This window comes from Hippopotamus amphibius, chromosome 6, assembly GCF_030028045.1.
Source record: "Hippopotamus amphibius kiboko isolate mHipAmp2 chromosome 6, mHipAmp2.hap2, whole genome shotgun sequence".
In the NCBI taxonomy this organism is placed as follows: Eukaryota; Metazoa; Chordata; class Mammalia; order Artiodactyla; family Hippopotamidae; genus Hippopotamus; species Hippopotamus amphibius.
The window spans coordinates 168,702,528-168,774,616 of record NC_080191.1 but is presented as its reverse complement, the minus strand read 5'-3'; the positions used below and the strand labels follow the sequence as shown (position 1 = coordinate 168,774,616).

Sequence of the window (72,089 nt, the reverse complement as noted above, 5' to 3'; positions counted from 1 at the left end):
GAGGTCAGGAGCCATTATCTTGAAGACTCTGGCAAGGTGCAGGGCACGTTTGTCAGGTAATTTGGAACAAATGGTACCAGAAACATTGGCTGGTGCTGACAGAATGGTTTGCAGCTGCCTCCAGCACTGGGCTCTCTTCTCAGCACCCACGCTCACACCTCCGGACATGAAGCATCTCAGAGGACGTATTCCCTGTGCTCAGCTGATGGCAGACCTGCCTGCAATCGGAAGCCCAGGGGCAGGCCCCCCAGAGAGGAACAGGCTGAGTGCATATTTTAGAACTCCTCGTGCTGTGTGCTTTTCCCCAGCTCTCCCCTCTCCTAGATGACTGGGATGGAGATTGATATTCTTTTTCCCAGAATATCACTTAAAATGGCAGGGACTGTTTCAAAAGAGCAGATCTGGGACTACTTTGAACTGCCTGTGCCCAGCACCTGCGCAGCTGTTCCTAAGGCTCTTAAATTATTCACAGGGAACATGATGTGAATTGCTGTGGGGCTTGGGGAGTGGAACACTGTGTACAGCTGCTCAGGTTGTGCACTGCCCAACTCCAGGGTAGAGGGGAGGGTGCCTTTCACACAGACTCCAATGCGTACCAACTGCATGACTGTAGGTGGGTGGCCCTGCTACAGAATCCTGGACAAAATGGGGGAGGCAGCTAGGAAAACCCCCGGCTGGTGCTGCCAGGCTTTCTCTACTTGGGTGAATCAAATGTGCTCCAGACTTCTTGTCAGTTGCCAACATAAAGGCAATGGCATTTGGGTGGCAGGACCTGGGAGCCATTGACTGGGCTTTGTCGCCTGGGCAAAGCCATGCCATGCACTGCTCTCCAGTCAAAAATCACTCCTGTCCTAAATCAAAAGAGGTGAGTGGATGGTACAGTCTCCTCCTCTGGGAAGTGAGGACCCCTGGAGACTAGAGGAACACCCTCCTGAGAAATACAAATCTGAGGCTCACAGGGAAAGGAGAGTGAGGGGCCCAGAGGGGCAGTGGGAGGGGAAACGGTAGCCTGTGATGCAAGAGCCCAGGTTTGAGCCTGCAGACTGAATTTGGTCCAAACGCTCAGGCTGGACAAGCAAGCTGGTGCCGAGAGTTTATTCTTTTCCTCACAATCATCTCACATCCATTGAGCCCTTTCCTCATGCCAGGCACTGTGCCAATGCATGGGATCATCTCATTCAATCTTCATGGGGACACTTTGAGGCAGGTACTTCTGTGATCCCCATTGTATTCTATTTTTAAAAAATTTTTGGAACTTCTGTTTTTTTAATTGAATGTGATCCCTACTTGAGCGATGAGGAAACTGATGCCTAGAGAGGTTCAGTGAGTTGCCCAAGATCACACAGCGTTTTGTTGCTGCTGTTTCTTTTTGCAATGGATCTGGGATTTGAACCCAGTCTCCCTGACCCACAGCCTCATTTCCAACCATCATGCTCATCTGTGTTCAAAGTTACCTAAACAATAGGAAGTGAGACTGGAGGAGGTGGACGTGAGATGGTAGATGGAACTGTCCCAAACATCCTGAGCTAGCCGTCTGTCTTCCAACTCCTCGATATCCTTCCCCTCTTCCCTTTCCACCTCCTCTCATGCTTTTTCGTGGGATACCCTCCCTTCCAACCAGGATAATCCTTAAACCCGTGTCTCTGGGCAGGGGGGCTATTTCCCAGATCCCCACTTTTTTCTGTCCATCCATGCCAGGTCTTCCCTTTTAGATTTGGTGCCAAGTTCACTGCCTTCAAAAAGCCTGCACAGGCTCACTTCATTTATTTCTTCAATACTGTTAAACACCTATTTTGCATCAGGGACAGTTCTCAGCCCCAGGACGCAAAAACGAAGCAGTCATGGGCCCTACCCTAAAATGGCTCACTGCCTAGCTGGGGAGACAGACCAGTGAATAGAGTAGACACAGAACAGATTAGGCATCCCTAGGAGAGCAGCTCTCAAGCTTACTGTGCCAGCGCATCACCTGGGGATCTGGTTAAGAGGTCCACGTGGGGCCCGATGGCCTTCCTTTCCATCAAGCTCTCAGGTGATCCTGCTGCTGCTGAGGCCCACGCTTGGTGTAACAAGACCCCCCGCGGATTTCAGATGCTATGATAAGAATGTATGCCTGGTGCTGGGGGGAGGGAAATCGAAGAGGGAATGGGAGTCTGGGAAGGGGCTGAGGCCTTAGCCAAGTCCTGACCAATGCTGAGGGGATGTGAGCTGTCACCCCTTGGAAATGAAATGCATTCAAGACAGCACCAAGGGGCCAGGATGGTTCTAATCTATCCCCAAATAGGTATTGTGACTTGCTCTAAATAGTTGCTGACTTCCAGGAATTGTGGGATTGGGCTAAGGTCCCTTCCAGCTCTAACAGTTTTTAAGAGTTTGTGATCCCCACCAAAAACAGCAGACTAGTTCCATTTTGTGGACCAGCCCTAGAGCTTTGGTACACAGAAGGGACCTTAGAAAGGACATAATTTAACCCCTTCATTTTGCAAATGAGAAACAGGCCCCAGCACAGGGAGGGGGGAGTGGGAGTGCGAGGAGTGAGAGTAGGGGTGATTTTTCAAGATCACATGGTGGGACTTCCCTGGTGGCGCAGTGGTTAAGAATCCGCCTGCCAACGCAGGGGACACGGGTTCGATCCCTGGTCCGGGAAGATCCCACATGCCGCGGAGCAACGAAGCCCGTGCGCCACAACCACTGAGCCTGCACTCTAGAGCCTGCAAGCCACAATTACTGAAGCCTTTGGGCCTAGAGCCTGTGCTCCACAACAAGAGAAGCCACCACAGAGAGAAGCCCGTGCACCACAAGAAGATCAGCCCCTACTCGCTGCAGCTAGAGAAAGCCTGCGCAGCAATGAAGACCCAACGCAGCCAAAAATAAAAATTAATTAAAAAAAAATCACATGGTGGGTCAGGGCCCAGATCCTGGACCCCAGAGTTCACAGTGACGAAGCCTGGGCTCCTTCTTTTAGGGCCCCCATGTCCTTGTGCAGTTCTGGGGTGGCGGCGGCTCCATTTCGTCACATTTCATGTAAAATCCTCCTCCAGGCAGCATCCCCTCCCTCCATGATCCTGACTGGCATTCAGAATGAGACAAATAAGGAAATAACTCACCTGGGAGCAGTGACCTGAGGCCTTCTGGGAGGAGCTGGGGACAATGACCATGAAGGTCTCCCAGCCTGCAGAGCCGGGTTCTCACGAGGGAAATCACGGAGTCCTGGTACCAATCACAGGGACAGCAGTGCAAGCACCAGGTCTTTCTCTCTCGCGACCTCAAGGGATCCACTGAGCGGTACAGCTTCCCTGGGGCTTTAAGTGCAACAGAGCAGCTGAAACCTGTTTGGCCGGCAAGTGCATTGGCTGAGGGCACGCCTGCCTTTGGGGCTGGAACCTGACGCAGACGTGCACGTGCACGGCACACACGCGCACACGCGCACACGCAGGTCCCATGGAACGACTGCACATACCTGCACACACCTCGGTGTTCAGGAACGGTCAGGAACCCCGCAGAAGGCGCTGGGCACAGTGATGCACCACAAATGCCTGTTTGGAACTCTGAAAAGCAAACTAGCGCAACCTGCAAGCTGAAACCCTATCCCCTTGAAAAATAAGCCCCAGCCCTCCCCCAGAGGATGAACCAGTCTCTCCTCACCCACTGTTTTAATTAATAGGCAGCACAGCTGGTGAATGGAAGGCAGAAGCCTGAGTTGCATGAATGCAGAATTCCAATACGTCACCAAGCTTGGACGGCCACTGTGATCAGGATGTTTTGGTTAAATGAACAGATGCAGCAAAAAATGCCAATGAGCACAAAGCCGGTCAGGTGCTCATCTACAGGGAGCCGTTGGCTCCTGTCCAGGCCAGCCCTGCTGCGACAGAGATTAGAAGGCCTAACCCCTTCCCAGCTCTTCCAGCCAGTAGACCCACCACCCGCTGACTCCCTCCCCACCCATTCAGCAAGGTCCCCCACCCCCCTGGCATCCCTTCCAGCCATCTTGCTGCTCTGGCTTCCCCCTAGGGATTCTCTTGGCATCACCAGTCAGGTTAACGTGCCCCCAAACTCTATCCAAAGCCAAAGGAAGGTGTGATCTTCTGCAACACAGGGGGCAGAATGTGGGCATTTAAAAAATAAGTTGCTTTAAATAAGATCATTCTGAAGTGAACTCTAGACCCTGAAGTGAGCTGGCTGTGCTGGTTAGGAATCAAAGCAGTAGATGCTCCATTTCACTATTTCATGGGGGGAGGGGGAAGAAGAGATGTTATATAACAATCCTTGAGCAACTGAGAGAGGGACTGGGACGACAGCTTCTCTCCTCTGCTGCCCCCCAGGCAGCAGTGAATCAGTCCATCCGCATCACTTGTAAACTGTGAAGAGCGGCATCACCATACATTCATGGGCGAGGAGATCTCTAGCCTGAGAAGTGGGAGGGTCAGTGTTAGTGGAAAAAAATTCCTCCCTCCTTTCCTCACAGCACAAGTTAGACCGTGTCTGCCTAAAAACCCAGCTGACAGCCAATCTTCCACGCAGGTTCTCCGGGGCTCTGAGGTCTCCAGTCTCTGGGGAGTAGAATCTTTCTGGGCTGCACTGACTTTTGATGGCGGCTGATGAAATGCCATCTTTGTCCCTTTGCTGAGGCAGACACAAGACCCCAAGGGTCTTTTGGGCTAGAAGGCCGGGGTGTGGGTGTCCAGCCAAGATACTTGAGTGGGTCTGGGCTCACATCTGGGGGCCCAGCTCCAGGCAGCCCCATTCTCTCAGCTTTCCCTGGGTGATCAGAGTTGTGCATGAAAGGCTGGGGTGGGCTTTGAGGATCTGGGAATTCTGGGTGGTGCTAGAAAGCATTCCTCTAATTCTTCCAGTTCTCAGCTGAGTCACTGCATCCTTGGGAAGCCTTCTCTGACCTCCTGACCAATTCTCATCATACTGTTGTAGGAAGGGAGACCCCTTCCAGGCCCCAAGGGGGGGCTCTTGTCTAACACTGGGAAATGAATTGTCCGAGGAGACACATGTGCTGACAAAGCAAGAGACTTTATTGGGAAAAGGCGCTGGGGTGGAGAGCAGGAGGGTGAGGGGACCCAGGAGGACTGCTCTGCCACGGGGCTCACAGTCTCAGGCTTTATGGTGATGGGACCAGTTTCTGGGTTGTCTCTGGCCAATCACTCTGACTTAGGGTACTTTCCGGTGGTGTGCGCATCTCTCAGCCAAGATGGGCTCCGGCGAGGATTCTGGGAGGTGGGTAGGACACGTGGATGGACATCCTTTGACCTTTCCGTGTTCCTCCAGTTGGTGGTGGCTTGTTAGTTCCCTGTTGTAAAATAACTCATGCAAATTGTCATTGTCTGCCTGGTCAGGGGGATGGGGTACAGTTCCAATCTGTGTTTCCCCTAACAATACCATCAACCTCTCCTTCTTGGCACTTGTGATAGTTTCAGTTTTCATTAATTTGTGCAATTGTTCATTTAATGTCTCTCTTCCAAGGAACCGTGTACTCCCTGAGGGCAGGTCAAGTGACGCTCCTCACTCACCACTGTGCCAAGCCCAGTGTCTGGCACATGGCTGAAGCGATACATATCTTTTGGTTGATGGAAGAATGATTGAATGAGTGAAGCTTTGGATTTGTTAAGTGCCCTTTGTCCCTGATCTCTTGAATTAGGCCTGCTGCCCCATAGGAGTGGGCTGGGCTGGCGAGAGTGGCCTTCCCTGTCACTAACACTTGGGCAAGGACTGTTCCTGGGCAGACGGGCTTAGGATGTGATGGCTGTGGTTAGAGAAGAGCCTGAGCCTCAACCCAGAAGGTGGTCCTGGGAGAGGCCTGCGGGCTGAGATTTAGGCCAAGGATGCAGGGCACTGACCAGGGAGGTGTCTGAACACCAGACACACTGACACTCTGGTCTAGGTTTCCATTTCATAAACATGATGGAGAAGCAAGTGGGTTCAGCTTGAATTTTATATGTGTTTTTCAATCTGTGGTTTTCGTATTATAAAATTAATAAAAGAAGAGATCTGAGCAGACAATAAGTATATGAAAACCTCTTTAATAATCATGAAAATGCAAATTTAGATGAAAATGAGACACCATTTCCATTCATCAGCTTGGCAAAAAGGAAATGGTCTGAGAGTGCCAGTGCCAGTACTGGTGAAGAGGTGGGGAGGCCTTCACAGGCCACTGGGGGGAGATAAATTGGTGAAGTGCTTTGAGAGCTATTTGGGGTTGTAAGGTAGACCCTAAAATGCGCAGACCCAGGCACCAGTGATCCATTTCTAGACACGTGCTCTAGTCTAGAGCAGTGATTCTCAAACTGTAGCGTGCATTGAACCACCTGGAAGATTTGCTGAAACAGATCACCCAGTCCCAGTGCCAGGGCTTCTGGCTCAGTCTGGGGTGGTACCTGAGAATTCGCACTTCTACTAAGTTCTCGGGCGATGCTGATGCTGCCGGTCCTGGGACCACACTTTGAGAGTCACTGTTCTAATTAAGTTCTTGCTTACATGCACAAGAAAGTACGCCCAGGGATGTTTGTTGTATCATTTCTTACAGTAAAAATTAGAAAAAACCCTGAAGTCCGTCAGTGAAGGACTGGAGAAAGGTATTGTGACATATCACACAATGGATTCTCTATACAGCAGTTAAGTGAATGAAACAAATACATTTATTTCAACACAGATAGTTCTAAAAGGATATAAGTTGCAGGGTATTTTTTTAAGCTCCTGATTGGAATATAATTGCTTTACACTCTTGTACCAGCTTATGAGGTACACCAAAGTGAATCAGCTGTATTTATACATATATCCCCATATCCCCTTCCTCCCGCAACTCCCTCCCACACTCCCAGTCCCAGCCCTCTAAGGAATCACCCATTATCGAGTTGATCTCCCTTTGTTATACAGCAACTTCCCACTAGCTGTCTATTTTACAGTTGGTAGTGTATATATGTCTATGCTACTCTCTCACTTCATCCCAGCTTCCCCTTCGCCCCCTGCCCCCCCAACCCCGTGTCCTCAAGTCCACTCTCTGCATCTGCATCCTTATTCTTGTCCTGTCACTGGGTTCATCAGTACTTTTTTTTTTTTTTTTATAGATTGCGTATATATGAGTTAGCATACAATATTTGTTTTTCTCTTTCTGGCTTACTTCACTCTGTATGACAGACTCTAGGTCTATCCACCTCATTACATATAGCTCCATCCTCATTCTTTTTTATAGTTGAGTAATATTCCATTGTATATATGTGCCACATCTTCTTTATCCATTCATTTGTTGATGGGCATTTAGGTTGCTTCCATGTCCTGGCTATTGTAAGTAGTGCTGCAAAGAACATTATGGTACATGTTTCTTTTTGGATTATGGTTTTCTCTGGGTATATGCCCAGTAGTGGGATTACTGGATCATATGGTAGTTCTATTTGTAGTTTTTTAAGGAACCTCCAAACTGTTTTCCACAGTGGCTGTACCAACTTACATTCCCAACAGTGCAGGAGAGTTCCCTTTTCCCCACTCCCTCTCCAACATTTGTTGTTTCTAGATTTTTTGATGATGGCCATTCTGATCGGTGTGAGGTGATACCTCGTTGTGGCTTTGACTTGCATTTCTCTATTAGTGATGTTGAGCATCTTTTCATGTGTTTGTTGGCTATCTGTAGGTCTTCTTTGGAGAAATGTCTGTTTAGGTCTTCTGCCCATTTGTGGATTGGGTTATTTGCTTTTTTGGTATTAAGCTGCATGAGCTGCTTGTATATTTTGGAGATTAATCCTTTGTCCGTTGCTTCGTTGGCAATTATTTTCTCCCATTCTGAGGGTTGCCTTCTTGTCTTGTTTATGGTTTCTTTCACTGTGCAAAAGCTTTTAAGTTTCATTAGGTCCCATTTGTTTACTCTTGATTTTACTTCCATTATTCTAGGAGGTGGGTCAAAAAGGATCTTGCTTTGATGTATGTCACAGAGTGTTCTGCCTATGTTTTCCTCTAGGAGTTTTATAGTGTCTGGCCTTACATGTAGGTCTTTAATCCATGCTGTTTATTTTTGTGTATGGTGTTAGGAAGTGTTCTAATTTCCTTCTTTTGCATGTAGCTGTCCAATTTTCCCAGCACCATTTATTGAAGAGGCTGTCTTTTTTCCATTGTATATTCTTGCCTCCTTTGTCAAAGATAAGGTGCCCATATGTGCTTGGGGTTGCCTCTGGGTTCTCTATTTTGTTCCATTGATCTTCCTTTCTATTTTTGTGCCAGTACCATACTGTCTTGATCACTGTGGCCTTGTAGTATAGTTTGAAGTCAGGAAGCCTAATTCCACCAACTCCACCTTTCCTTCTCAAGATTGCTTTGGCTATTCAGAGACTTTTGCATTTCCATAAAATCATAAGATTTCTTGTTCTAGTTCTGTGAAAAATGCCATTGGTAATTTGATAGGGTTTGCGTTGAATCTGTAAATTGCTTTGGGTAGTACAGTCATTTTCACAATGTTGATTCTTCCAATCCAAGAACATGGTATGTCCCTCCATCTGTTTGTGTCATCTTTGATTTCTTTCATCAGTGTCTTATAGTTTTCTGCATACAGGTCTTTTGCCTCCTTAGATAGGTTTATTCCTAGGTATTTTATTCTTTTTGTTGCAATGGTAAATGGCAGAGTTTCCTTAATTTCTCTTTCTACTCTTTTGTTGTTAGTGTATAGGAATGCAAGAGGTTTCTGTGCATTAATTTTGTGTCCTGCTACTCTACTAAATTCATCGATTAGTGCTAGCAGTTTTCTGGTAGAGTCTTTAGGGTTTCCTATGTATATCACATCATCAGTTGCAGGGTATTACATATGGTATAATATCATTTTATTAGTAGTTTAAAAACAATGTAAAAAATCCAATTCTACTTCATCAGTATGATATAGGTACTAAAATGTGGGCTGAATACACATCTAATCTATAAAATCTGTGGTCTCTGGAGAAGGAGAGAGAGGACTAAGGCTGGGGAAAGAGGACACAGGGGCTTCTATCTAGTCTGTTCTTCCATTCTCTAAAAAAATAAGATCCAAATAAAATATGGTTTTTATTTAATGGGGCAGATACATGGTTTTTCAAAAATATTTTTTGTGCTTTTCTATATTCTTTAAGTGAATTTTAAAACAAAGTAATACAGGCTCATTGTAGAAAATTAGAAAACATAGAAGAGTATGAAGACAGAAATTAAAATTATCCACAAATCCATTGTAAATTTTTTGAACATTTTTCCAATTTGATTTACTTACAAAAAAGAAAACAGGGGCCATGTACACTAAATTACATTTGCATCCTACTTTTCTGGCTTAATATGATATTGTAAATAGTTTCCCACTCATTAGATTGTTTTGAGTAATGTCCTTGTATTTAGCTACATAATAATAGCTATGGTGGTATTTTATTTAAGCAACCCCCTACTGGTCATTCAGGTTTCTAGGGTTTTCATTGTTACAAATAAGAAGGTGATGAATATCTTAATACATCCAGCTTTGCCCAGGTTACTTCATTCTCTGCCTGAGGGCAGCAGTGTCCCTGAATTTTGGGGTCACAAGGCAGGTGACCCTGTCTTCCCACAGGGCCTGGGATGGGGTGGCTTGGGATATGAGGACACAGGTCTGTGTGGGAATGACTCGGGCACCAGTTCAGTTCCCAGAGCCCTGGAAGTACTGAGCCTGCTGGTCCCCTCTCCTTATCCATTCATTCACTGCAGGCAGGTTTACTGTGTCTCCGACGTGCAGGACCTGTGTGGCCTTGGGGCGGGGATGTGAGGTAGTTAGAGATGACGAAGCCTGGTCTAGATGGGAGACATGGGCACAGCCACAAATATCACAGTTTAAGGTACAACATGGGAGTGAACCCAAGGAGGGGCTGCAGGAGTCCTGAGCAGGGCATGCTTGGTTCTGTGCAGTGAAGGCAGCTGGGGAGTTTTCAGGAAGCAGGTTATATTAACACTACTAGGTGTTTAGTTTTAAAAAAACATTTTCTTTTAACCAGCTTTGTTGAGGTGTACTTTACATATAAAATTGAGCCATTTCAGGTGCAGAATTCAATGATTTTCAGTAGCTTCACCAAGTGGCACAACCATCACCATATACCAGTTTTAAAAGTTTCAGAAAGATTCCTCGCATCATTAACAGCTCATCCCCGCCCCCACCCCATCCCTACGTAGCCATGGAGCCACTTTTTCACTCTGAGTTTACAGGATTACATTTTAAAGGATGGAAACTGCATCTTATGTTAAGGTAACTGCAAGGAAAGAGCAAAACCTGGGGACACAGGTGGTTTAGCTCTTTGTAGCAGAAAAGCAGTTCCCTGGTCTCTAACTTTGCCATCTGGGGTGAAATTCTGAACTTGGAAGTTTCAAACAGTCAAGAGCTCTTCATGCCCTAGAAGCCGTTTTTTACCTTTGTGCAGTAAAGGCTTCCTTTCCTTGGTCCCTGGCTTTGAAAATGCATCTGGCTGTGGATGGCCTGGTGGTCATAGACAAGCTGGCCGGCAAGTCCCTGGAGGACACCAGGGAGCTCCATACGACGTGGTAGAGTGATCTCTACTCTTGCAATGAAGGTCTCTACTCTTCTGATGTTGTCTGCCCTGGTCCTGCCATGATAGAGGTCCCCATGATCTCTGCCCACCTTAGGCCTAAACATTTTTCATTGTGAGGAGAAAGGTGTGAGCAGATCACCTGTGTCCAGTCTGTCTGCTTTTTTATAATCAGGTGTGCTTTGAGATGCTCTGTGCAAGATTCTTTGAAATAACTTTCCCCCTAATTTCAAAACTAATGCAGTCTCAATGCAGAAAAGTAGCACAGTAAAACAGAAATCAGGCCCTGTTTATGATCTCTCACCTGCTGCATTTGACCGTGTATACTTCCTGTCTTTTCCCACTACTTGTCTGGCATTTTGTTGGCTTCCATTAAATCCCCATGGCGGGTGGTGGTGGGGGAGGTGTTGTGGATGATCGGACACCAGCCTGGACCTTACTGGTCAGGAAGCTCTGGGCTCCCATCCTGGCTTACTCACGGGCTGCCTCTGCCACTTTGAACTAGTTGTTTAACCTTGATCTTAGTTTTTCCCTCTGACAATAAGCCAAATGCTTGACTCTGGGGAGAGAGTCCCTCTGCCTGGGCCATTATCTGCTGTGTAAAAGAAGACAGTCAACTTGAAGCTATTAATAGTTCTAAATTATCTAATGAGTATCTGGGCAGCAGGTTGCAACACATCTGAGATAATTCAATTTTTAAAGAAGCTATTTCCATTAATCATTTATTAATGGCTCTCCCAACTGAGGCAATTAAGTAGACCTAGGATTAAAAAGAGACCATACTCATTTCACATGTGTCTAATTACCCTTAAGTTCATGGATTCTGGAAGAATGTGAAAGGGGGACTCCAGTCTTTTCCTTTGTATTCTCCATTTCTCTCTGGGTTTGGCTTCAGCCCCAAAAGGAGGCAGCCTCTGGGGTGTGTATGTGCGCATGCGTGCATATGTGTGTGCGTGACACCCCGTGGTCCAGCCTCAGAGGAGAAGGGCACTGACTGTGAAATCTGAGGAAGTCTTTTGGGGTGCAGGCAGGCGCTGGGGCAGGGCTGCTTGAGGAACGGGAAACCCAGAGATCCGAGCCTGTCTTCTGGGATTTGAGGGTTAGAGGTAGGGAAACAGAGTAGCAGCCTCCTGAACTTGTCCCAGAAAAGGCAGCAGGGAGCATGCTGACCCTGAGCTGAAGAGCAGGGGACAGCAGGATGGACTGGATGTCACACGGCACCTCCTGTCTGCGGGAAGCGTTAGATACGTTAGCTGTGTACTCCCATTCATCCTCCCCAAACTCTGTGGGTTAGATATCAACAACTACATTTTGGACAAAAGGAAATTAGGGCCCAGAGAGGCTACGTGACTTGTTACAAGTCACACAACTGATGAGTGGCAGGGCCAAGGTTGGAGTCCAGCTGTGCTGACCTCAGTGTCTTGGCACTTCCCCTGAGCCACACAGCTGTTGCCACGCAGCCTAGCCTGGCATACTCCAAGATTCTGTCACAGAAGCAGAAAAGCCAAACAATGTGGGTTTTCCACTGCCATGGGAATAAGGCACTCCTTTTTTTTTTTCTTCAAGGAATAAAGAATTCCCGGGGAATCCAGTGGAGCTGAGAAAGGGAATTCTTACCCAATGTCCTTTCCTAGGGCAGGTCCTAAAGATGGGAACTGATTGCTGTTTTCCAGCAGCCCTTCCCACCAAAACACTTGGGTCCAGAGAGGTTATTTCCAGCCTGTGGGACCTTGGACACCTGTCAGCTTCCCCCAGCCTGGAGCAAAGGGTGGAGGCAGAAAGGTGGAAACCAGGGTGTGAGTAAGTGAGGGTTAGCAAGAACAGCAGGTAGGGCTGCTCCATGGGAACCTTAGATGGTTTCTTGGATGGCCATGCCCTAGGGCAGTGGTGTTCAAAGTGAGGGATGCCAACCCCCACAGGTAGGAGACACAGCCACGGAGTCCAGAGCACTGCAGGTTTGAAAGGACTGGATGACCAGACGCTCAGCTTCCCGTGGTACTCTTTCTTGAAGCTGATCTCCCTGGGAGGCACCTGGCTGCATGCTAACCCTTCCCCTACCATAAGAAAGCCCGATATGCCCTCATCCTCTGAGGGATGTGAAACCTCCCGGGCTATAAACAAAATGGAAGCCTCTTTTAAGGATTAATCAAGCCACCCCAAACCCTCAAAGGGGTACAAAGTCTTTCTAGGTCCTACACACATTTCCGTTAAAGGGTAAAGCCCGGCATTAAAAATGGGAATTGGGGCTCAGGGTGGGCTATTCTGAATCCAGACGCATAGATGAGTGTGGTGGTGGAAGCAAAAATTTTGGTTTAAGAACTTTAACTCTTCTATCCTCCAAATGTAAGTCTAATGTTTCTAGGACTGTCACATTTTTCAAGATACACTGAAAAAAGCAGATAAAACTTTTATGTGATGTCTTTCATGTTTGTGTACATTATTCAGTAAAGTAGTTTAAAGTTATTTTTATATCACAATTATTTATTCCAGGTGCAATCTTCATCTTATACCATCTTGTAAATTACTCTTATTTTCTACCTCTCATTTAAAGTATGCTGGCTGTGGGCCAATTATTTTTTAGCAGAGTTCACCTTTTCTCTTTCATTAAATACAGAGAAAAATTGGACCATAATGTCCAATGAAATGAACGGAATTATTTCTTTAACTTATTCCCAAAACCAACACCAGAGTTCAAAGAAAAAGGATGCTTTTTAATCAAACTCCAAACTTACTAAAAAACTTAAAATTTTGTTTCACATTATTTAGAAACCTTACAAATTAAGTAATCATTAACTATACATTAAGCTATGATTTTGTTTTTATAATGTATAAAATAGATTAAATAATTATATTGGATCAAAATCACGTAATTCTTGACCTATTTTTAGAACACTATCTTATGAGATTTATTCCAAAATTTATTTTCCAGTAGATTGTATGGTATTCCTTGAAATGCCCATTATTTTTCTGATAGAAAGTAAGTCTGATTGGATTGGTGGATTTAACAGTAATGACTGGTATGACAAGTAGTGTTAGAAATATTTTTCATAGGTTGATGAACTAAATTCACAGTTTCTAGGTACATATTGCAAAAAGCCCCCGCCTACCTCTGGCTTCCTGATCCTTACCTATGAGATGAATTGGGAGTGAGGAGGCAAAAGTCCGTGGGCTCTCCTCGCTCCGACTTGCTGGGTTTCGGTGATTCTCAGGCTTGAAACTGAGACGTAGGTAAAGGGGACTCAAGCCGTGAAGGGAGCTCACAGCACAGCAGGAGTGAAAGTCTCTGCTTCTCAAGTCCCTGGAGATCCACCAGGTCTCCTGCCTCTTACACACAGCCAGCAGGGTGACTGCAGATGCTGGGCTGACTGGACAAACCCAAGAGCTGCCGTTTCTGTGATCAGGAGACAGGAGTGAAGGTGTGTGATCGCTGCCACAGGTCTCTCAAGCGAATCCCAGGCCCAGCAAGCCCCTCCTCAGCACTCCTGGGAACTCTGTACCCTGCGATGGGCACTGTTCCACCGATGCCCGGCAGAAGTGGGCACTGACTGAGGGGTTGGCAGGGTCAGGGCAGGGCCTGAGGATGAGGGAGCTGGAGACAGTGGCCCAAGGAAGCAGAACGGGCAGGAGGTATGCCGTCTCCCTCCATGAGTCAAATGGGGAGCAAAAGCCCAGAGGATCTAAGCGACTCACCCCAAATTGTCTACCTAGAGCCCCAGCTCTGGCTGCTGGCCCAGGGCTCTTCTCCATCGTCACACTGCCTGCCGGGTATGGGCTGGGCTTTGCAAATTGGTGCCATTTAACTGTGTTTTTGTTTGAGTTTCTAGTGCAGAGAAGAAATTTGCAAATGTAGCTGGAAGTTCTTAATCTTGGGAAATCCCATACAAATGACCACAGCTGGTCCTGCAGGCCTACTGACTCCAGGGCCCTCAGCTGCTTTGTCCCTCCTTTGTAAAGGCCTTGCAGGAAACCCTGTCAGAGGGTGGCTTCAAGGCTTCTGAGTTCTGTGAGGTTTCTGTTCAGTCAGACCCCTGACATTCAGAAAGGAGACCTGGGCTCAGTTCCTGACCTAGAGGGTCACCAGCTACGTGATTCAGCCAGGAGCCTCCGTTTCTTTATCTGGGGGTAGGAGTGAGGGGCTGGGGGGGACTACATGGTCTCTAAGGTCCCTGTGACCCTGGTCCTGCAGGAAGGGGAAAAGTATTCCGGATTAGAACTGTTTCTATCTCAGCAAGCTTTGAAGATCAACATGTCCAAAAGGAGCCTGACCAGAGAAAAAAGGAATGCTAATGATTGTATAATTACATCACGCATATCGTCTGCATACTTCTCCACACAAACGGGACGGAGAAAAACTGTATAGGGCAGAATCACGCTCAGGACCCTGGGATGGAAGTTGGGCTATACTCTGGACTCTTCTGTTACTTGGTTTCCTCTTAGATTTTGCTTCTTCAACTCGATCCTGGCTCAGCCATGGCCGACTGAACATCTAGGCGCTTTCACAAACAGGATCTCCGCTTAGCTCCTTGGTGTCCGGTGAGTCCTCTTCTCCAGCGCGTCTCTGCTTCTGTCCAGAGGGACGTGCAGGCTGTCTTCCGGCGTCTCCAGGGCTGCTGTGTGGCGGAGACACTGCACAGGAGTCGCCGTACCTGGTGAGGAATTTGCCTAGACGAGGTCCTGGCTCACCTTGGGTCTGGACGACTCAGTTCTGGGGCGCTCTGCCTCAGCCGTGTCAGCCGGGGCTCCTTCGGGTGAGCGTGACAGAAACCCAGCTCACGCTTGCTCAGACACAGAGGGGACCTCCGGGCCCGGGAAGCTGGGGAGAGACGGGGCTGAGGGCTCGGCGATGCCGGCTCTCTTTCAGCAACGCGCAGTCGCTCTTCTCCGTGAGCGGTCTTCATTTTTCCCTCCTTCAAGCAGACATCTTTGGCACGGGCGCGGGGCAGGAGGAGCGGCATGGCTGCAGACGGCCCGGCTGAGCCCGCCCCAGCGCGTGTGCCTAGAAGGGCCCTCGGCGCAGACAGGCCCCAGGGGAGGCGGTGCTCGGCGGGCTGCGGCCACACGCCCGCCTCGGGACCCACACCGCGCGCAGGCCAGCTCGGGGCGGCAGTCGCGGCGCAGGCCCCGTGCGCGGGGCTTTGTGGACCAGGCGGCACTGCCCTCCGAGCGAGCGCGGCCAGAGGGCTGCTGAGGGGGCCCACGCAGCAGGAGCCCACGAGAGATGTTGCGGGACGCGGCGGCCGGTCAGGAGAAGGGCGAGGACCCAACACAAAGCACCCCCGCGTCTAATGTCCTTCCCTAGACACCTGCCGGGGCAGAGCAGGCCCCCAGGGAGGGCGGAGCCGGCAGCTTCGGGAAGCACCGCCGTGCCCCCGGCTGAGGCAGCGAGCGGAGCTTGCAGGAGCACGGCGTGGGGGCGGGGGGGCCCGCAGAGCGGGAACGCGCACTCGGGAGGCGACGGGGACGCCCGCCGGCTGCTGCCGGCGCCCCCTGGGGGCGGGGTGGGACGAGCTGGGTCCCGCCGGAGGGTAAGAGCCGCACGCGGGAGCCAGCTCCAGCTCGGCCTCGCCGGGGGCCAGCGCTCCCGGAAACAGGAAGCGCGCAGGAAGCGGACGGGGCGCAAACAGGCCAGAGCCAGCGGCTCTCCCGCCTCCCGCCCTTCGGCGCCCTCGCGCGCCCCCTATCGGCGGAGCGAACGCGGCGCCCGCGGGCAACGCCCAGCGCGTGTGCGGAAGCCGCGCCCGGGTGCCGCGCCCGGGTCCCGCGCCCTCACAGCGGCTTGGGGATCGACCCCAGAGTCTCGCTGCGGGCGTTCCGGGTGGAGTGACTGCCAGAGCCGCAGCCCGTCTCCCTCGGGAGGCTGGGACCTCGTAGAGGCCAGGGGCACGCCCTCCCTGTCTGTCCTTCCCCGGTCCGGTACCCGGCCTGGGCAGAGCCCCTCGGGAGTGTGTGCCATGCTGAAATGGACGCAGGAGGCCCCGAGGGCAAGTGGGTCCGGGGGCGACTCTGCAGCCCTCCCTGCCCAGCCTCTAGCGCTCCTGCCTGACTCCCCTGGCAGTGTGATTCTAGGCTCTCCCTGGAGTCCTGCGTGGGGCAGGGAGGAGGTGTGGAACAGCGACTGTGCACAGCCTGGGGCAGGCTCTGCCCAGCCTGGTGGATGTGCCCACAGCCCCCTTGTCATCCTCACCCACCTTCTGACAGGGTCGACAGTAGGGTCCCAGCTCCACCGCTAATGAGGTATGTGGCATTGGGCAGGTTATCGGATCGTTCTGAGCTCCAGTTTCCCCAGAAAGCCCCCTTCAGTCGCTTAATCTCTGCAGCAAGAGACAAGAAGAGACTCTGGGTCCTCTCCATCCCGCGTCCATGCCCCTTCCTCCAATTCCCCTCCCCCCATCCTGCTTCTTAGAAGCAGTGATAATTTAGCATCATAATTAGGCTTTGAAAGGTAAACCGTATTAGCAAGACAGATTTGTTTAGCTCAGAGGAAAGTAAAGATTCAGGACAACTGGGACTTGCTGGGCAGGGTAGCTGCAGGATGAAGCAGGTCCCCATGGTGTGGAGAGGAGGGAAGGCAGAGAGGAAGAGGGGCTCTGCGTCAGCCCTAAGGAAGCAGAACAGGTGGGCACCATCCTCTGGCTCCCAGAGAACTCCAGATCTGCTGAGCATTTGAGCCGGACTTCTCAGGTGCAGGCCTGAGCCCCTCAGCCTCCAGCTGCTTCTGGGCAGGACATCAGGGGGACAGGCCCTGTGAAGGTAAAGGACCTACAAAGACTTGATGTGACCATATAGGAAATGGGATCAGGCCAGTGCCCAATACAGAGAAAATACTCCAATGATAGATGGTAGCTGTCGATCCATTATAGCCCTTACCACGTTCTGGCCTCTATCAAAAGTGTCTATGTGCAGCTTTATCTCCCTCACTGATCTCGAGTGCTTTCAAGTTACAGGCTGTGTCTGATTTTTCTCTGGTTGTGTTGTGCCCAGAGAGTATGCAGGGTTTATCTAGAGACCACAGTCAAGGTTAAGTGAGTGTTAGAAGAGCCTGTCGTGGCAGTGTGCCCTAGGTCACGGCTGAGCAGTGGGCCTGTGAACTGAGGCAGGGGCTTAAGTGGTGGCACATGTGACATTTCTGGCAGGCAGGCAGAGGGGATCAAACCACAGGGTCCTCTTTTCCAGCCAGAGGAGAGATCACCAATGATCCAGGTGCCACAAAGGGAGACTAATTGGATCCTGCGGACTGATGGGGGTTCCAGGACCCACTTGGCATCCTCCCAGCCAAAGAGCACCTGCTTCCTTAAGACTTTACTTTTCCTTTGTTGAATGCAACCCTCAGATGAAGAATGGTTTGAGCTCTTTCTTTTCTTTCTTTCTTTTCTTTTTTGAAATGAGCACTCTTGCAAGAAGATTCCAATGCCTGGCAACTTTGAAATGCCAGGGCTGGGATGGGGACTGACATTTTCAGAGCAGCCCCTCAGTGCAGTCAGCACCTGTCTCCCTCATCTGCTTGACTGCCCCTCTGTCTGTCCTGCTCAGTGCTGGTGGAAAGGTTCACCTACTGGCCACTCCCGGAGTGCTCTTTCCTTGGAATTGGGGAGTGGGGCTGGTGGGTGGAAAGATGTCTGAATCCAGGCTGCTGACACTTTTTCCTGTAGCCCAGACTCACAGCAGGGGGTGGACATGCTTCCTTTTCCTTCCCTGGTTAATAACCATCCGTGCTGGGCCACCTCAACTTGAAAGATGGGACACAGTACCTGTAGTGAATGGTGGTGACTCAGGAGTCGGCCTGTTTGTGTCTGAATCCTGACTCTGTGTCACCCTGGGCAAGTCAGTTCACCTCTTCAAGTCTCGGTTTTCTCATCTGTAAATTAACTATCCCAGAGAGCTATGTGAGGCTTAAATTAGATCATTAGGGTGAGACGTTTAGCCCAGGGCCTGGCACATGGTAAGCATGATGGAAGTATAGTTTCTGTTAGTAGGAGGGTGTGTTCATTTCCTGTGGCAGCTGTGACAAGTTACCATAAACTGCGTGGCTTGAGACAGCCAGTTGCAGTTCTAGAGTACAATGCCAGCATCAAGGGGTCAACAGGGTCACACTCCCTCCTGGGGGCTCTAGGGGAGAAACTGTTCCTTGCCTCTTCCTTGGCTGCCAGCATTCCTTGGTTTGTGGCTCCATCACTGCAGTCTTCAAGGCTGGCATCTTCAAATCTCTCTCCCTGATCTGTCTTTACCTGGCCCTCTCCCCCGTATGTGTGTGCTCAAGACTCCCTCTGCCTCCCTCTTATAAGGAGAGATGTGATGCATTAGGGCCCATCCAGATAATGCAGGATAGTTTCCCCTTCTCATGACTCTTAATTTAGTCACAATTGCAAAGAATTTTTTTTTTTTTTTTTTTTTGCCACATAAGGTAACATTCATAGCTGCCAAGGGTTAGGATCTTTGGGGCGCCATTTTTCAGTTTAAGCAAAGGACAGGCTGAAGGGTGGGGAGGGACCTGATGCCAATTGTCACTGTCCTAGAAGCAGATCCCAGATGAGGATTCGTGTGCATGAGGCTTATTAAACTGGGAAGAGAGGGAGAAGCAGGTCAGAGGAGCAAACGCAGCCAAGCAGTGTCAGGTGTGAAGCCCCAGCCTCAGGCTACTCCCACAGGGAGCTTTAAAGAGAAAAATCCCTGATGAGATGGACTCCCACTTTTATCATTATCCAATCCTATTTCCTTCCTTACCCTTCCCAAGGAAATTATTGTCCTAAATTTGATATGTTCCTTTTTGTCCACCTCAGAAATGTTTATAACATACGTATATGCCCATAAGCGATGTAAAATATTGTCTTCTGTATTTTAAAAATATTATATAATAATATAAAGAAATTATATCAGCTATATACATCTTTCTGCCCCTTTGTCTTTTTTCACACAGTGTAGGGTTTTGGGGATCTGTTCATGTTGAAACTTACAGATTTAGTTCATTTTAACTGCTGCTAATTCACATATACTACTTTTAAATTATTCATTATTTTCTTGGTGGAAATTTAGGGTGTTTACTTTTTTTTTCATTATTACAACAGCACTAAGCTGTCACTGCTCACATGGAAGATTTTTTCTAGGGTTTAACTTGGGAATTTGCTAGATCATGTAATATGTGTATTTTCCAATTTAAATTAAAACTGCAAAGCTGTCCTCCAAATGGCCATGCTAGTTTATCCCTTGACATGCAGCGTATATGTTCCTATTCCCTGGCATCCTCAAAAAGATTAGTATTAGACGTTTGAATTTTTTCCAAAGCATGGGGAGTGAAATGGTATCATAATGTTTTAATTTGTTTTCCATAAGTGCTTGGGAAGTTGAGCATCTTTTCAGATGTTCATTGGCCCTCTGAGTTTCCTGTTCTGTGATTTCCCCTTCATTCTCTTACCCTGCTTTCTATTGAGCTGAATATCTTTTTCTCGTTGAGTTGTAGAAGGTCTTTATGTACTCTGGAAACTACTTTTGGCTGTTATATATTTCAAATAATTTCTGATCTGTCACTTGTTATGATATTTTAAATATTTAGATCTTAATTTATCTGAAATTTATTTTGGTACACATTATGAGATAGAAACCTAATTTTATTCTTTTACACGGAAAGTCATTGTCCCAACACCATATAGATGTAGTTTCTACGCTCTCCCGGCAGTTAATTTGATCTATGTTTCATTGCTGTACAAATACTATCCTATTTTCATTATTAAAGCTTTATAATAAGTCTTTATAGCCTGTTGGCTAAGTCATGTCCCTTACCCTCTTGTTGTTCTTTATAATTGCATTGGCTTTTCTTAGTGGGAAATGTGAGATGAAAGCTAGAAATCTTGCAGCCATTTTGCTCCCAGAGGGAAGCCAGCCTTAGAATGAAGGCGATACTGTGAAAGAGAGAAGAGATGGGAAGCCATCAGATTCTTGATGACATTGTTGCTGAATCACCTACTCTGATCCTGCCTCTGGAGGTTCTGTTTATCCGAGTTAGTAATCTACTTTATTGTTAACTGTTTAAGTTAATTTTTCCAATAAATTGTAACCAAGGTTTTGTTTCACCTGGTATATCTTTTTCTAATTATTTTCCAGCTGTGTCATTATGTTTGGTGCACTTTTTATAAGCTGTGTTTATTTGGATATTTAAAGTGTAGTCTGAGTGTCTGTCTTTTAATAGGCAAGATTAACTCTTTTCTAATTTGTGTGATTACTGTGATTATTTGGAGAGAGCGATATATATATAATGTTGTTTTGCATTTTCCATATATCATGTCGTTGCCTTAACTTTTTCCTGCTTTCTGTGAAATTGATTGGTTTTTCATCACTCATTTTCCCTCTAATGATTTGGTAGTTATGCATTCTATTTCTGGTCTTTTAGTGTTTTCCTAGTTTTTAGTAGACATACTTCACTCTATATTTTTCTAACAAAGCCTGAGGTTAATATCTTTGTCCTCCTCCTGAATAAAATTAGGGATTTTATTAGCTATAATTCTGTCTTCCCCCATTTATCTTCCTATCACTATTTCCTGTTATCCGCCTGTTACTTTGTTACTATTTCCTGTTACTCCCATGTTATTAAACCTCCTCAAAATGATGATGATGATTCAGTACTTATTTAGATCTTTATGATTTCTTTGCTTATCCTTACCTTTTAAATTAAAATTTTTTGCTGTTCTTTTTTCTGGGCTCATTTTCTTTTTTCTTTTTTTTTCTGAATTAAATTGTTTACTAGTTCTGGTTCTTTCAGGGAGGAATATCTGGGTTTAAACTGTTTCAGTAAATCTTTTTAAAAGTATTTATTTTGCCTCATTCTTAAATGACTGTTTAATTGGGTATAGAATTCTAGGAGTGATTCACTGCCCCAAGGTATTTGGATTTAGTAAGCCCCATTTTACCAAATTCTACACCTCACAGGAGTGATTCTCTTTGGTCATTTCCTCAAAAGGACATGTTAAAATAAATGAGAATTTGTTTGCACTGTAAACTGATACCCTTAAGTGCATTGATACCCTTAAATCTAAACATATTGAGAGAGGAAAGGGGAATTTTGCACACTGGAATCCCCTTGGGAGATATTTTTTCTCAGTACTTTGAAGATATGATTCCATTGTCCTATGATGTCTATGATGATGGAAACTCTGTTACTTATCTAATAGCCATTCTTTTGCAGGTATCTATAATTTTGCTAAACTAGCTTTTATGATTTTTTTCTTAGTAGATGTGCATTTATGTTTATTTATCCTGCTTGGGGTTTAATGTGCTTATTCAATGTAAGGCCACATATCTCTCCTAAATTCTGGAGAAATCTCGGCTATTATTTTTTAAAATATCATCTCTTTTCCAGTCTGTGTATTCTTTTCTTTTGGAATTCCTATTAGATATATATTGTGGCTTCTCAATGTCTGTAACTCTTAATTCTTCTCTCATATTTTATAGCTCTGTGATTTCCTTAGATTTGTTGTCCTATTCACTAATTCCTCCTTCAGTTGTATCTTGTAATTGTTTAACCTGATCATTGATTTTTATTTTTATTTTATTTTTTATTTTTTTATGTATTTATTTTATTTTTTATTTATTGGCTGTGTTGGGTCTTCATTGCTGCATGTGGGTTTTCAGTAGTTGCGGAGAGCAGGGGCTACTCTTTGTTGCAGTGCGCAGGCTTCTCAGTGCAGTGGCTTCTCTTGTTGTGCAGCACGGGCTCTAGGTGTGTGGGCTTCAGTAGTTGCAGCATGCGGGCTCAGTAGTTGTGGTGCATGGGCTTAGTTGCTTTGTGGCATGTGGGATCTTCCTGGCCCAGGGATCGAACATGTGTCCCCTGCATTGTCAGGCAGATTCTTAACCACTGTGCCATGGGGGAAGCCCTGATCATTGATATTTAAAAATCATTTGTTATATTGTTCAATTCTGCAATTTTCTATTTGGTACTTTCCCAATCCTTCTATTTATATTTTATAATAATCTGGTTTTTGCCTTATAAATCTAATCATTTTGAATTTCTTTGCATTCTGCAGGCACACCTATTTTGAAGACCCTTTCAAATTTCTGTATAATTTTTAGCTTTTTACTTGTGTTTGTTTAATGTACTTGCTGATTATTACTCATAGACTTTCTTGCACACTTTGTAATTTTGTGGGTGAGGAATTGTTTTCTGTGGGGGTCCTATGCATGTGTCAATTGTGAAAATGCTCCTGTGGTGTGGTATTGAGATTACCTCTGCTGTGTGTGAAGGATAAACAATTTTTGGACCAGCTTTTATATGAGTTTCTAGGCTCAGGACATTCGCTTCATGTTGATTGTATGAAAATAGCTGTCCATATCTCCATACCACACAGTCTAGAGGTTTAGACTATTGGGTGGTCTATTGGGTGACCACTTTCATCACAGGGCAAGTTAAGTGGCCCACTTTTGTGCCTGATGTTTGGGTCAGCAAGCAGAGTTTTTTAAATCCCATTTCCCAAATAGAGAAGCCCTTTCTTGACTCCTGGCTTCATTTAAGGAGCTTAGTTCCAATATCTCTGCTATTTGTAAGACTGCAGCTTTTAAATCCCTCCATAGGTGACAATTAAAACTGCAGCCTCTCGAAAGACTGTTTGATTCCATTTATATGGAATTCTGGAAAAGGCAAAACTATTGGGACAGAGATAGATCAGTGGTTTCCAGGGACAGGAGGTGGTGGAAGAGGTTGACTATAAAGGGCTGAGGGGATTTTAGGGGGTGATGAAACTGTCTTATGCCTTGATTGGCATAGTGGTTACGTGACTGCATTTGTCAAAACTCATAGTATTTAAAAGAATGAATTTTACTATATGTAAATTACTTCTTAAATTTCTTAAAATTCCTTAAAACTTCTTAAAATTCCTTAAACATTTAATTTTTAAAAGGACACAAGACTGCATATTCAGTTCAACATAATTTTTGATAAGTCACACACTCACAGACACACACACAGACACATGCAAACAACAACTCAGCCTCTAAGGCATAGGCGGGATAGGTTCAGCCCCTGGTCGTTACTGAATCTCCTCTTCATTCAGGCATCTACAGATTTATTTGGCTTCTGATCTTGGTTTCATGTTCAGAAATTTAATTTTCAGGGTTTTCCCTAGCATTTATATGTGTTTGGTGCAGGAAGGGGACTTGCCGTATCAGCTCAGATCACTACTTTGACTGGATGTGAGGTGCCTGTCATGCCCGCTTCAGGCCATTGCACTGCTGGACATAAAGTCCCCTGCTGGGCTTTAGTACCTGGAAAATAATGCATTTTCCAAATAAGCAGCATGGACCCTTCTGGGTGGCCGGGACTGCTCTGCTGTTAGTCTAGGCGCTGGGTCCTTATCTTCCCCCTTCTTTCCCCAGGGTTCTGCCTCTGCTTTCCTTGAAGTGCCCTCTGCTCCGCCCTGGGTGGGGTCCTTCTGGCAGCTGGTGAGGACTGGATCGCCCTGGAGTGTTGCTGCTGTAGTTGGTGCAGCGTCCATCTATGCTCAGCCCTAGGGCTTGACTCAGCGTCCACGGGGCATCAGCAGTGGCATCTGCTTCAAGCGCATGCTAGGTGTCCAACAGTTTGGGCAAGTAATGGCATTTCATTTGGCAAAATAAGAAGCCGTGTCACTGAAAATAACTCCAGGAGGTAGCACGACTTCTGCCTTAATTATCCACGTTGGCTCATGAAATGAGCTAAAGCTACTGAGATCCAAAATGGATTAAATTAAGAGCGAAGTAGTTAGGAAGTTACAAATCCTTCTCTGTGCCACTGAAGATGCGCTTTCCAAGCCTGATGTAAAGAGAAAGGGAATCATTTTTAAAAATCAATGGAAGGTATGTAACTAATATATTATTTCTTCAAAATTTTAAAGCGTGTTTAAAAATTTAGAGCAACACGATGTTATGGTTTTTGTAAAACACACACAGACAGATATATGAGAGAGAAGGAAAGAGTGGGGAGGGACGGGGGGAGAATGTCAGAGTGAGAAAAACCTAGAGATGATCCAGTACGGCCCTCTGGTTTTAGTGTCAGGGAAATGAGGCTCAGAAAGGTAGAGTGACTTAACCAAGGTCACACAGCTGACCAGTAGACCAGTACAGTAGGTCAGTAGAGCCCAGGTCTCCTGAATCCTAGTTTGGGACTTGTCCACTGGGCCTCCCTGCCTGAAGGTGTCTGATCAGCTGTGCACATGAGGGTTGCTGAGGGAGCCAGGGGACAGTGGTCCTGGAAGCTTTCCTGGTCCTGAGCCTGGGAGAAGGGAGAGCATCTGGGTCAGAGGTGAGGCTGAAGGCATGGCAGACAGCAGCAAGCATCTGACCGGAAGCAGAGCCTCCTTCTCTTAGCTGCTGCTTTAGCACAGCCACGAGAAGGGAACATGTTCCCCTGGGCCCTGAATGTCTAAACACTGATGCTTTCAGGAAATGACAGCAGGACCCAGGTCACTGCACTCACTAATGAGGCTCTTTAGTAAAGACGCGGGGCTTACTGGAGGGGAAATCAGCACTCTCCCTGAGCATGATTGGCACAGCCTGACGTGTTCTTCCATCTTAGCATCTCGAACAGACTCTGCCCTTAACGTGTGTGTGGATTCATCTCTACTAGTTCAGGAGCCCTTCCAGGTTGGAGGGGGATGTGCGGGTAACAGGGGGAGCGATGTGCCCCAGCTGTGAGAGTAATCGTGTCATTGACTTTGTTCCGTCTCACCAATGCCTGGTGAGAGGAAAAGGCACAATGACTTTTAGTCAGTTCCATCGGCGTTTGAGGTTCTCTGCAGACAGTGCACCCCGCCTCTTCCCGTGTCCGGGGGGACCGCTCTCAGTGCCGCCGTCCCGGTCATACTGCTGTTCAGATCGCACTTGACAGCGCTCTGTGTAGTCATCTACTGACAGCAGGGCTGCTTGCACGGCCACCCCAGGACGAAAGGGCAGCAGGGAGAGCAAGTACTTACCAGCTAGCCTCTCTAGTGGAAGGTGGCAAGGGAGGGCGCTTGTAGGCTGCCATGCCCTTCGGCGCCTGTGCCCTGAAAGGGTGAGGCATTAGCCCTGGCAGCTGGCAGACAGGGTCCAGCTATGGCCCAGCATCTTGGGAGTTCTCTCACCTGTCAGTGGAGACCACCGCGCCCCACCCTCCCAGAGCCGGCTGTGTTGGACCGCTATGGCCAAGACCCCCCATAACGGAGCACAGGTGCTGGAGAGGCCGATCCCACAGAGATGAGGTGTGAGGACGTGTGTTCTGGGTGCCTCGAGTCTAAACAGTTCTGGGGATGAATCCACCCAACGAATGATAATTCAGATTCAAAATTCGAGAGTGAAAGAACTTGACATGAACCTAAACAGTCTTACCCAGCGTATCAGTAACAGCTACAGATTTTCAGTGGAAAAGCTCATGTTTGGCTGTTGCCATTGGAATATACGTTTCTATGTCTTCGTCATCAGGTACCAAGATCTAACATTCCCATGAGTGATGCTGAACATTCCTGTTGAACATTCCATAAGTAAATTAGATAAATTTGGTGAAAGGTTTGCTTGGCAAGTTGAGTTCTGCTAACTGGCTCCCGGTGAATTGGTTTCTCAGCCTTCTGTGAACTGGCATCTGCTGGGTTGACCTAGACTCACCTTCTGGATGGAGATGAGAGGGCTGGAGTGACCTGGTCAGCGTCCTAGGGGTGAGAGCAGACACTGTATTTAGGGAGTGGAGCTGTGACCCAGGTCCTGAATGGTCCTCATGTTATTGCAGCTGCCGGGGTGAACATGCATAGAGTTGACTTGGCTGACGTGAACTTGTTGTTTAACTTCCAAAGGATCTCATTGGACAGATTCACCACAGAAGGCATTTCGGGGATGCTTGCTGAAGGCTTAGCAGCTTTGGAGAGTTCAGAAGCCTTTTCCTTCTCAGGAAGAAAGGGGCTGATGCCTAAGACCCCTGGCTGATGCTTGGAAGATTATTGAGGTGTCGAGGACCTGAGTCTGAGCAAGATGACCAGATGTCAGAAAGGGCCAGAGTGAGAAGGAGGTAAGTGAGACAGCCACACCCGTTTGTAGCGGCCGGTCTTGGAAGGAAAGGTTGGAGCCGTGCCACCTGCTGGCCTGCTAAGAGGGACCCTGAGAGCAGCACCTGTGAGTACGGTGGGACAGGCAAGGGTCCTGGAGCAGGCAAAATCCAACTTTATGGTGCATATCCAAAGGATACCATCACACCCAGTCCTTGTTAGAATCTCAACACTGGATGCAAAAAATTGTGTCCTGTTTATTTTGCAAACAATCACAAAGCGTTAGGTGTGTGTATGGGGTGGCTGGGGTGCGGTTGTTGGGCAAAAGAGGATGCTTTGCTAGTTCTAGAGCATTGCTAAACTGGTCCATTTCTAAAAACAAAATACATATTTGTTGACTGATTTGATTGTTAATTACAGTTTGCCTGCCAATTTGCACAGCTATTTGAGTGCAGAATAAGACATGCTTAATCATTGTTGACATTTTTCTAAGGGTAGTGTTGGCAGAGGTTAGAAGTTTTATAAATATATTTTTCTGGGTAACGAGGCTTCTTCAGGCTGGGGATGAGGAGTTGTTTCAGTGTAAATAATCTAAGAGCTTGGACAACAAAGGCTTGTGGTGTGCAGTAATGGGCTATGCAAGGATTTTATTAGATTGCTGCGTCTTAAAAATTGGAGCAGATTCAGGGCCCTTGAGAGAGAGATTCATGGTGCTGTCTGGATGTCTGGGGCCACTTGTGCCCTGGCCAGGCCTGAGATCCTGACCTGTTAATCTGTGGCCCTGACACTTGGCATGTACTCTGTCTCCCTGTAGCTGTCTCTTTTCATGGCATCCCTCAGCTCCAGCAATAACCAGGAAGCACTCTGCATACCCCAGCCCTTTCAAAAAGAGAAACCTCCCCCACCCCCGGAACATCTCCAGCAACCCATATATGGGAAAAGGTCAGATTTTATTTTAAAACTTTCACATTGGGCAGGAAAATGCCAGTTCTGTGGAGGGATCCACCACTCTGGAAAAACCGTGTTCTGAGCTATGCAGATGGCTCCGGGAGGGGTTTTTGGCGTGTCTCCATTGCCCACACAGTGGGATTTGCTGGGTTCTCAAAATAAAGAGGAAGTGTATGCACTATCAGTGGATGTCTTGCTTATCTACTGCTGCACAGCAAATCACCCAACGCTTAGACGTTAGATCAGCAATAATTATTTCATAACTCTTGTGGTTTCTCTGGATCAGGAAGTCGGGAGCAGGTTGGCTGGGCAGTCCTCACTCAGGGTCTCTCCCAAGGTTGCAGTCAGGTGTCAGCCAGGGCCACCGTCGTCTGAAGGCTCATCTGATGCTGGAGGATCCACTTTCAAGGTGGCTCACGCTCACGACTGGAAAGTGGGTGCCAGCTGTTTGCGGGAGCCTCAGTTCCTCTCCATGTGGGCCTCTCCACAGGGCTGCTAGAGCGTGCTCCTGACGTGGTGTCTGGCTTTCCCGAGTGAATGATCCGAAAGGCCAAGGAGGAAGCTGCTGTGCCTTTTATGTCCTAGTCTTGGATGTCACACATTGTTACTTCTGCTGTGTTCTGGTCTTCACCCAGACCAGCTGATTCATTTGGGAAGAGACTACAGAAGGGCTTGACTATCAAGAGGTTAGGATCCTTAGGGACCATCTTGGAGACTGGCTACCAGAGTCAGTATAAAAAGCAGACTCTGAGAGTCATGGAAACGAGTTTTACCTCTAATGTACTCAAGTGATACCAGAATTTGGTTAACCAGGCCATGCATGGTGCTGGTTATTTCCTGGTACGATAAAGGTCATATTTTAAGTTTATAAATCAGGACTTTGTACCACTTTAGCCAGACTTTCTTTTGCTTCTCTGCCTTCATTTTGTAAAACAGTGCATCTCTCCCACCTGTGTTGAATGCTTTGTTGCCTGCAGGGGTTGCTTTGACAGCTAGGGTGTTTTGCTGGGGAGCAGTAAGGCACACCATCTATTTAAGCTTCTCACTCTTCATCCGATCCCAGCATGCTGTCGTCTCGTTACAGTCTAAATGTCCTGTTGCCCGGGAGTCAGTTATAAAAGAGGCATGTCACAGGAAGAGGAACATCATCTTTGGCTAGTCAAGCTTTTTAGTTGCAGCAGCGGAAAGCCATTTTACTAATTTAAACCAAAAAGAGACTTATGAGCTTAGAAAATAGGCCAGAACAGAGAAGACTAGCAGGGCTCAGTTTCACAGCCAAATTGCAGCCCAGAACCAGGCTGGGGAAGATACTGTTGTCACATCTGCTGGGAAACACAAAGCTTCAGCTGGCGTTCCTCCTACCCCACCACCATCACCACCGCAGGATGCTGAGCGCGCGAGCACGCGTTACTGCTGGCTCTGCTTCTCCTGCTGCCCGCCCCTCCCCCAACACTGACTGCCGCAGACACAGATCCTGCCACCCCTGGAATGCTTTTCCTGTTGACCCTACTGTTTTTCATCATCAGATCCTGGCTCACGGCTGGGGCAGTTGCATCTGATTGGCCGAGTCCAAACCATGTACTCCTGTCCTTGCGACTGGGGAGGGTGGGAAAACACACATCTAGCCTTCGTGGCTCCACAGTGGGAGGAGGGCTGTGCTTCCTATCATGACTCATAGGACGGTAAATTCACAAGCATGGGGGAGGGGTTCCAGATGCCGGGCCGTCAAAACAACAGCGATTACCAGACAAATGTCCTCGACAATTAGTTCCTGCCTGGAGGATATTCTTAACGAAAAATACCTGGAAAGCATGTGAAAAGTTGACCCAGCATGACGGATTTGTCAAAAGATCAAAGGAATGTCTACAAAAAATGTGGAGTGGAAAATAACAAAGTCAAAGCAGGAGGAAACACAACTCCATAATAAGAAGATCCAAATCAAAAGTAGGCAAAGGACTCGAATAGACGTTTCCCCCCCAAAAGATATACAAATGGCCAATAAGCGCCTGAAAAGATGGTCAGTGTGATTAGCCACCGGGAGAATGAAAATCTCAACCACGAGTCTGAGCCCCCTAGGATGGCTCTGTAACCAAAAAGACAGATAATAACAAGCGTCGGTGAGAGTGTGGAGAAATAGGACTCTCATACGTTACCAGTGGGAATGTAAAATTGTGCAGTCATTTTGGAAGACATTCTGACACTTCCTCAAGTAGTTAAACATAGAGTTACCGTATGACCCCGCAGTTCTCTTCCTAGGTGTATACCCAAGAGAAGTGAAAACATACGTCCATGTGAAAACTTGTATATGAATGTTTATTGCGTCATTATTCATAACAAAAAGGTAGAAACAACCCAGATGTCTTTTAATTGATGAGTGAATAAACAAAATAAGATACATCTATACAATGAAATATTATTCAGCCATAAAAAGAAATGAAGTGCCAATTCATGCTACAACATGGATGTACCTTGAAAAACATTATGCTACATGAGAGAAGCCGGTCACAAAAGAGCACGTATTATAGGATTCCAGTCCAGGATAGGCAAATCTATAGAGAGGTAGGAGATTTGTGGCTGTTTAGGGCTGAAAGTAGGGGTTGGAGAGTGATAGCTTAAGTGTACAACTTTTTTTTTTTTTTTGATATGATGAAAATGTTCTCAAATTGACTGTGGTGTTGGTTGCACACATCTGTGAATATACTAAAAACCATCATGTTGTATTTGTACACTTTTAATGAGTGAGTTGTATGGTGTGTGAGTTATATCTCAGAAATGTTTGAGGAGCTTACAAAACATCCACTTGGTGAACTATGTGATACAACCATTAAAGTAATAAAATGGTGGAAAATATTTACGTTCAACAACAAAAAAATCAAAATTAAAATTCAATACGTATTGTCCTCCAAAATACTAACACCTGCTCATTATAGAAAAGTAGAAAGAAATGGAAAAATGGAACTTTACCCTGTGTTAACATTTTGCAATATTTCTTTTCACTCCTTTTCCAGGCAAAGTTGATGGTTATCTGGTAACATTTGAAACAACGTATTGGATTTTTTAAAGCATAAATGCATAAATAGCAAAAGAGAGGAGGCAACAGCAGCAAAATTTGGAAGCTGAGAAGCAGCTGGAGGAGTGGTCACGGACTTAGCAGATACATTAAAACTGGGCATTTACGCTGTCTCTGTTTCTTCATGATCATAAGTATGGTTTGATGAACATCTTTGCTCGTGAAGTTTATTCAGAGTTTTATTTTTCATTATCATCATTTTTACTGAAGTATAGTTGCTGTACAGTATGATATGTCACAGGTGTACAATATAGTGACTCACAGTTTTTAAAGGTTATACTCCATGTATAGTCATAAAAATATTGGCTATATTCCCTATGTGGTACAATATATCTTTGTAGCTTATTTTATACCTAGTAGTTTGTACCTCTTAAGATTTTCAATTGTTCGTTACAATAGGTTCACGTGGCAGGCTTATTGGGTTAAAGAAATTGAATACCTCCAAGACTGGTGATACTTGGCACTAACTTGCTACGCAAGGAGATAGACCAATTTACCTCTAAAAAGATGTTTTAAGAGAAAGAAATCCCATGCCTCACTCCCCTATGCTCTAAATTTTGTGCTCTTCTCCTCTGATCTTCTGATTTTTTCTTGGCAATGGATTTGCACTGTAATATATGCAGTCAAATTAATGTCATTCCTTGAGTAACCATCTTCTGAATCGATCAGACATAGCAGCAGAATCGTGAGAGGACACGATTCTGGGTGTCCATCCTCAGCAGACAGCACCCCTCCCTTTCTGGCTACTTCTGCCTCCTCCAGTAGTCCCCAAAGACTCCCACAAGATGGGGCAGTCATTTTAATCTCTTGCCATTCGAAGTGTGACCCATGGACTGGCAGCTTCAGCATCACCAGGGAGCTTATTCAAAATGCGGAATCTCAGAGCTCCGCCCCTCCAGACCTACTGAATCAGAATCTGACGTTTATTTGACAAGACCCCCAGGAGTGTGTGTGTGTGACCATGAAAGTCTTAGGAACGCGGCTTCAACACAGTGGTGCAATGGCTTTTCCTAGTTTCACTTCTGCTAACAGGGAAGCCCTCTAGTCCCATCCAAGAGCTGTTGAGAGAAGTTCTAGGGTATTTCTCTGTGTGTATATGAGAGAGAGACAGACAGAGACAGAAGTAGACAGAGAGTGGGCCTGAGATGAGCACACACGTGCATGAACATTTTCAGCATCTCTGGGCAGTTATCACAAGTGATCTCGCACCCCTGTGTGAGCCAAGTTCTCAGGTGCATGGGTGTGGAAAGGGAGTGTCCCCTGAGGTAGAGTGGAGAGGTACAGCAGAGAGAGGGAGAGAGAGAGAGACAGGCAGGAGAGAGGGAGAGAGAGCAATAGCTTTTTTTAGGAAAGGCCACCTAATGGTTTACTTTAATCAACTGCAGATGGTGATTCCTAAAGTGCCTGAATCTTTGGAGGGGGGATGCTGGCTGGTTAATTATCTCCAGACTTGATGGTTAGCAGCTGCTGGAGGCAGGATTTCCTCTAGTTTTCTTGGGATCCTGAATCTGGTTAAGAAGACATAGGATCAAGACTGTGTGTGTGTGTGTTCTTTGGAAAGTGTCTCTGCCTCTCTGCATTTGTTTCCGCATTTGTAGAGCAGAGATAGACATCTCTGCCTCTAACCTAGGCTTTGGGTGGTGATGGTGGGGGTTGAGTAGTGAGGACAACTTAGAAAATCCCGTGGAGCACTCCATGAAGTTGGCAGTGAATCAGAGGTGCCCCCAATGTGAATCACAGCCACAGGATGGTGTCCTCATCTGCTGTCGAAGAATCGATTTCCCATGCTTCTCCAGGAATCTCCCAATGGAACCAGGGAAAATGGAACTAGCAGAGCAGAGAACAGAGCTGTCTTTTTAACTGACAATCTAGGTTCATGTAAGAAAGAGCCACAGTGCAGAACATCTTTTTAACTTTGGAATATAGATTGGGTCGACTTCAAAGAAGATTGCATACCAAAAGCATTTTGCTATTAAATTTTATAAGGGAGACCAGAAGCCATCACTTAAGACAGTGCTAGAGAGAGTGACTTGATGGTACAGCTCTGATAGTACCAGAGAAGGGAAAGATCAAAGAGTGTAATTAATCACATGCTTTTACAGACTGGAGAGAAATGGAGGCATAGAAGAAACATTCCTGTTGAAGAATCTCACACCTGGGAAAGAATATTTGAAGAAGTAGATGAGGAAGGGAAGAACATTTATTGAGCCTCTACCACCAGCCAGGCACTGTGCTAAGTGCTCTATAGCCACATTGCTCTAACTTTAATGTGCTCATGAATTAGTTAGGTGACAGAGTTGGGCTTCAAGTTCAGATCTGTTAGACTCTGGAAGTCACACCCAAATGCACCACTCTGTCTTATGATCTCCCATAAAGCAGTGCTTCTCAAACTTTAATTATCAATTACAGCAGATTAAATGCAGATTCTGATTCATAACATCTGGGGTGAGTCCCGAGATTCTGCAGTTCTAAGAGGCTCCCAGGTGATGCTGATATTTCTGGTTCATGGACCACAGTTACAAAAGCAAAGCTTTGGGATAGTCTATTCTAGTTATTTACAACCTTAAAGCACACCAGCTTTACCTGGGGGTTCCCAGGCCCAGGTCATTTTTAGAAGTTCTCTAGTTCATTCTAATGTTCTACCAGGATTGAGAATGGCTGATCCGGCCCACTGGTTCTCACTCAGAGTGTGGGGCTGGGGATGGTGTGTAGTGGGGAGTAGGATAGGACTTGTAACAGAACCACCTATGGGATTATTTCAGACTGTGGGGTATGTTTATTCCTTTGTAAATAGGTACAGTTTCCAAACTATATGTGACCCTCTGTTCTGAGATTCAAATTGTTTCCTGAATGCACATCCTTCTGCCTACCTCCTTTTGACATTTGAGGGATGCTAAAGTCATAAATAAGGGCCAGCTAGCCCTGGAAGAATCAGACATAATTCAATGAACGAGTCAGAATATTTTTCTTAAAAATGTAATGGCATTCAGAGAGATCAAGAGGATACTGCATCCATAAAACAGAAATAGACTTGTTTCTCAGATGCAAAAAGTCATGAGAACAAGAAAAAGATCTTGTAGAAATTCAAAGCATGATTGGTGAAATTAAAAATTCAGTGGGATAAGCTGAATAGTGTAATAATGGGCAAGACAGAATCAGATTGTTAATTTGGAAAGGAAACCTCCAGAATATAGAGCAAAAGTACAAAGAGAGAAAATAAAGTCAAGAGACATGGAAGATACATTAGAAGGTTCATAATCTGCCCAATAGGAGTTTTAATAGAAAATAGAAGAAACATTTCCTGAACTGAAGAAATCAGGAGTCTTCAGATTGAAATAGTCCACAGACTGTCAAGAAGGATTTAGACACCAAAGATCAACATCCAGACACATTCGGAAGGAAGGACAGAACTCAAAGAATAAAAACAAAAAATATAAAGACTTACAGAGCAAGGAAAAATTGGTACCCTGAAAAGTAAGATTTAGACTGACATGAGATTTCTTCTCATTATTTATACTGGATGCTAGAAGCCTACTGTTCAAAGCCCATTCTTCAAAGTTCTGGGGAAAAATCATTTTCAGTATAGAATATAGAATTTTTTATACCTAGCCAAACTGTCGACAAGAGGGTGGCATCCTAAACAGTCATTTTTAGGTATGGAAGAAATTATAATGTTGTTGTATTAGTTTCCTGTGGCAGCTGTAACAAATTACTACAAATTTGGTGGCCAAAAAACCCATGAAATTTATTCTCTCATCATTCTGGAGGACACAGATCTGAAATCCGTATCATTGGGCTAAAATCAAGGCATTGGCAGGGCTGCACTCCCTCTGGTTGTAGGAGAAAACCCTTCCTTGTCTCTTCCAGCTTCTGATGGTAGCTGGCACACCTTGGTTTGTGGCTGCATCACTCTGGCCCTTAAGACTAGCATCTTCAAGTCTCTCTCTGTTTCATCTTCATATCTCCTCCTGCTCTATGTCTATGTGAGAAATCTCCATCTGCCTGTCTATTATAAGGGCACCTGTGATTGCATTTAGGGCTCATTTGGATAATCTCCCCACCTCAAAATCTTTAACTTAATGACATCTGCAGAGACCCCTATTTTGCCATGTAAGGCAATGTTTACAGGTTCTAAGAATTAGGATATGGTTATCTTTTAAGAGGCCATATTTCAGCCTACCACCAGTTACTAATAATATACCCTAAATGAAAAATTTTGAGGAAATACTCTAGCAAAACTGAACAGAAATTTTAAAAGAAGGTAGCATGAGCCAAGGAAAAGCGCAGCTGAAATTCATCCAGAAGAAGCGAAGAAAAGCTGAAAGGAAGTGATGTGTCTCCACTAGAGTCTTTTCTTTATAGAAAAGCCTCTGTAGAGTGTCCAAGGTTATCATGACAGTGAACACATTTTCTTCTCTGTAGATCAGGCTTTGGTGAGTAATGTTCATAGAGGCACAGTTAGAATTACCTCATAGATAAAATATGGAACATTTACTTATAGCTAAAGCACAGAGTACAAATGTTATAAACCTTGAAACTGTTAAAATATATATACATATATATATCTGTGCGTGTGTATGTATATATGTATGTATTAAAATTGAAAATTAGAGAGAGGTAGAAAAAAGAGGCTCACTTCTTTCCTCAACTTTCGTAGTGAGGAATTAATGAATGTTGCATAAAGTGGATAAATCAATGCAGATTTTTAAGTAGATTATTGATAGTAATAATAATAACCACTGGAAGAACTAAAAAGAGTCATATAACTAACCAGCTTAGGAGGTAAAGCAGTGTGGAGATGGGAAGTGGTGTAAATGTGCTGAATTCCTAATCCTGCCTCAAGGGCAATCAACAGATGCTATCTAGAGAAGAGCCAAAAATCAAGGTACAGTTGTGTTTTTAAAAATTATAATAGAAATTATCACAATAAATATAAATAGAATATTTCAAAAGAGGCTTCCACTGGGGAGTGGCACTGGGCATGGAAGAGAATGGAGGGAGACTTTTACTTTTTTGTTTTAGATTCTCTTTTGCTATTTTGAACATTTTAAACAATGTCCATGGATTACATTTATAGTTTATTTATTTATTTATATTTATTTTTGGATGCGTTGGGTCTTCGCTGCTGCATGCGGGCTTTCTCTAGTTGCGACGAGTGGGGGCTACTCTTCATTGCCGTGTACAGGTCTCTCATTGTGGTGGCCTCTCCCGTTGCAGAGTAGGGCTCAAGAGCACAGGCTTAGTAATTGTGGCACATGGGCTTAGTTGCTCTGCGGTATGTAGGATCTTCCCAGACTAGGGATTGAACCCGTGTCCCCTGCCTTGGCAGGTGGATTCCCAACCACTGAGCCACCAGGGAAGTCCGACATTTATAGTTTTTAAAAATCAAGTTTAATAATATGAATAAATATAACACTTTAAAACATGAAGCAATAAAAAACAACATAAGGGACTACTACAAGCAACTATACACCAATAATATGGACAACCTGGAAGAAGTAGACAGATTCTTAGAAAGGTATAACCTTCCAAGACTGAATCAGGAAGAAATAGAAAGTATGAACAGACCAATCACAAGTAATGAAATTGAAACTGTGATTAAAAATCTTCCAACAAACAAAATCCAGGACCAGATGGCTTCACAGGTGAATTCTGTCAAACATTTAGAGAAGGGCTAACACCCATTCTTCTCAAACTCTTCCAAAAAATTGCAGAGGAAGGAACACTCCCAAACTCATTCTACGAGGCCACCATCACCCTGATACCAAAACCAGACAAAGATACTACAAAAAAAAAAAAAAAAAAAAGAAAAGAAAAGAAAGAAAATTACAGACCAATATCACTGATGAATTTAGATGCAAAAATCCTCAGCAGAATGCTATCAAACAGAATCCAACAACACATTAAAAGGATCATACACGATGATCAAGTGGGGTTTATCCCAGGGATGCAAGGATTCTTCAATATACGCAAATCAATCAATTAACAAATTGAAGAATAAAAACCATATGATCATCTCAATAGATGCAGAAAAAGCTTTTGACAAAATTCAACAACATTTATGACAAAACCTCTCCAGAAAGTGGGCATAGAGGGAACCTACCTCAACATAATAAAAGCCATATATGACAAACCCACAGCAAACATCATTCTCAATGGTGAAAAACTGAAGGAATTCCCTCCAAGACCAGGAACAAGACAAAGATGTCTACTCTCACCACTACTATTCAACGTAGTTTTGGAAGTCCTTGCCACAGCAATCAGAGAAGAAAAAGAAATAAAAGGAATCCAAATTGAAAGAGAAGAATTAAAATTATCACTGTTCGCAGATGACATACTATACATAGAAAATCCTAAAGATACCACCAGGAAACTACTTGAGCTAATCAATGAATTTGGTAAAGCTGCAGGATACAAGATTAACATACAGAAATCTCTTGCATTCCTATACACTAACAACAAAAGATCAGAAAGAGAAATTAAGGAAACAGTCCCATTCACCATTGCAACAAAAAGAATAAAATACCTAGGAATAAACCTAACTAAGGAGGTAAGAGACCTGTACTCAGAAAACTATAAGATGCTAATGAAAGAAATCAAAGATGACACAAACAGATGGAGAGATATACCATATTATTGGATTGGAAGAATCAACATTGTGAAAATGTCTATACTACCCAAAGCAATCTACAGATTCAATGTAATCCCTATCAAATTACCAATGGCATTTTTTACAGAACTAGAACAAAAAAAAAAATCCTAAAATCTGTATGTAGATACAAAAGACCCTGAAAAGCCAAAGCAGTCTTGAGGGAAAAAAACGGAACTGGAGGAATCAGACGCCCTGACTTCAGGCTATACTAAAGCTACAGTAATCAAGACAATATGGTACTGGCACAAAAACAGAAATATAGGTCAATGGAACAGGATAGAAAGCCCAGAGATAAACTATGGTCAACTAATCTATGACATAGGAGGCAAGGATATATAGTGGAGGAAAGACAGCCTGTTCAGTAAGTGGTGCTGGGAAAACTGGACAGCTACATGTAAAAGAATGAAATTAGAACACTCCCTACCACCATACAAAAAAATAAACCCAAAATGGATTAAAGACCTAAATGTAAGGCGAGAAACTGTAAAACCCCTAGAGGAAAACATAGGAAGAACACTGTTTGACATAAATCATAGCAAGATCTTTTTTGACCCACCTCCTAGAGTAATGGAAATAAAAACAAAACTAAACAAGTGGGATCTAATAAAACTTAAAAGCTTTTGCACAGCAAAGGAAACTATAAACAAGATGAAAAGACAACCTTCAGAATGGGAGAAAATATTTGCAAATGAATCAATAGACAAAGGATTAATCTCCAAAATATATAAAGAGTTCATACAGTTCAATATCAAAAAAAAAAAAAAACCACCTCAATCAAAAAATGGGCAGAAGACCTAAATAGGCATTTCTCCAAACAGATGGCCAAGAGGCACATGAAAAGCTTCTCAACATCACTAATTATTAGAGAAATGCAAATCAAAACTACACCGGTTAGAATGGGCATCATCAGAAAATCGACAAACAGTAAATGCTGGAGAGGGTGTGGAGAAAAGGGAACACTCTTGCACTGTTGGTGGGAATGTAAATTGATACAGCCACTATGGAGAACAGTATGGAGGTTCCTTAAAAAACTAAAAATAGAACTACCATATGACACAACAATCCCACTGCTGGGCATATATCCTGAGAACACCATCATTCAAAAAGACACATGCACCCCAGTGTTCATTGCAGCAGTATTTACAATAGCCAGGTCATGGAAGCAACCTAAATGTCCATTGACAGATGAATGGATAAAGAAGATGTGGTACCTATACACAATGGAATGTCACTCAGCCATAAAAAGGAACAAAATTGGGGCATTTGTAGAGACATGGATAGACCTAGAGACTGTCATACAGAGTGAAGTAAGTCAGAAAGAGAAAAACAAATACATATTAACGCATATATGTGGAATCCAGAAAAATGATAAAGATCAACCAGCCTGTGAGGCAGAAATAGAGACATCGGGGGGGGGGAAAACGGGGGTTGGGGTTGGGGTGGGAGGAATTGGGGGATTGGGATTGCCATATATACATCACTAATAAGAAAAAAAATCAACTTGTACTTTGTAAAAAAGATAAAAATAAAACATGAAGCAATTTCCTTGTGAGGTCCCCAACTCTCCTGCTCTAGGACGTGATCCAGGATCCTTTCTGAAGGGCACAGGAGCAGGACAGTGATGTCCAGAGACAAGGGATGAGGGCAGTGGGGAGGGGGTGTGGATCTATGTCCTCGGGGGAATGGGAGGCAGGCCAGCCTAGAGAAGGGAAGCCCTGTGGGGACTGAGAGCCTCTCTGAATGTTTGGAGGCTGCCATGGACCTATGGGGCACAGATTTGTTTCTTGAGACCCTAAGGATTAGAATTAGGCCCAGGCTGGGGAACCTCTAGAAAAACCTCAGCTCGTTGTAAGGAGCACAGAGATGGAATGGGTGTCCTCAGGATGTAGTGAGATCCCCGTCACTGGAGATGTTCTAGACCACTATTTGGGGGAACTGCAGAGAGAGACAGCACACAAAGACAGAACATAGAACTTGAAGTCAGGTGGCTGCGGAGTCTAATACCTGTCAATGCTTTTTAGTGACAACGTGACATTGAGCAAGGTGAATATCTTAACCTCTCTCTGAGTCCCAGTTTCCCTCATCTGAAAACAGGATGAATAATTGCTAGCTTATCATGCTGTTAGAAGTGAAATACTCCATGCAAAAATCAGCCTGGACAGTGCCTGGTACTTCGTAAGTCTCGGATAAAGGGCAGACGTCATCACAGAGAGCACTGAATGGCATGTGAGAGAGAATAAACCAGATCACCTATGAGGTCCCTCCACTCTGAGATGCCTGGGCCTTTGGACGCAGAGGCTGGACCTGGTTACGGAGCTCAGAGTCTTGTCTGAAAGCCAGAGGGTTCTGAGCCCTGAGCCCTCCGTTCCATTTCTACTGTGGGGACCACAGGGTCAGGTCTAGGGTGGCCTCTTTCCCACTTTGCCAGCTGCAGGCTGAGGAATACGTGGATCACCCTGTGAGTCTGGGGTCAAACAGGAGAGGGGGCCAGCTGCCGGGAGGGCGGGGAGACCTAATGACCTGGGGGCGCCCCTCCAAAGGAGCGTTAGACGGCTTGGAACATTGCTGTGAATTAAGACCGTTGAAACCCGTGGGCAATAGCAGCCCCCTCGAGGGTAAGCCAGCGTATAGCAGCCATCCCACCCGGCACCCCTGGGGCGTGCAGGTCTCCAGCTCAGCCTGTGCCCTGCCCGCCGTCCTTTCGGCCGACAGCTTGGAGGGTGACGTGATGTGCACTCCCAGCCACGGGCACAGCCCTGATGGATTCTCCAGCCCAGACACTCAGGCAGACGCCGCGCTCTCCCGGGGCCGTGACCACAAGTCGCGTATACAGGCAGCTTCCACATAATCGTGCCACTGTCCCTGCAAGGACACGACCTGCCACAGAGCCGGAAACCTGCACCCCACACCCTCAGCCCCACGGCAGACATCCCAGGTGAGGAGATGACGTGATGTTTTGTTTTCCGTCTAAAGCATTTAACTGTGAGTAGCCGTGTTGCAAATGAACCCTTTTTTTTCCACATGGGAAAGCAATAGCATCCTTGTCACCGCAAGGCCCTTGGTGCCAGGACCAGGTGCTCAGCCAGGGCCCAGCCTGCTCTCAGCAGCCTTGGGTTTGGTCATGCCTGGCTAGGGTGGGCCAAGGGCACATCATCACAAGAGCTTTCAGGGCACCCAAGGAGCATGGGTGTCCTCCTCTAACCCAGTCAACTCGTAGCTTTTTCGGAAAACACCAACAGCCCTGGTAACAGAGAATGTCCCCTGACTTGCTGTCTCTCCTGGGAGCCAGAGGTGGCCCAGCAGATGCCGGGTGACCCTGACTACCAGAGGGATGGGGGAGTAGGTGGGGTTTGAAGAAAGTTAGGAGGCTTTCTGGTTGTCCCTTTTTTATTATTTTTCTTGAAGTGCTGTACATTTCCTGAAGGTCAGACACACCCCTCATTCACTGTGCACGACTGAGCTAAGTGAACCTTGGAAGTTTACACTCCAGGGATTCCCCTGCATGGCTCCTTCTCAGCAAGGACACTGTGGCCAGGGAGCTGGCTTTCTGCCCTCCCTGAGGTCACGCCCCAGGTACCTTTCCTAAGTGATAGTGTCATGTGTGCATCTTGTGGCCCCTACCAGATTGGGGGTGGGGGGGAGGCAGTGTTCCTGGAGGGCAGAGATCTTATCTCATCCCTGGGTGCCCTCCCTCCACGCCCAGAAAGAATGAACCCAGCAGCTGAGAGTTTACTGAATTTGTTTAAGAATGAGCAAATGCCTGGGCTTCCTCTTTTCATTGCCTCGTGGAGCACAGGGACGGAGGATCCCAGAGGCTGCTGGGGGCAGGCAAATGCCTGGTGGTCTGAGCCTAGGCATAGAGTGGTGGTGAACAGCACGGAGTCAGACCAGCCTGGGTTTAAATCCTGGCTCTGCACTCAATGACCATGTGACCTTGGCCATGATACCGAACAACCTTGAGCTTCGGTTTCCTCATCGGTAAGATGGGTCTAGTTAACAGCTGAGAGGTGAGGCAGGAAGTGCAGGTGAAGCCTGGAGCATGGTGCCTGGCACCCAGTAAGTGGTGACTAGTGCCACTGGGTGTGTGGTGGGATTTGGGGACTCACACACACACACACACACCCCTGGTTTTCAAAATGCTTCAGTAAAGGAGTTAGGAAAAATAATTATTACTAAAGGATATATTTAACTAATTAACTTTTCTAGTGTTATTCAGGCCGCTGGACCCTCACAAGTGGGGGTGGGTGCTGAGGGGTGGGCGGCAGCAGCTGGGAATCTTGAACTTGAATTCACTGCGGGCTGGTCCTGTCTCACCCCACCTGCTCTCCTCACACACAATATATCCGCCTACACAAGAGCCAAAGCAAACATTCAGGTTGATAGTAAAGAGACGTGAGGGGCGATTCCACTGAGCTGGTTCTGTGTGCGTAACCCAGGGCTGTACACAGGAAAACCCATCTGAACTTGAGTTGACTTGAGGCCGTGTGAGGCCGGAGACCATTCAGCTCTCCAGCGGCCATATGAGCCTTGGCGAGTCACAGCGTTCTTTCCACTCACCTTTATAGAATGATGGATACAGAGCATGGCTAAGGCCCAGGTGCGGTGACAGGCCCACGGGCCAGAGCAACGAGAAAGCCTCACCATGGTCCACAAACAGCTGCAGGTCTGGACCACATCCCTTTCCAGTGGTCTGGCCGTGGCGGTGGCAGTTGATCAACGTAGGGGACCTTCTAGAGGCAGGGTTAACTCTTGCCTGGGAGGCGGTGGTGGGGGATGACTTCAAAGAGGAGGTGACGGAGGCTTGGCTAGACCAGAGCCCAGGAGTCCTCTTGAGCAGTGCTCCATGGCACCTGCGTGAAGCTCTCCTCCGGCTCCCCAGTTTGGGGCTGGTGGCCCTCCACCACTTCTTGATCTTACTTTAATACTGAATCTTACCTTGGCTGGATCAAGCTGTGGTTGGGTACCCTCTCCAAACTTTTTGGCTGGAAGATGACTGATGCCCCCCTGGGGAGCTGCAAAGTCCTGCCTGAGGGTTGAAAGTAAAGGTCAGCACATCCAAGGGAGGCTTGTGGTCCTGGAGACCAGAGGCAGGCTACGCCCGCTGTGCGAGGAGCTGGCTGAGCACCCGGGCCATCCAGCAGAAGGATGGTGCCCGCAGTAAAGATGCCGCCTGCTGTCTTCTGGGCGGGTCAGGCCACACTGGGGGGCCAGGTGAGGCTCTGAGCATCACCCCTGGTCGGAGGGACAGTGAGACCCTGGGCTGCTTCCAGGTGGTGAAGGAGGACAGAAACCCAGGGCATTCGAGGGTCCGTGAGGGTGGAGGTGGGTGAGGAAAGACGTGAGAGTGGTCCTCCAGGATGGAAGGGCGTCCTGGGGAAGAGCCGGCTGCGGCATGCTCTGAGCCTCTGTAGGAGTGAGCCAGGCGGGGCGGGGAGTTACGAGCAAGCAGAATACAACTCTATTAAGTACTTTATCCCCCAGGGTTGCCAAGGATGCCGTACACTCATTTGGAAGGTAGTGAGCAGCCTGTACCTAGGGATGCTCTACCGAGTACAGAGCCTCTTGTCGAGGATGTGGTGGGGGAGGTTCAGGCATCATTGAATAGTGATTGGACCAGGCATGCTCGACGGTCCCTTTTTCATCCTGAGGTTCTCTGATTTTTTGTTAAAACAGACCTTATGAAATGGGCATGACACATGAAAGTGGGACCCTCTTCTTCCTTTTCTCTGTGGGATAACAACATTTAAAGATTCCTGTCCCCACAAAGGGCTCTTTCTTCCTCTCCTCCCTTTGTCACCCCCTCTGGGGCCCGATGGGCCTTGAAGGTGCACAGCCACCCGGGACTGACTTTGCCTGTTCCAGAGTCCTTGTCAGCCTGAGCAGCCACGGGGCAGCCTCTGGGCAAGGGTCCCAAATTTGGGAGCCAGAAATGACATCTTCAGTTCGTTTCTCTGTAACGAGCAGCATCCCCTCTGGCATCATACCCCTTTGAAGCCCTCCTTGCTTTGAAATATTTTCACATTTAATTTCCTTTCTCATCTCAAAAACTGAGAGAAGCACACGTTTATTCACTGTCCATCCCACCATTCTTCTCCCTTATCAGTTTCAGTTGGAATATTCCATACCAGGCCCCGTTCCGCCTTACGGTGCCCTGGGAATTAGCACGCCTCTCTTTCCTTGATTCAGTAATTGGCATTTCCCGATAAAGTGGAGGTTTGAAGGGAAAGATGGAGCATCAACGTCCTTAAGTCCTGAGGAAATGGTGAACGTGGGGAGCAGCGTAGGGAAGTAAAGGAGCCCGTGCTACGCATTTCGGGATTCTGTAAACGGGCCGCGTTTGTCCAGGCGTCTGAGGCAGGTCTAACAAATGCCCGGAGGGCACGACGGACACAGTGGGATATGCACCTGCAACTCACACTCTTCATGAGCAACAAACTGCCCTGGGAGGCCCCAAGATTGTTGCTGCTCAAATAACACGGGCCACAGCAAGAGGCCCGGGAGCGGCTGGGGGAGTAGGAGCTGATGACTAAAGGGTGTGCGTCCTCAGACAGAGGGGCTGTGTACCAGCCATGGGCAGAGCCCCAGAACCAGTGGGGGAGGGTGGGGTGCCGGGGAAGGATTGCTGGGGGAGTATGTGATTCTAGCCTTGGGGCCGATGTGCCCCATCTCCTTCAAGGAGACTCGGGACACGCTGTTTGAACGGATGGATGAATTCGCTAATGAATAAGGAGGGGTGTCATGCCCCTTGAACCACACAACGTGTGCTTTGGGGGACTGAGGCCTCAGGGAGCCAGCAGATCCCATGAGGCAGGGAAGGGCTCGGTCAAGGCTGTCTGAAGCCAGGGGTTGGAGAGAGCCTGGAGGCCTTGGTTCGGACCCCTCTCCCTGTGACGGTGGTCTGAGGCCGGCCTCTGCTCCCTTCCCCGTGTGGCATGGAGTAGCTTACGCTTCTTCCTGTGCGGCTCTCTGAGCTGTGCTGGAAATCAGGGGAGACCTCGGTTGTACGTGTCGTGAGAAGCCAAGCCAAACAATCTGAGAGAGAGAAAGAGAGAGGCCAAAGAAAGCCCAACCACCACTGCAGGCTGCACACACCCACACGGGCACCGCAAACCCACCCCCATGGGGCTTCTCCTTTTCTGGAGAGGAGCAGAAAGGCTGTTCTCATGCACCTGAGCTCAGATCAGCTGGGGTTGCTGACACCGAGGCTGAGAGAGGCCGCAGCTGCTTCCTCCTTGACAGCAGACACTCCAGGGACACTTCTGAGAGCCCTCCTCTGTGCAGCGGCCGGGCTGGGGCTCGGCAACTAGACCTCCCGAGTCCAAGTGAGGCCATTGTGTCAGGAGACATCAAGTAAGAGCAGGAGGAGGGGAGAGACTGGGCATCTCATCCATCAGGGGTCTTTCTGGACCTCTCTAAATCTTCCTGGATTGAGGCCTGCTGGATGACGGAAGCTTATTCTAGCACCTCCAAAGGACAGGACCCAGTGAGAGCCCACTGGACCAAGACAGAGGGGAAAGTTTCTTCATCTAGCCTCTCCTTATATGTGCAGGGTACTTATTTCCATAGCATCACCATATTATATAAGCATGAGAGTTTGTTCTTCAAGATTTCTAAGGACTAACAAATGTAGAGCATATTAAAAACTCATAATCCAAAGTGCATTGGTTAATTATATATATGGTTTATATAAAATCAGCAAGCATTACATATTGAAGTTAGGGGATGGTCTAGAATAATAATTAGGCTAGAAATGCAAAATCACATCACATACATACTAAATGTTTTTTTTAAATAAAATGACTCACAAATGTTCTCAATGGGCAGAAAGGAAAGGCCTCCCTGTATCAATGGGTGTACCTGGAAAGTACTTCTACCAGGGTTCTTTTCTTTCTTTCTTTCTTAATTACTTTTTATTGGAGTATAATTGCTTTACAATATTGTGTTAGTTTCTACCGTACAGCAAAGTGAATCAGCTACACATATACATATAATATCCCCTCTTTTTTGGATTTCCTTCCCATTTAGGTCACCATAGAGCACTGAGTAGAGTTCCCTGTGCTATACAGTAGGTTCTCATTAGTCATCTGTTTTACACATAGTAGTGTATATATGTCAACCCTAATCTCCCAGTTCATCCTACCCCCTCTTCCCCCTTGGTATCCATAAGTTTGTTCTCTACATCTATGTCTCTATTTCTGCTTTACAAATAAGTTCATCTGTACCATTTTCTTTCCTATTAATGTAACCTTCTGTTGTTTCCTGCTGTGGCCCAAGCACCTGTCACAGTCCCGGATACACAGTGTGTGCTCACTAAAATACATGTTTAAATGAATGTCTATTGAAATGTGTCTGTACACGTGTCGTTTTGTTTTGCTAGGCCATCCCCTCCTCGAGGACTAGGCCTGTATGGTCATCTTCTCTGTGCCACCAGCTCCTAGCTAAATGCCTGACACTTAATCATAACTCCAAAAAAATTTTTGGTGAGTACTTCGTGTGACTCATTGAAGAAAGGAGGGGAAGCTCTTCCTCAACCAGAGACCTGTCCAGAACGTCTATGTAGGAAAGACTTGGGGCGGAAGACCAGTGTGAATGTCCAGTGATTTGTCTCAGCTAATATTTGCCAGGTAGGTGTTCTCTTTACTTCATATACACTTATTTGAGGTAAACGATGGAGATTGTTAGAGGGTAAAGCCCGTTCGGGTCTCCTTTGGCTGTGCCATCACCTGCGCTGAAGGGATTCCGCTGGGCGTTGACGGTTGGACGCCTACGGGAGTGGGGGTATGGGTGGCGGGGGGCAGGGCAGCAACCTCTGCACACCCATCTCCTGTGCACCTGCAGGCCTGGTGGCAGGGGCGGGGAGCGGGGCGGGCTCCAGAGGCTGCGGCCTGCTCCTCAGGACGCCTGCGGGGAAACTGAGGAAACAGGACAAAGTCATCATGAAAAATTAAATACCACTGGGGCGGTGACACGAGACGATACAAATAGATAGGATCCGGGCCTTGTTGGAGGTCACCTCAGAGGTCAGGAGGGGACTCAGCAGGAGGCCTCTGCTCTGAGTCAAGGCCATTTGTTATCTGTTCAGTTTTCAGCACCATAGACCCACAAATAGTGATGCATGTCAAGAGAGAAAAGGAGAAAATAAAAGTTATAAATGAAGTTGAAATAAATAGAAGGGGTGATGGATGAAAGAGAGACTAGAAAACCAAAAGGCAAGTGAGAAAACAGCAAGAGGTTATGGAGGAGATCTCGTCTGCAGAGGAAGAGGAGAAAAAGGCGGAGGAATCCCTCACTTCAAAATGAGATTAGGGAGATGTGTAAAATGTGGGAAACAGTGCAACATTTTGTAGAAAAACATCACCTGAATAAGGCTGTAGCAGTGCAAGTGATGAATCTGTTTAACGACAATGCAATGTCACATTTCCGCGAAATCCTCAAAAGGAGGCAAAAGCAAGTGTCATTGGAGAGGCTCCTTGTTAAAGCTGAACGAAAAGAAAAAGATTCCATTGAGCCAATAGATAGCAGTGATTCCGTTAGTGAGAGTGAAAGTTGTCCTACACAATAACCCTCCTCTCTCGTCTCCCTCACACCAGCCACGAAGGTTTTGAAAGGTAAGTGCAGGTTAATTTGTTTATTTTTCTTTATATTTTGTACTTTCTTTATTATTTTGTATTATATTACTGTATTGTAATCATTTTTATATGAATATTTCGGGGTTGTGGAACGAATCATCTGAGTTTCCATTATTTCTTATGGGGAAATTCGCTTTGATATACAAGTGCTTTGGATTATAAGCATGTTTCCAGAACGAATTATGCTTGCAAACCAAGGTTTTACTGTAGTGCCTTTATATCTAAGAAATATGTATTTAGATTTCAGGCAGAGTGATTAACACGCAGCATATAGTGATAAAGGAAATGGACCTCCCAGCCTAGCTGGGAGACACACCTTGATAAAATAACCGCAGAGATAACAGATTTCAAGAGTGTCAAGTGCCGCCGAGGAGCAGAACGTGGGGCAACACGCACGTATGATCTGGGGATTTGCCTGAGTCGTGGGAGGCAGGGAGAACTTCCCCACGGAAATCCCAAAGAGCTGAAAGCTGAGGGAAGAGCAGGGAGAGAGAATTAGGTGAAGGGGAGGGAGTTCCAGAGAGGAGAGCAGCACGTGTCATCATCCTCTGTGTCCCGTCCTGCCCTGAGCTATTAACTGTGAGCTTGTGGAGGCAGGAGCTGCTTCCGGTTATCTCTAAGCTCAGCCCAGGACCCAGTCCTCGCAGGCGCTCAATACATCCTTCCATTGCACTGAATTGAATTAAACTGAATTATCACACCCCAGTTAGATGCACGCACCCATTCAGGCCACGGCTGACCCCAGAGCAGCCTGCCCCGCCCTCCTGAGCTTGGGCCCAGGGAGCTCCCGATGACTGCACCGTCACGAAGCACGTTTCGCGTGGTTTGTGCAGTCTCGCCCTTCTGGCTGTAGTGGATACTGCCTGCGGGCTGGCGTCAGTATTTACCAGGGGTGCTGCAGGCAGACCGGAGCAGTGACAGAGCGGCCAGTGCTATTTAGATGCTGCCCTTGCAAATGGGGACCAGGTGATGCCATCTGGGAAAAGGTTTTGCTTAAGTAATCCCAGAGCATCTTCTGCTAAGAGCAGATCCTCTGACCACCTTCCTTCCCCCCCACCGCCCCGAGGCATGTGCCTCCCCACAGAGTCCCAGAGATGCCCGAGAGTCACCAGCGTTGGTCTGGTCCTGCTGCAAATGAGGACCCTCCTGTTACGAAGCATTTGCTTCTGGTGGCCGAGGACACAAGGCCACTGTCTGCCACAGAGGCCTGCACGAGCCGATCAGTTCAGTGGGGCCGTGTGAAAAAAACACGACTCACCTTTCCCTGGACCTTGGAAGGAGGGGAATAGGTTGGAACGGGTTCTTCCTGCCCTGGGCCCTCTGGGGATGCCACCAGGTGCAGCTGTCCCTAACCATGTGGAGCCTGGGCCAGGCGTGGGGTGGCCAGGGCCCCGCTCGCCCTGGAGGGGTGGGGAAGGTATTGCGATGCGGTGGGGGACAGAGTACACACCCTGGGGCTCAGGCAAGAACTCCAGGGTCCTGCAGGCCCTGTCGTCTCCCACTGATATCCGTGTGCTCAGCCCACGTCACCTGACAGCACCCAGTGACCCGGGACTGTGACCAACACCAGGGGATGGTATTTGAATCCACCGGGTTCCAACAGATGGCCTGCACTCTCCAGCCCAAGCTTCCCGCCTCTCCTGTGAGCTACTGTAGAGCCCCGTGCTTTAGCCCGGCATTCCGGCTCTGCGGCGGGTTGAACACCGTCTCTCCCAAACACCGTCTCTCCTACACCCGAGCCGAGCGACACCATGCTCTCCTTCGTGCCATATTCCTGCCTCTTGGCTCCTGCCACCTGGGGAACCTTTCCACTTCATCCCAGCAGAGTCCAGTTCTGCCAGCCCCATTCCACTTTCTCCACAAGAGCCGGGGTCTCTACAGTTAGAAGGGACGTATCCCCTTTCTCAGCTCTTAAGTGGCGTTTCTTACTCTCTGGCCTGTCTCATGGCTACTCGTGCACTTGTCTGGTCAGCCCCTCTGGGTTGATCTCGGAGAACAGGCAGCCTGTGTTACACCCATCTCGCCTCTCCCTTCCATCTCCCCTGCACCTGGTACCAGCACAGTGTCTGGGCCGTGCTGGCCACCAGCTACCATTGGGGCGAGGCCTGGGGCTCAGCCCTGGGGACCCAGCTGGCCCAGGGAGCCTGCTGGCATTCAGGAAGGCTGCTTAGGATGGCTACAGAAGTGCTGCCTTGCCGTCTCGAGGCCCCACTCATCTTCTGGAGAAGACAGAGGCCTTCTCACCTGCAGGACAGCGGAGCCGGGGGCGATGCGCAAGGCTGGCTGGGCTGTCAGCCCTCCCAGAGGTCATTAGTAATCCCTGGAAAGGCTGTGCTCAGGTCATTTTTCAGGGAAAACGTATCACCCAGATCGAGGCTGGCTCTTGGCAGAGGCATCAGCCACAGAAGCCACGGGCATTTGTCAGGAGGGGAGGCGTCGTAGGAAGTCCTTTTACTGCTGCTTCTCTGGGGGACCAGTAGCTCTAAGCTCCCACCTCAGCTTCCTTTGCTTTCCAGTGTGCCTTGAAACATCCCCATTGTGGGCGGATGTGGGACCTCAAACCACCCTCTTGAACGCTGATGGGGGAGCAGGGAGCAGCCAGCCTAGAGGATGAGGCAGAAAGCTGGGGGGTGGGGGGAGAGGGCAGAGCTCCTCATCCTTCCCACTTGTAAAGTCGCTTTTTTCCCTTGCCAATTCCCAGAGCATCTGAGTGATGGGGGCACCCAAGACACTAATAACGTTCCATGCCAAGGCAGTGTTCTAAGCTCTGCATGCCGTCAACTCATTTTCATTCTCCCCCAAATATTGTGAATTCGTTTCTTTTTTCATCCCCTTCTAATAATCAGGAAATCAGAGGCACGGAGAGGTTGAGTAACTTGTCTAAGATCACACAGTTAAGAAGTGGGATTTGAACCCAGGACTGTCAATTCCAAAGTCAGTATTTATTCTGCTGTTTCTGCCCAGTATTCAAAACTCTATCAACATCAGCGGGGAAAATGCACGTGCAGCCCTGGATGAGCCACCTCACCTTCCTGGGCTTGCGTCCTCATCAGTGGAAAGGAGGCGATATTGGTAAGTAATTGCAGTGAGAATTCATTAAGGGAATTTAGCAAAGCGCTTGGAGGAGGAGTGAGAGACAGAAAATATTTATATGAAGGCATTGTGGGCAGGGGCAGGTATGAGACCCCATAGGTGCTGAGAGTTTCCCAGGGGCCACAGAGATAAAGAGAGATGTGGTGGCAGGGCCCTTGCCAGAGTCAGGGCCTTGACGCTGCCACGCTGATAAATGAGGCCTTGGCTTGTTCAACTGATGACGTCAGTGGATCTTCCTCCTTGTCTCCCAGGACTTGTGTTCAATTACTTATAAGAAACCAAATTAGGCAATAAAATAAGGAAGTCCAGATTTCATTAGCATTTCCGAGGAGAGAGAATCACTCTTGTGGGTGAAGCTCCCCGCCCTGGGTAGCTGGAATCCAGCATCTCCCTGCTTTACTTAGCTTCTCACTGTCAAGGCCAACTGCCCCCTCCTTTTCCCAGTGTCCCTGTCCCAGGCTTGGGATCCTATTTTGGGTTCCTGGGTGAGGCAGCCGGGCGCACTGGCACCAGACAGTGGTTCACTCAGAAAAACATCTGACCTGGTCCTGCACCATCCTCCTCCCATGAGACTCAGATGTGGTTTTGATTGGCAGAAATGTTTCCTTTTCCTGAATGGACAAATAGACACAGGCTGACTGAGTCCCAGATTTTCTAGGTGACCACTTGGTTCTAAAGGCAAAGACTGATGCCTGGGGAGTTTAGAGCATGTGACTCCCCTGTTTTTTTTAGAATTATGGGAGCTTTGGGTCAGAGGTGAGTAGAGTTTCACGGCATTTGACTCCTGTTCCCTTTTCTATCCTCTTCCCAGCAAGCAGTTGTCAAGCTTCTCCTTGGATGCCTTTACGGATGGAGAACTCATTACATCTCCAGGCCAGCTCAGATGGAGAGGGCCGTTCTTTGGTGTCTTCACAGCCAGACCCTAATTGCTCCAGCAGAAACCCCTTACCATGGAAATCAGAACTCAGGAACTAGGATTACCTGCTCATCGAATCCTGAGCCAGGGTCTCAGCACTAAGGCTGTACAGGCCAGCTCTGGGGGGCCCTTGGAAAAGACCTGTTCTGACTGCTGTATCTTATAGAGATGGAAGCAACTCCCCTACGAGGGGTCATCAGTGGCAGGGCCTCTCTGCTTACAGTGACAGCTGACAGTGGTTGAGCCCTGATTGCTTTCCAGGACCATTGATGAATGCTTGCAGCTGCAGGATTTCATTTAGCTGCTACTAGGCACTTGTAAGATGGGGATTATTCATGTAACAGATGAAGTGACTACAGTTCAGAGGGGTGAAAGGCTTTGTCCAAAATCACAGCAGCCCATTAATGGCTGAGCCAGGACTCGAACCCAGGCTTGTCTGAATTCAAAGCCCGTGTTTTCAGCCACCTCTGCTAGTCTTTCAGTGCTACGCCCAGCTTCGTGGAAGTTAAAGAGTATTGGGTTTTCTATGGAAGAAGTCGATTAGGACTTACTATCAGGGGTTTAAAAATTCACTGTAGGCTCTGAGTTCACGTAAAATGCTGAACTCGGATTCATGCAGATAACAAAACGAGGGGAAAATATATCATCAAATGATAGAAAACTGGTTTAATTAATAATTTGCTGCTTGTCTACACATCTAGGCAGTTCCTCTCTAGTTGGTTCGCCTGTGCAGTTACAGTCTGGAGGCCCAAAGGGCACCTGTTATTCTCATAAGGTGAGCAATTTGTTTTATTTCCTGAATCCTATCATCTCCAGGTGAGGTCATAAGCAGTTGGAGATGCCTAATAGTTTGCTTACAAGCACAGAGCTCCCAAAAGGTTTTAAAAAAATTGAAGCAAGAAATTACTGTTTAGCCGAAAAAGAAGTTAACATGATCTTCTTTAAAACAATGGAAAGAACTTTTGAGCCATTATTTAAAATTAATTTTCCCTAAGGTTAAAACTTCTGTTAAGTCAAAGATAAAATTTAAGATTTAACTGTGTGAATTGCTCTATGGTGAAGAGACAGCCTTTGGGTACTTGAGTTTTTCAGGGCTGACTTAAGTTTTAGAGCATCCCAAAGGACTTGTCAGATCTCTCCATCCTCTCCTATCCTCTCCCAGAAAAGGCAGAGGGGAAGCTGGCAAAGCTTCTGCCTTTCCATTTGCTTTCTCAAACACAACCTGCCAAGTTGGAAGGTGGGATGTCTTATTAGCCTGGAAGCCATTTGGCTAAATAATTCTTCACGTTGCCCGGAAGCCAGATGGCCCTTTGCTGTGGACTCCGTTGCACTCTGGTGCGGCTGCCTTTCAGGAGGGAGGAGCTTCAGAACGCAGGAAGCAGAATCGGCCTTTTCCTCCTCCTCCATCTTGGGGAGAGCCTTGCACCAAAGCTCCACGTCACTTGGCACCCGGGGCGGGTGCCGCTGGGCTGCAGGCAGGGTAGCTCTGCCCATGGACTGGGCCTCCTTTTAATGTCATTCTGGCAGTTTGGAAACAAAGATTCAACAGGTCGGTGCATACCACACATTTTATGCTGTTCTTGAGCTATACAGATTCCGCCCCTACCCCCACCCCAGGGGCAGAAGACCTTTCATTCTTTGGACCCAGGATGGTTTCCTGCCCCTTCTCAGAGGTGGCATGTTCCTCTTGTACCCTCCCTCCATTTATAATGGGTTCCCTGGGGTGACAAGATTTGCCTTGCTCTGCCCTTGGCTTAACGCCGCAGGGCAGAAGGTTCTGGGCAGGGCTTTATGTCTTTTCCTGCCGCATCAGCTCCGCCACCTCCGTGACTGTACCACTGAGGGAGCTTCCTCCACGTTTCTTGAGAGCACCGGGTGCAGGTTCTTGGAGAAGCGTCTAGATGAGAACTCCTCTCGTGTCTGCAGTTTCTCTTGGGTCCGCAGCACCCAGGCTAGCCTGCGCTCAATCTCCAGCGAGTTCTTGGAAATTTTTGCTGAATTCTTACACCTGATCTGTCTTCCTTCCGTGCTGTGCCGCAGATGAACAAGGGCCCGTCTTTTCTTAGATTTCAGGCTACGTGGCTGCCCTGAAACCTCAGCTCTTCGATGGGCACGAGCACAGTGACAGTCCTGGAGTGAGGCTGGCGTTCTGTCGTTCTCAGGGCAGGAGTAACATTCTTCCCAGCGTCTCGGCACAGCTCCGCAGCCTCAGCCCCACGGGAGCGTTATGCTCCCCCCCTCTCATCTGCACGTTCCACGTCTAGTTATTGACGTACCCTCCGTGCTTGGCATGAAGTGGGCATCCCTATGTGTTTGTGGAGGGAAACGGGCGCTGCAGCTGGCAGCCGGGCGACCCGTGGAGCAGCTGGAGTTGTCGGCAAGTGGAGGGTGCCCCAGGAAGGACCAAGACCATGGCAAAATTGTACTTGGAAACTCTTGTGCCCCGGATTCCTGTATCTGTGTCCATTTACACTCAGCCTCCCCCATCATGCCCTTCTCCAAAGTTAGGATCTCATTTGAGGTCTTATCCCTCAGAGGGGAATGCATGCCTCTTACTCAGAGCCTCTTCCAAAGCGTTGAGAACCCAGAGAATTTTGATTTATTCATCCACCAAGTGTTTATCCAGATCCTGCTTTGTGCCAGACACCTTTAGGTACTCCTTGATCCTGAGTCCATTCTTGGGGCTCTACGTGATGCCAACTGGGTCTCTGTGTGCGCTGGGATAATGTCAGTGCCTTAACACAGAAGACATTCATTGTCCAGCACAGGCATTCACGGGCAGGCTTCCCCGATCGCAGCTTTTTCCGTCTTGAATTCTTCTCTCCGCCAGAGCCTCTTCACTCAGCTGGCTGATGATTAAAGAGACCATGGAGGAGACACACCTACTTCTTTTTTTTTTTTTAATTTTATTTATTTATTATTTTTGGGGGGGTACACCAAGTTCAATCATCTGTTTTTATACACATATCCCCGTATTCCCTCCCTTCCTTGATTCCCCCCCACCCTCCCTCGAGTCCCCCCCACCCTCCCCGCCCCAGTCCTCTAAGGCATCTTCCATCCTCAAGTTGAACTCCCTTTGTTATACAATAACTTCCCACTGACTATCTGTTTTACAGTTGGTAGTATATATATGTCTGTGCTACTCTCTCGCTTCATCTCAGCTTCCCCTTCACCCACACCTACTTCTTAACCACAACAACACAGAAGTCAAATACGTTGGTTCCATTATTACCTTGTTGATGACAAATAGTCACGTCATCCCCTCCCAGATGCCAGAGAGGTTGAGAACCGTAGAGAGGAACTGCTCTGGAGCAACCATTCTACGCTCTAGGAGGGGGACTTAGATTCTGGGTGATGTTCGCCGTCTCTGCCAGTCTTAGAGAGATTGAATGGGCAATTGGCCAATTGATTCCAGCAAGGATTAAGTCTTGAAAAGACTCCATGGAAATACTTCTCAGCTGTCCTAAGCGAGAAGATATTTGGAGTGTGGGCTTGGGAGATTTAGAGTGTGAGATGGGGAGCCTTGGGGTGTGACCAGGAAGATATCTGAGGTGTAAGCTGGGGAGATTGGGGAGTAGGAGCTAACCATTTCCTAGGTTTTGGCTGGGACATATGCTGGTTTGCCATACGAAGTGCAAATTCGTCTATCTAGAGCTTAAGATCCATCATAATCTTGCCCCAACATACGTACCTAGGCTTCTTCCACTCCTCTGCTTGTCCCCTATGCCTGGATTACATCGCACCCCGCCATCTTCCTTACAGGTCAGATCAGTACTCGTTCATTCATTCGTCCTTTGTTAAACACTGTGTCACTCTCTAGAGCAGAGCACAGGAACGGATGAGCGAAGCCTCTGCCCTCAGGAACTTATGTGCTTATGTGCTCTGACCTTTTCAAAGTGAGCCTTTGCTGGGAACTTGATACCAGATAATTCCCTCCTTGGGGAAATATCCTTTTATTGCCCTGCCTTCCTCTGAGTTGACACTTACTGTAGACTCTCTGGTCTGGTTCTGGCGTCTACACAATGCGAGGGCCCCTTCCAGAGCTTTCCCACCACAGCCATGTAGCGTTGGCTAGAGGTATGCCAAGGTCAGCGGCTTCACTACATTCTGAGACACCTGGTAATAAGAACTAAACTCTGTTTCCTTCTGGCCCTACCTATATCCTCAGGGCCCACACAGTACAAGTTGCCCCTTTGTCCACAGGGGAGATCTTCAAAGATTGATTGAGTCTTCCCTTCGGAAAGGCCTCTCATCAGACAACACCTTCTTGCTCTGAGAACCCACGGTGTCCAGTTTTATCAAGTGCACCACAAAGGTCCTTCAGCTCCCAGACCCCCAGATCACTTGCCCGTTGCTGTCCTCACGTGGGTCTATTCACAGATCCCTGACCACATGCCAGGTGGTAACAAAGCACTGCAATGAAACACAACCTGACTTGGTCAGATGAATCCAACATCGGGTAGGAGAAAGATTGTGAAAGATGCCTTGCAGAGACTTTGTTCTCTCTCTTGATAACTTTAAGAAAGATCTTGCAAACGTTTGGTTATATTCAGAGATGGGCTTGCAAAAGGTTAAATTAAGTGTTCTACAAGTTTTGTTTATTTATTTTTAGTAATTTATTTATTTATTTATTGGCTGTGTTGAGTCTCTGTTGCTGCGTGGGCTTTCTCTAGTTGCGGAGAGCAGGGGTTACTCTTCATTGCAGTGTGCGGGCTTCTCACTGCGGTGGCTTCCCTTGTTGTGGAGCACGGGCTCTAGGCGTATGGGCTTCAGTAGTTGTAGCACATGGGCTCAATAGTTGTGGCTCCCAGGCTCTAGAGCGCAGGCTCAGTAGTTGTGGTGCATGGGCTTTGTTGCTCCGAGGCATGTGGGATCTTCCTGGAGCAGGCCTCGAACCCGTGTCCCCTGCATAGGCAGGCGGGTTCTCAACCACTGCGCCACCAGGGAAGTCCTGTTCTAGAAGTTTTAAATTTGCTTTCCTCCCTTGGCTTTATTATTTTGAGCATTCTCCAAACGACATTCTTTTTGGGGAAAAAATAGTCTGGAACTTCATGAGATGTGCTTTTACGTTGTAGGCAAAAAAGTATGGCATCTGTTGAACTGATTATAATTTCTGCAGGAAGACGTGTGTGAGCGGCATTCTAAAAGCCTTCGCTCTGCCGTTGGTTTCTGTCTGTGTCCCACTTGAGTGATTTCCGCTCACACCCTCCGTCCCTGGGCCTCGAAACCTGCTAAATAAGCGAGCCCGGGAGACATCCAGAGCGCCAGCAACATCCTGGAAACCTGAGGCCCCGAGGTTAAGCACAGAAAACGCTCTCTTTCCAGGAAGGAATGACTGAATCAGAGCAACGACCTTGGCTTTCAGTTAGTCCTCGTCCAGCTTTCCCCAGTCTTTTCCTCTCTGCCCTCCACCCCTCGTGCCCCAAGCCGTGTGGGGTGGCTGGGACTACCCCCAGCTCTCTTGCAGGAGCCCCTCCTGCCTTTGGCATGCGCCTCAGGACTCTCTGTGTCCACAAAGCTGGGCTGAGTCAAGTTTCCTCTCCAGCTCCGAGAAGAATGCCCGTCAGGAAGCTCAATTATTTCGAGAATGTGAAATACAGTATTTTAATGGAGCCTTTTTCCACATCCCTCTAGAAAAAGGATGTAGAGTTTGTTGTTGGTCTATCTGCAAATAAGTCTTGTTCACACCAGAGTGCTTTCCTGATTTCGACACAACGAACTCGGGGTACCTTTCTCTGCCGCAAAGAGATTTTGGCTGTGGTTCTCTCTTCACAGGTGCAGTCCAGTGAGACAGGCTGTTGAAATGTAGAAGGCGTCCTTAGGAAAGGGGCCTGCCCTTGGAATGAATCCTGCAATCACGGTGCCAAGCCAAGCTACAGCAAAACATCAAGCAGGGTGTTGACATTTATTTCTAGATACTGTGCCTTGTCCTAAAACGAAACCGTGATGCTAGCAGCAGGGTGGGAGAAACCAGTGCCTCTCGTGCTATTTGGCTGCAACGCAAGTGGATAAAGTTTTTCTCAACATTTTACTTGTGGTCGATGTTCCTCCCACGATAAGCACCAAACCAGCCAGTAGCAGGAGAGAGTCCTTGGCGATAGAGACTGTTGTCATGAGTCAAATTCCTCAATTTTCTTTGTCTAGGATGGATTTTTGGATCCTCTGCTTTGTTGGAATAGGCTTATATTGATCATAATAAAGATGAATAATTAAAATAGCAAAGTTGAGAGCATAATTCATATCGCTGGGCTACGGAGCTCCAAATACTTCACTGCTTTGGAATTTAAAAAAAAATCCTTGTGTAACAGTCAGTGGCTTTTCCAGATGAAACTGGGCTACACAAACATGCTCTGAGTACGTGTGATTTCACTTAAAACACGCGCCTGGCTCGGAGACCTATTGCAAAACCCAATCAATTCAGGGAAATGAATAATCCTTACTCTTGGGTCACTTTGTGAAAGACAATTCAGCCTTCTTTGAAGCCAGAAAAGAAATGTTTTTTAGAACCAAAGCTTCCTGTGCCGTGTTGAGCTCTAGTATTACTGCACTGAGGGGAAGTAAAGACCGGGGAAGAGAACGTCACGGAGAGAAGCCACGTCACTGGACCAAGGTGTAGGGTTCTTTGAGACGTGCCTTCCCGTGTCTTGCACTGGTTCACCATCAGCACTTCCCGCCTGCCCCTCCACCTGGGAGGCGGGAAGAGGGGTGTGGGGGAACCGGGTGGACAGGGAGAGGGTCCTTGAGTCCGGCAGGCGCAGGGTGCTCCGGTGTAGGCTTTGCAGATGAGGAAGAGGTGGTTAACATTTCTTTGACTTTGAAAATGCCTTTGACCCCTGCTGCACAAAAACTTGCTGTACTAGCTTGGCAGGCAAACAGGACTACATCTGTTTGTAATGTTCCAACTAATCGCGTTAGTGCCCCCACAGCCAAGTTCACAGGAAGCCCCATCCCTCTCAGGACTTCCCACCCAGTAACGACTAGGAATCGTCATCCTGCAGGGCCCTGGTATGGGCTGAAGAGCGGAAAGAAGGACAAACCAACAGGGTTCTGCTCCTCCCCAGGCTCACACTCCAACCACCAACCAAAAGGCGCAGGGAGGGGGATGGGGCTTCCAAGCTTGTGTGCGGGGCCAAGGGTCCTTTGTTTCCCTGACTCCACACCCAAGTTTCCCTGTCCAGGAGGAGCTTGGGGGAGGGGGATGGATCTACTCGGAGTCCTTTCCTGCCAGCTGGCCCCAGACCCAATCACCTGCGGCCAAGGTGATTGGGTCTGGGGCCAGACCTGTGGATCCTAAGCCTGTGGATCCTCAAAAGGATGGAGTCAGAGTTGCTTTGGGGCTTTTCCCCCAGGAGCTTCCTTGACCTCTGCAGGTTTACCAGCTCCTTCCCAGAGGAGGGCAGTGGGGTGGCAGAGGGACAGGCTTGCCCCTGGTTTGCAAAATCTCAAAGTATGCAAATAATTGTAGGTCTAAACCCTCTTCACCCCCAAATAAAATTCTGTGACCATGGGAAGAAGATCTCACAAGACACAAGGAGACTGTGTCACTTACTAGAGAGTGAGGCTTGCGGTTCATGCTAGTAAGTCTCAAAATTTATTCCTAAGGAAGCTACTTCCACCTGGGAGATCTGCCCCAAGTCGAGGACACACCTGGTAGCAGTAACATTAGTTTTAGGGTCTGCCCACTTAGGTACGTGCAACTAACTCAGAGTATATATATAACCTACTTTTTAAATAGTATCTACAACTTCTCTTTTTTAGTGTAGATAACCTACTCTGGCTGCTACCTTTTCCCCAAAATATCTTATTTCAATATTTTCAATCCTTCAGAAAACTTTCAAGAAAAGTAGAATGCCATACACTTATGATCTGTGTACTTTTCTGTAATACTTCAATAAAAGAAAATTCAGACCAGCGCAATGAACACCCATATATCCTTCAGCCTGATTCACCAGCTTTAATGTGGTGCCGTATCAGCTTTATCTCTCTGTCTCTCTGCACACATACACATCCATGTGTATAATAAAATGTGTATAGATGTGTGTATGTATATGCCTTTGAGGTAGTTTAACCATGTGAGAGTATGTTGCAGACACCATGGTTCTTCACTCTTTAATACCATGTGTCTACAAATAGGACATTCTCCTACATAACCACAATCACTTTGAGGAAGCTTAACAAGGATACAAAACTGTGATCAGGTATACAGTCCCTTTCCAAGGTTTCCCAATGGCTGTGATACCTGGATTTTAAAATATCTAGAATACAGTCAAGAATCATACATTGCATTTTGTTGCCATGTCTCTTTAGTCTTTTTTCAATTAGAATAGTCCTCACAACTTTAAAAACATCGTTTATGACGCTGACATTTTTGAGGAGTCTGGGCAAGCTGTTTCGCAGACTTGGATGCTTTGAATGGCTCTGATTGTTTCCACGTGATTTATGTTAAGCATTTTCGACAGGAACAGTACATAGAGGATGCTGTTTACTTCCACTGCATCTCATGAGGGGGCAGTACACGGTGCCTGTCCCATTATAGGGGATGTTAAAGTTTGATTGTTCAGTGAAGGTCATGTCAGCCAGATTTCTCCTCTGTGACTACTATATATTTCAGTTGGAAAGAGTATGTTGAGAGAACCTTCTAAATAATAATAATTTAAAAAATACTTATAGCTACTGGCTAATATAACGGTCCACTTTTATCTCTTCTGTTTCCTTTAGTTTCCTAACAGGAGTTCACGGTCAGCCAAAGCGCTGCTCTGATAGAAACGCACCCGTCCACTTATGCAGCTGCCGGTCCTTGATAACCGGCTGGTAGCTTGTCCACAAGGACTCTCGTTGGATGAAAGGTCCTCATTCCCCTCATTGGTTCAAAGGTGTTCTCTGATTAAACTTGGCCAGTCTGCCAGCCTAGAGGGAGCCTCTGCTGACTTTTCCTATCTGTCTCTGGGTGGGAACTGCCAGAGAGAACCTCTTTTTAAGGGTCATACACGTATTTGTTTTCCCCTTAGACAATACAAATGATTGGATCAAAATACAGCTCATCTTCCCAACTAATCTCATAAACACGACACATTAAACATAACTAAAAATACACTAACAAAACAGAGGAGTTTCAAAATGAAGGAGACTATAATGTAGAAAAGCTCTGGACTGGGAGTTAGGAGAGCCGCGTTCAAGTCCTAACTCTTTGATTTACAAGCTGTGTGATTTTAGGCAACTCCTTCACCTCTCTGAATTTCAGGATTATTAGCTCCAGAAATAAAATCATATTCATGTCTGTCAGTGCATCAAGTAAAAAAAAACATGAATTTTCACAGAAAATGGATAGCTCTTTAGAGTATATAATAACATTTGCTTTGGGTGGCCCTGAGGGACACCTCAAAGAAATAAATAATTGTATCAGTCAGGATAGTCTCAGTTTTGCCTTCGTAACAAGTTAGTCCCCAATCTCAGAGACTTAACACAACCAAAATTTCTTTCTTTCTTACATTGTTAATATACATCCATTGCTGGCTTGCTGTGGCTCCAGGTTAGCAGCAGCAGTGAAACACTGATTTAACGATGGTTCAAGGTCCTCTAAACAACCCTGGAAGAGGGGGGCAGCAAGTCTGTTATGCAGGGACGGCAATACCTGCCACATGAATTTCACAGGCTTCTTGTGGGGATTGATATGATGTCACATGCGACAAGACTTTGGATTAGAAAAATATGAGACTTGATTGTGTCACTGCCACTAGACTTAGAGCTCCTTAGAAGTAGGGAATTTGTCTTTGAATTCCCAGTGCTTAGCCCATGGTAGCATATAGTAGAATCTGAATAAATACTGATGGAATGAATGATGGAATGAGGACACATACAAGGATAAGTTATGGTAAGACAAAAAGGTCCAAATCTATATTTGAAAATTATGGATAAACTAGTTTTGTGAAGTTTGCATAACCTTAATTGATAAGAGAGATCATGGAAGAAAAATTACAAACCAATACCTCATGTAAAAATGAATGTAATAGCCCCAAAGAAGGAACTCCTGTTACAGTAATGGAGTAGCGTGTATTGAACCAACCCTCCTGAAGGTAACGGTTATAAACTCTGAAGAAAATATAAAAAACAGCTAGCTGAAGACACTTAAGAGCGGACAGAAACTGGAGGGGAATTGACATTTAGAAAAAAGGGATGTCACAGGGTTAGCCCCCTTTTTAAAAATGGTTTTTCACTACGTAAAGAAAGGAAGAGTACTGGAGAAGAAGTAAATAAGGGTAAAATAAAATCCTTCATTCTTCTTACTCTTAATCGATCTAAAAGATAACTATTTGCTTGAGTAGCAATAGGAACAATGTATTGGGTAAACATAGCTTATTGATAAGTAAAATGAATGACAGTAATGTCATAGGGATGGAAGAGAAAAATTGGGAACGCAGTTACAAGGTACCTACATTACATGAAATGTGGTATGGTGTTCTTTAAAAATACACTTGGGGGACTTCCCTGGTGGCACAGTGGTTAAGAATCCACTTGCCAATGCAGGGGACACAGGTTACAGCTCTCGTCCGGGAGGATCCCACATGCCACAGAGCAAATAAGCCCACGCACCACAACTACTGAGCCTATGTGCCACAACTACTGAAGCCCATGAGCCTAGAGCCCATGCTCTGCAACAAGAGAAGCCACTGCAGTGAGAGGCCTGCTCACCGCAATGAAGAGTAGCCCCCACTCCCCACAACTAGAGAAAGCCCGTGAGCAGCAATGAAGACCCAATGCAGCCAATAAATAAGGAAATAGATAAATAAATAAATAAATATTTAAAAATACACTTGGATTAATTTTCACATCTATGTTGTAAATTCTAGGGCAACCACTAAAAATTTTAATAAAGTATTTTTATTATGCTAAGAAAGGAGATAAAATGAAATCATACTAAATGTTCATTTACAACCAGAAAAGGCAGAAGGGGGGAGGGAAAAGTAAAACAAAGAATAAATGTAATGAACAGAAAAGCATTACAAATATGATAGATATTAATTCAACTCTATCAATAATTGCTTTAAATGTGAATGGTCTAAAAATGCCAGTTGAAAGACATCGTGTCAGACTGAAAAAAAGAAGACTCAACTATACCTACAAGAAACTCACTTTAAATATAGAGACTCGGATACATTAAGCAGAGAGGATAGAGGAAGATACTTGATTTGCTAAGACAAATCAAGAGAAAACAGGAATGACTATATTAATTTCAAACAAAGCTCACTTCAGAATACAGAAAATTATCAAAGACAAAGGAGGGCATTACAGAATGATAAAAGGACCAATTTTCCAAGAAGACGTAACAATTCAAAATGGATGTGCATCTAATGACAAAACATGAAATGTGAATCAAAACTGGGTATAACTCAAGGAGAAGTTGACAAAATTTACTGGTATAGTTGAAGACTTCAGTACACCTCTTTTGGGAACTGATAAATCAAGCAGACAGAAAATCAGTAAGAATATAGTTGAACTGAATGGCATTATCAATCAACTTGATCTTATTGACATTTCTAAAATACTCCATTGAAAAACAGCAGAATACATATTCTTCTCAAGCTTACAGGAACACTCGTGAAGAGGTCATCTCCTGGGCCACAAACACACCTAAGGACATTTAAGGGCATGTAAATCACACAAAGAGTATTCTCAAAGCACAATAGAATTAAACCAAAAATGAATAATAGAAAGATACCTGGAACATCTCCAGATATTTGGAGATTAAACAAAACACTTCTGGATAACATATGCGTCAAAAAAAGAAGTCTTAAGAGAAATATTTTTAACTAAATGAAAATAAAATTGATCAAAATTTGTGGGATGCAGTGAAAGCAGTGTTTACAGGAAAATTTATAGCATTTTGAATGCATGTATGAGAAGAGAAGAAAGACTGAAAATCAATAATCTAAATTTCTACTTTTGGAAACTAGAGAAAGAAGAATAATTTAAACCTAAAGCAAGAATAGGAAAAGAAATAATAAAAATTAGAGCAGAAATCAATAACTTGAAGACGGGGAAAAATAGAGAAAAATCTATAAAGTCAAAAGCTGGTTTTTTGAAAAGATCAATAAAACTGATAAAACTGTAGGCAGACTAACGAGGAAAAAAAGAGAAAAGACATAAATTACCAATATCTGAAACAAAAGAAAGCTTATCTATTGACCCTATGGATATTAAAGGATAATAAAGGAATACTATGAGCAGCTCTGTGCCCACCAAGTTAATAACTCAGATGAAATGAACTGATTCCTTGAAAGACATAGACTACTAAAACTCACACAAGGAGAAATAGTCTAAATAGGCCGATATTTAGTAAGGAAATCGAATCAAAAACTAATAACCTTCCTAAAAAGAAAGCATCAGTAACTTAAGATTTTACTAGTGAATTCAACCAAACGTTTAAAGAAGAAATTATACCAATTCTCTACCATCTCTTCCAGAAACTATGAATTCATTAATTTTAACAAGCATACAATATTACGAAAGATGTTAATGATAAGAGAAGCTGGGTGTGGGGTACATGAGAAGTCTCTGTACTATCTTTACAATTTTTCTGCAAATAGAAAAACTATTCTAAGAACACTGTTCTAAAGTAAAAACAAACAAACAAAAACAAAAAAACCCCACAAAACAAAACAAAACAAAAAACTAAAATGCTAAAACTGTCAACCCAGAATTCTATATCCAGTAAAAAATGGTTTTCAAGAGTAAAGAAAAAAATAATTTTCAGATAAAGGAAAACTAGGATAATTCATTACTAGCAAGCCTGCGCTCTAAACAATACTAAAGAAAGGACTAAAGGAAAATAGTACCAGATGGAAGGTCGGATCCTCAGGAAGACATAGAGAGTGTCAGAAATGGTAACTCTGGGGAATTCCCTGATCCAGTGGTTAGGACTTGGCGCTTTCACTGTGGTGACCTGGGTTCAATCCCTGGTTGGGGAACTAAGATCCCCCAAGCCACGGGGTATGGCCAAAAATAAATCAATATATAAAAGAAATGGTAACTATGTGGGTGTATATTTTTAAAACTATCTTTCAAAAAAATTTTATTTAAAATACATCTGACAGTTTAGAGCAAAACTTATATAGCATAGCGGGTTTTTTTTTTTAAATAAATTTATTTATTTATTTACGTTTGGCTGCAATGGATCTTCGTTGCTGTGCACGGCCTTTCTCTGGTCGCGATGAGTGGGGGCTACTCTTCGCTGCGCTTCATGAGCTTCTCATTGCGGTGGCTTCTCTCATTGCAGAGCACGGGCTCTAGGCACGCGGGCTTCAGTAGTTGTGGCACATGGGCTTAGAGCGGCATGTGGGATCTTCCTGGACCAGGTATGGGACCCGTGTCCCCTGCATTGGCAGGCGGATTTGTAACCACTGCACCACCAGGCGCATCCCTGTGGGGTTTATAGAGTATCTAAATGTAATACTTATCAGAACTGTAGCGTAAAAGATAGAGGTTATAATGAGTATAGAGTTAAAAAGTTCTTACATTTTTAAATGAAATGGCATAATATTAACTCTAAGGAGACTGAAAAGCTAAGGATTATCACTGAAATATCTAGAACAACTACTTAAAAATGATGCAAAAAGGTACAACTAAAAATCCAATAGAAAAATTAAGATGCAATTCTAGAGAATACTCAATTAGTCCAAAAGGAGGCAGAAAGGGAAGAACAGAAGAACAAAGACCAGATTATACAAACAAGAAACAAAGAATAGAATGCTGACCTAAATTCAAACATATCAATAACAACATTGACGATTGATACCAGTCTGTGATTGATAATGACAAAACTGAACTGAATATCCCGAGTAAGAGCCAGAGCTTAAAAAGACCCAGTTACATAATCTCTAAAAGAAATGTGCTTTAAATATAATAACACATGTGGATTGAATAAAAAAGGATAGGAAAATCACCCAAATAGAAAGCATAAAATGTTGTAGTGGCTGCATTACTGTCAGAAAAAAAAACAAACTTTAAGGTAGAGTATTACCACACATAAAGAAAGACTTCAGCGTGATAAAAGGGGCGGTTCCACAGGAAGATATAACCATCGTACACGTGTTTGCATCCAATAACAGGGCTCCAAAATGTATGAAGCAAAAATGGACAGAATTAGAGGGAAAACAGGCAATTCTAATGAAATATGTTAATCATAGGGGAAACTGGGAAATTTTGATAGTGCCCTCCCAAAAACATAAATCACTCAGGTGTTTATTTAACCATATATGTCCAACACCTCTACAAGGAAAATTAAAAATTGATGAGAGAAATTAAAGACTAAATAAATGGAGAGATGAGAGTGCACCATATTCAAGGATTAGAAGACTCAGTGTTGTTAAGATGGCTATTCTCCCTAAAATGAGCTACAGATTTATCACCATCTCAATCAACATTCAAATGGACTTTCTAAAAACACAAATCGGCAAGCTGATTCTAGAATTTATTTGGAAATACAAAGGACCTAGAAAACACAAAGCAATTTTTTTTAAGTTAGAGGGCTTTTTACACCATTAATTTAATAAGAAACCATAAATCATTGTAATGAAGACAATGTTACAGTGGTGAAAAGTTATACGTGGAAATCAATGGAAAAAATAGAGAATTCATAAACAGAACCACTTGGGCATGGTCACTTGATAGCCTACAAAGGAGTCAAGGCAGTTTAAAGGGCGTAAGAAAAGTTTTTTCAACAAATAGTGTTCAATCAAAGGGAAAAAAGTGGACATTAGCTCTTTTAGCACACAATATGGAATAATTAACAAGACATGGACCAAGACCTAAACATAAAACTTAAAAATGTAAGACATTTGGAAGAAAATATAGAATAAAATATTTGCAAACTTGGGAGTAGGCAAAGATTTCTCAGAACCAAGAAAGCACATTTCATAAGACAAAAAAAAAAAACATTTCAAGGAATTACATTTCTTCAAAATTACAAACATTTTGCTCTTTGAAAGGCACATTAAGAAATTAATAAGGTAAGGCACAGATTGGGTGAACTTTCTTTGTGCAAGTACTCTCTATATCCTTAGCAAGATCTGGAGGGCTGGAGAAGATCTAAGAAAGCATGGTAGACTAAAAACCCAGGAATGTGGCAAAAAGACAGAGGTTAAGAATCTATCTGTCAGTGCAAGGGACATGGATTTGAGCCCTGGTCTGGGAAGATCCCACCTGCTGCGGAGCAACTAAGCCCGTGCACTGCAACTACTGAGCCTGCGCTCCAGAGCCTGAGAACCACGACTAATGAGCCCGAGTGCCACAACTACTAAAATCTGTGTGCCTAGAGCCCGTGCTCCACAACAAGAGAAGCCACCGCAATGAGAAGCCTGTGCACCACAATGAAGAGTAGCCCCTGCTCTCCACAACTACAGAAAGCCCGCATGCAGTAATGAAGACCCAACATAGCCAATATATAAAAAGAAATTAAAAAAAAAAAAAAGCATATAGAGAGAAGTATTGGGTTGGCCAAAAAATTCGTTCGGGGTTTTTTTGTAACAGCTTATGGAAAAACCCAAACGAACTTTTCGGCCAACCCAATATATGAAAGGCACACATGTAGGCATGTTGACCAGATCCCAGAGGAGCAGAATGAGAATGTCTGTGGATGAAGACCACTGAGGACACGTAAAATGAACTGTTGATCTGCCTAGGGAAGGAGGAAAGTTTTGAGTTTGTTGCTCTGAGAGGTGGCACTTCGAGAGGTCAGGAAGGAGTTTCATGTCTACAACATGTGAAGGAAATCTGTGAATGCTTGGAGCACGCCCTCACCATTCTAAGATTGATAGCAATCATGTCTGGTCGTCTACGTGCTGCCACTTCTTCCCAAACCAGCCCTTCACCCTGTCTCTTTCCTTCCCACACTCGGCCCAGTGGTCTAAGCTCTGCTTGGCAGAGATGTTGGAGATGGAGTGTTTTGCTGGCAGAGTCCCAATTTGGTCTCCGTGTCCATCCTTCTTTCATGTGACTAGCTCCAAACCTCCTTTGTTGTTGTTGTTGTTGTTTGTTTGTTTGTTTTTTGTGACTGGCCAGTGGGTGGGCCTGGGACCCCATCCTGACCATTGAGCCCTAAGGGGAGGTGCATGGATACAATTTCACATTTCTTCCTATGTGGCATGGCTTTGACATCACTTCCTTAAAGTTGAGACTTCAAACTAACTCTAATTCTTACTTTGGCTTGAAAAGTCAGGCTAACAGCCATGGTCGATCCAGTTGCTGCCACCAGGTAAGAGAAGCAGCAGTGTTAACCGCGATTTTGATGGGACAGCCCAGAAATCTGTGCGCAGTCTTCCAAACACGTCAAAAGATAACAAACTAAACTCTGAACACGTCGATGAATCCTGTCTTAAGTGACATTTCCCTCTCCTGACCATCTTACATGCCTTTTATTAAATAAGCAGAGGTCTTACCATCTTGTTTCATACACACGTGGAGTAGGTCCTGCTAACCTAAGTTTTCAATCGTAACGATCTCATCCCTACCCCACCTTCAATTATTCTGCCCGTGTCTCATCACTGTTTCTTTTATTCTGGTGTGTGAGCCTGTAATAATCCCGTAAGGGGGACGATTAAATGGAGAGCAGTGGGAAGAGTTGTTAGGGATGCAGCTGTGTGGATTTTCCTCTGAGTGGGGAGGAATCTCACGGAGCAGTATAGAGGAAGGGCAGCGGACGGCCTGAGGGGACCACAGCCACCGTCTGTCTAGAATCTGTGTCTTGTGTGGGAAGAAGCATTCTCTCTGGATCCTGTGGCAAATAATGCTTTGTTCCCCGACCCAGAAGAGGAGGGAGGTGGTCGTGAGTATCTTTAAAGATGAGAGGTTGATTCAGATAAGACCAAAGATCAGGGGAACTTCCTTTGATACCGTGAGCATTCAACTCTGAATGGAAATGGCCTCTGCTGGCACAGCTGACAGCGCCAACTCACACTTGAACAGAGATAACAGAGTCTCCTTTGGTTTAGGGAGTCGATATAATGTGTCTGGTTTGGGGATTTGTCAACCTTTTAAACTGATGCTAAATAACCAATAGATATGGAAATGTCTGCTCCTGCTCCCCTCTCCCTCCCTCAACCCGACAAGCACTGGTGCAATCCGCCGGCAGCTCTGGGAGGGTCTGATGGGGGCTTTGGAGACGCCCTCCAGTCCCCTTCTGACCCCAGGGAAGCAGCTGGGCTCCCCATGGCCTACAGAGAATGGATCTTTCTGGCTTCCAGGCAGGAAGAGGGTACTGCTCCTCTGAACTGCCAATTCAGACACAGATGGAGAAGAGAAGCAAACGAGGGAAAAGTTCACATGCTGCAATTATGTCCCAGCAGAAAATGAGGCCGCTGGGCAGCTGTTCTAGGAGCGAAAGACCCCGTGGTTCCCATTGGGAGAGAGAAAAAGAAATTGTCACCCTTTCTCATGTGATCAACAAGCTCTCTAGGTTTCAAACGCCTGTTGCCTGCAGGACCTCATCTGACCCCTACATCTGGACAGAGCACTGATGTGAAGGTTGGCAGATGTTACTCTACCAAGAGCGAGCTGTGGGGCCTAAACTGGGTTCCTGTATGTGCTTTAGCTTGAGAGTTGCTATCTGTAGGAAGCCTTCGCTGACCCCGCCCCCCACACACAGTAAGCTGGTCGATCCCCTATTAAAGACGCCGGTTGCACCCTCTGTTTCTTCATCATGACAATTCGTAGACCTGTGATTACCTGTTCCGTGTATTCTCCAGTGGACCGTAGGCATCAAAAGGCAAGCAGTGTCTCAAGCACTGCTGTGTCCTTTTCATTAATAGTAACTGCACAGAAGAGGCACTTGAGGAAGATTTGTTGAAGTGAACTAATTAAAATGAAAGTAAAATGGTGTAATCCTTACCTTTACAGACCAGGAACTATGTGCCCAAAGAAGAGATGAGGCTTACTGAGGTCACATGGTATGCAGATTGGCAAGGATGGGGCTAGCACAGAGCCTCCCACCCCCATTCAGCGCTCTGCTAGGAGCGGGAGCCACTTCTCTGTGTCTCCTTCAGTCTCTCAGCAGGGAAACCTGGCTTGGAGGGCCTGGAGGAGCAAGGGGAGGGTGCTTGATTTATCCAAATCCTCTAATGGTCTGCGCAGTATTCTCTGCTACCGCCTTATTAAGTTGTCCTTCCCTCATACTAGTGGTTTCTTAGCAAAAACCAGAAGCTTTGAGAGGTTTACGCTATCCCATGCCACAATCCCAGGCCCCAGCTAAAGAGCCATCTTGGGTGTTTGCCAATGGGCTGCAGGAACCATACTCCGTTCAAAGTCTTTGGCGAAGGCATGAAACTCAGTGCATATTCGTGGCACACTTGGTAATGATTCCTGGTGTTATGTACCATGAATACGTATTATAGAATTATCATGGGGTAGATTTATTGGAGGTGGGAAGTAACCAAGTTTTATGAGAAGTAATTGCCACCATCAAGTTGATATAATTACTAGTACTGGTTTGCCAGGGCTGCTATCCAATTTTATTTATAGGCAATTTTTCTGATATGGTTTAAACTACACCCTGAGAACAATCGGTCTGTTTTAATTTGTGTCCAGCCTACTCCTCTGCTGCCGCAGCTGGCCTGGGGAGGACGAGCCGAGGGCGTGTGCGGCGCGGCTGCTGCCATGGCTTCTCTTGCCAGCGGGCCAGGCTCTCCTGGCAGGGAGGGCTGGCCGGAGATCCCCTTGCCCTGCTGCACGGGGAAGGGCGTAGATGTGGACGCTTCCTGTCAGAATCACGCCCCGCTTGCCCTTCTTTTGAACAAATGACTGTATTCTTTGGGATGCAGGGTCTAAGAGAGAAATTGGCTGTAAAGAAAAAAGGAAAATAAGGACAACAGAAGAGAAAGGAAATAGGTGTTAGGATTATGTAGGGCTGTGTTCCAACTCTGGTTCTGCGGCTCACATCCAGGTGACTGTTACCACCGGGGTCTCGGTTCTGGCCTCTGTAAAGAAGGGACTGTACCTTGGGGAGTTGTTGAGAGAATTACATGGGGTGATGGGAGCCAGCCCACTCCAAGCCTGGCACCAGCAGGCACACAGTGTGATGCTCCCGGGAGGTGGAGGCTAGGGTTGGGGGAGGCTGGCCTCCTTAAGTGGCACAGCCCGGGGAACCCTGGGGGACAAGGGGACTGCCATCTCACAGACCCTATAAGGAAGCAGGCTTTGCTCAGGGGGGCCACATCCTGTCATAGCTGAGAGGGTTGGGGGGGCACCTGGCCTGAGGTCAGCAGATCAGTAGGCTGAGCAGCTGTTCCATGAGGTAGGTTAGCCTAAAAGCTTAGTCCAAACAAGGCGGATGGATGATTCTCTGAGCTGAGTGGATTTCCTCTGAATGGTTCATGAGAGGCAGAAGCGAGCAGCATCCAAGGAGAAGCAGAGAGAGAGAGAGAGGGAGAGAGAGAGAGAGAGGGAGAGGGAGGGAGAAGCCAGCTAGGTAAGGGTGGAGCAGGGGCTGCTGCGGGTGCAGAGGTGACCCACACAAGCCGTCCTGGGCTGGGAACGTGCCACCAAGGGCAGAGCTCCTGGCGGGCTCCGCAGCATCGGCCGTGGGGCTGTGCCGGGTTCCTCTATGACACCCGCCTTCCCCGTTGCTACTGAGCTCCTACAACAACCTTCATCAATTGAGATAACCTGTGTGGGTCTCTGTTCCTTGCGACAAAAAGCCAACCTCGCACCAGAGACAAGGGAAACGATGCCCTGCCCCCAAGCCCCACTCACCAGCACACGATAAACCCGGGACCCTGGACCCCAGAGAATCCAGCATCACTCACTGAACTAGTGGCCCAGCTGAGGCGCGAAACTAGGTCCCCTGACTCTTTGTTCATTGAGAAGAAGGGGCCAAGTTTGTGGTCCTCCAAAAGCTGACAGGCATGGTTTTGTAGGGAAGTGGTAAAATGCAGGGTGAGGAGGGGAGTCGCAGAAGCAGTCATTTCTGGCCCTAGACACGTTTGCTCCAAAATGCCCTCTTTGCTAGAGCGTCCCCCTCCCCCCCTCCACTCACACACTGTTTGCAGCAACTTCGTTCCCCGTGTGCTTGGTCTCCCGCTCAGTGACAGCTCACACCACGGGCAGGGGACATCGCATGGCAGTCTGGTAGTTCTGGGTGTGTGTCTGAGAGTGTGTGTGTGTGCATGTGTGTGTGTGCACGCGTGCACTTGTGGGCACTTCTGTGTCTACAGAGAAAACCTATGGGACCCTGGAGCACTGAGAGCCTGCCACGTGCTTCCTTTCTTTAGTGAATGCTGGGGGCTTCAGCTGAGAGCTCAGAGGCGTCCACAAAACCATCACTAGGTATCCCCAAGGTGACGTTCATCCCCGTCAAGGGCAATTTAAACCTTTGCAGATTTCTTAAGAACCCTCTGCTGCTACTTCCTGCCTCGCTTACAACAAATGACCCCTACTTTTACTTCATTGGAGAAGAGATACAATGCCACAGAAACATCAAAACTTCCTCACCACAGCGACAGATGTTTTTTTCGGAAGAGAATGGAAACAGTTTTATTATTGAATAAGCATTTTGCAGATTTACTGATGTATACCTGACAAAAAAATTGCCAGATATTTAAAGCGTGCATCGTGATGATTTGATATACATGTACATCATGGAAGGATTCCTCTCATCTAGTTAATTAACATATTCGCCACCTCACAGATTTATCTTTTGTGTGTGAGAGAGAGAACACTGAAGTTCTACTCTCTTAGCAAATTCATTAATACAACACAGTGCTGTCAACCATAGTCACCATGGTGTACGTTAGATCCACCCATCTTATGCATCTCACAGCTGGAAGTCTGTGTCCTTTGACCAATCTCTTCCTACTTCCCCCACCCCACAGCCCCTGGCAACCACTTTTCTGCTCTCTGTTTCTGTGAGATTGACTTTTCTCTATTTAGATTCCACATGTAAGTGAGATCACGAAGTATTTGTCTTTCTCTGTCTGGCTTATTCCACAGCTAAGTATTTATTTGCCTTTGTACCCAGTCCTCTCCTGTTTCCCTCTGACTCCATGAGAGAAAGACCCCAGTGTTCTGAGTCCTAACCATCGCTTTCTTTTTTCTTTCTTTCAGCAAACACTCTTAAAGGCCTAGGATGCTGGGTACCATTGCTATTTCCAAATTGCTGAAAGACATTCCTCTTTGGGAATTGGGAATAAAAGATTGGACTTTCTGGGATTCCTCAGGAATGACCAAATCATAAGTTATGGTAAAAATACTTGGCAACATTCTTCATGCTCTTTACTCATTATTAATATCTAAACATTTTTATTTAA

The 72,089-nt window shown here is 46.2% G+C and overlaps 1 long non-coding RNA gene across 1 annotated transcript; it reads left to right on the top strand.

Moving 5' to 3' along the window:
* The first annotated feature begins 26,307 nt into the window (after nt 1-26,307).
* Nucleotides 26,308-30,577, top strand: LOC130856121 (uncharacterized). The gene is made up of 3 exons (XR_009054439.1): nt 26,308-26,511; nt 27,303-27,430; nt 30,445-30,577. It is a non-coding gene; the product is annotated as an uncharacterized LOC130856121 (long non-coding RNA).
* The last annotated feature ends 41,512 nt before the right edge of the window (nt 30,578-72,089 follow it).